Source organism: Neolamprologus multifasciatus, chromosome 22 (assembly GCF_963576455.1).
Source record: "Neolamprologus multifasciatus chromosome 22, fNeoMul1.2, whole genome shotgun sequence".
NCBI lineage: Eukaryota > Metazoa > Chordata > Actinopteri > Cichliformes > Cichlidae > Neolamprologus > Neolamprologus multifasciatus.
The window spans coordinates 26,564,809-26,634,536 of NC_140459.1; the positions used below are offsets into that span (position 1 = coordinate 26,564,809).

The 69,728-nt window shown below is 40.2% G+C and overlaps 1 protein-coding gene across 8 annotated transcripts; it reads left to right on the forward strand.

Moving 5' to 3' along the window:
- The first annotated feature begins 274 nt into the window (after window positions 1-274).
- Window positions 275-35,325, forward strand: phactr4a (phosphatase and actin regulator 4a). Of its 8 annotated transcripts, none has more exons than XM_085149845.1 (16): window positions 275-1,518; window positions 5,115-5,226; window positions 8,539-8,580; window positions 18,094-18,264; window positions 18,354-18,434; window positions 18,512-19,681; window positions 21,218-21,586; window positions 24,442-24,573; window positions 25,078-25,654; window positions 26,137-26,369; window positions 29,610-29,769; window positions 30,017-30,072; window positions 32,090-32,151; window positions 32,259-32,396; window positions 32,889-32,965; window positions 33,110-35,319. In XM_085149845.1, the coding sequence occupies exons 3-16, from the start codon at window positions 8,568-8,570 to the stop codon at window positions 33,123-33,125; spliced, it is 3,255 nt and encodes a 1,084-aa protein (XP_085005971.1). In that variant the 5' UTR covers window positions 275-1,518; window positions 5,115-5,226; window positions 8,539-8,567; the 3' UTR covers window positions 33,126-35,319. The 8 variants fall into 8 exon arrangements, with proteins under 8 accessions (XP_085005971.1, XP_085005970.1, XP_085005973.1 ...); XM_085149844.1 differs by having other exon boundaries at window positions 275-645; XM_085149847.1 differs by lacking the exon at window positions 275-1,518 and adding an exon at window positions 4,412-4,900.
- The last annotated feature ends 34,403 nt before the right edge of the window (window positions 35,326-69,728 follow it).

Consider the following 69,728-nt stretch of genomic DNA (forward strand, 5'->3'; position numbering starts at 1 on the left):
GGCAAGTATTTAAGGATTTTAAAATTACGCATATTCAAGGCAGTTATATAAATAAAAACTACAGTTATTCTTGTATTGTATTATTTAATCTTTAATTATTAGAAAAATATATTTATGTTTTCTTATCTATGGGGTTATTTTGTAGTGAAAGCGTTTCAGTTCCTAAACCTGAACCACACTTTTTCAACTTTCTCCACAAAACTGACCAAACCAGCCCCGAAAAATCACGTGGTTTCTGAGGTTTGCGTCTGGCTTTTTTTTCTCTCTGTGGGGGAGCGAGCACCCTTTGAAGAATTGCGCATGCGCGACAGTATTTAATCTCCCTTGCGAGTTAACGTTCAACACCTTTTGGCAGCAAAGTCTTAGCAAAGAACTTTCAAAAGTATTATTCGGCATATCTTAGCACTTGGAGTTAAATTCAGGCGATGCTTTCGTGCTGCATGTGTTCTGGAGCGAAAATTAGTTTTGGGGCTCGGGTTGGTTGCAAAGGTACTTACTGGAGCTAGTTCCGCCTTGCTCTCTCCCCTGTGATGGACAACAGCGACAAGTGTCAAAAGTAAGAAGGGTTCAATCAAACAGAACAAAAACGCAAAAATCACCAGCCTTTTGGATAAATACCACCTAAGCTGACAGAGTACGGGAAAGGTGAGTCACCGTTGTACAACACATTGTATCGGTCTTTAGGAGCTTGAGCAGCAACTGTAAGCTAATTTACATTAGCTAGCAAAGCTAATGCTACAATAGGAGGACAGTAACCACCTGTTGCTGGCTCTTACTTAACTTTAGTTAGCAGCAGCCAGGGATTAGCTTTTGTACAGGTGCTGCTGTGATACGTTTCTGTTTCATGGGAACATACCCAACTTTTGGTTGCTCAGGGTGGAAAGAGAAAATGCAATAGAAGACAGAAAACAACGTAAAGGAATGTGTATCGAAATAGTTTCACAGCACCTTTCCCCCAATTAGCTTCTGTTATGTTGTTTCCTGTACCTGCCTGGCCTTTACTGTACACGTAACGTTGGCTAGGGCGATGCCAAATAGCTGAAAATAACCTTCTAATAGTTTCTTTCAATGCTTCTTACATGTCGTTCTCAGTACAGGCAGCCACTACTACGCAATTAGCATAACCTGTGTTTTTGTATTTTTTTTGTCTTACTTTTGAATAACTTAAAAGAAGAAAGAAGATTAAGAGTTCTGAGTTATTATATCGCATTATACTAATGTCCAAGTGGGCCCTGTTGGTCTAGGCTATTTGATTTCCAGAGAAGTATTTCTCTGCATTCCATTCACACGTCGGTCTACATGTCTTGACAGGCACTCGGTGCCTTTAGACCTGTTTGAAAACAGTAATACGCCCTGTAGGAGCCACAGTTTGTTTTGCTGCTAGATAGGCAGCTGTGCATTGTCCTGTTGTTGGGATATGCATTCAGATGGATGTTGTGGTTTTTTTGCATTTGACAAGGACCACACTCACTGAACAAGCATACGAAAAAAATTCCATGAAAGTCAGACTACCTAAAGGTATGTAACACTATGAAGTGACGTTGAGAGACTTTATAGGATAGGACTTTTTGAAGGTACATATTTTTCAAATGGTGGGAAAAGGGATAACCACCTAATTGTTTGCCATGATTGATCTTTTGGCAGATAATCAGCTATCAGTTTTGTCACAGTTGAATTTGTCACTAAATTTTAAAAGTTGGCTTTATAGAACTGTAATCCCTTTTTAATTTTGCCCTCTCTCTACCTTCTTGTAATTAATGCAGAGCAAGAAAAAGCTAGAGAATAAATATATGAAAATATATATAAAAAATGCTTTAAATTATTTTTTCTCATGCTGTGAGAGATATTGTCGAGCCTTAAAAAATTGCATGCAAGTGTAAAACAGGCTAGTTTTGTAAACAGTTGCACATAAGTGTTAGTGGGATATAAATAGCTCAAAGAATGTGATTATTTTAATGTTGTGGAGCTGTGGGACTTAAATTCGAATGCATGTGGCACCATGAGCTGATGAAAGTGTTTCACTGAGAGCTACGCAGTTACTCATAGCTTCATTTAGTGATCGCCAGGCCTGCACAATAAAGGTAGCACAATGGCTGATTGTGCGCCTCTCAGCTCTGCACAACCCTGACCCTTTTTCCATGAGCTGAGAGTGAGCTAATTGGGAGCTTACAGTGAACAAACACGATTGTGTGAGGGGGAAAAATAAAAAATAAAATTTACGAACTGCCAGTGCAGTACAACCGCAGCATTTCAGCTAAAGATTGACTTTTCGAAGGAATCACGCATTACTAAAAGTGCTAACAAAAACATGAAATGACATTTAAAGGAAGTAATTCAAAAAACATCTTTCATTATGCAATGGTTTGTAAGTTTTTAACATAATCTGCCATCATTAAACATTGCTTTGGTTCCATTAAAACAGAGTCAGGTCGACATTTAACAAAGTATTTTGACAGCTTGAAGTGCTAACTTTATTTTTAAGGAAATTTCTTGGACCTGGTTTATATTCATGAGAGTAATCACTGTGGATTGGGTGTGTGGAGCTGTGAGAGTCTCATGATGTGCATTTTTGAAAAGTGACAACCAAATTAGATACAAGTCTAAGTGGCTCAAGGAGTAATCTTTTTTGTTGAAGAAGGATAATTGACTCATTGAAAAAAGGCCATGCTCTTGCCTAAACACATTTAAAAAAAAGAAAAAGCCAAAAGTGGAGATTTTTGCTGAATTTGAGATCATTTCAGGTGTTTGGAGATTAAAAACTACAGTAAACAAGAGGACAATAATATTTTGTTACGATACATTTGATATGGTATATTCCAATGGTTCCTCCAAAGTATAAACACAATCCTTCCAGAATCAAACTTTTCCACTCAGCAACCATCTTTGTGAGGCCTTCAGATCACTTTTTTCTGCAGTTATTTTGAAGCTTGTTTCCAAAGAAATTTTCAAATGGGTCTGGCCGGCATGTCTTTGGAGGATGCTTGAAACGTCTGTTATGAAGGAAAAGTCCTTCAAAATTTATGACTAATTGGCACAAAGAAGCTCCATAAAATTACTTGTGTAGTCACATCTGATGGAAAACTGTGAAAGTTTTACAAACTTGCTCCAAAATAAATATGTTTAAAAACAAACAAACAAACTCAGAACCCTAAAGTTACAGTTTTGCTTCACATGGATTTTTTTTGTATAATTATGTTTTCATTGGCAACTGGCATTAGCAAAATGTCTGTGTTGCTAAATAAATGCCATGCTAATGGATTGATACCGCAAATAAAAAGTACACTTAATTTTCTACTTAATTTACTTATAAATAAAAAAGTTTATCTACTCTTAGAATCTATTAACAGAATGTAATATTTGGGCTAAATATTGTAGATGAAGTATTTAACAATCTGCATATTTTTCTTTTCCTTAGTTGTACTGCTAGTTTTTGTTAGTTGTAATGTTTCCACAGAGTAGCAGTGAAGTATGGCTTTAAAATAAACTCCTTTCAGGTTTTGTTCCACAAAGGTTTCTGTTCTCAGGTAAAAATAATTGTTAGCCTTAATTAACATGTTATCATTACCTGGAGAGGCCCGAGCCATGTCGCCACATCACAGCTCTGGTTTTGGACACATGTTGTTTTGTTGTTTCTGCTCTCTTTCCTTTATCCTCGATTAAAATGTTTTTAAAAAATTCATATCGCACTTGAGATTAGGTAGCTCTAGCATACCACTTAACACTAACTATCTTGGTAAGAGCTGTACACAGTATTATCTAAATTAACTTCACTGGTCACTGGAATATAAAAACTGCATATACAGAATCACCAGTAAAAATGTTTTTCAATGAAACCTGATTTTAAAGTCTGCTGACTTTTCCACAAAAATGGTTTCAAAATGCTTTTTTCTCCCCCTGAAAGTCATGCACCTATAATACTTGCTTTTGTGGCATTATCCCCCAGATTTAAATAGAAGATTTTTTTAATACCATGCTTCAGAAAAATTCTGCTTTTCACGAGAATGTGAGGACATAACTTTGTTCCTATTACCAGACTACCAGACATGAAAATCTATCTGCTGTTGTGTGATGTGGGTTTAAGTCACAGAGCTAACATGGAAGCACTAACTGAAAACCAAGGTAAATCAGAGGCTGGGCTATCACCTATTCAGCCTTTGGTTGTTCTGTAAAGCAGTGACAGGATTGTGTGCGTGTGTTTGCACATGTTCACGTGGTGTCCCAGGGCCTCAGTCCACTGGCTCAGCTGTTCTGGTTTTCACACTCTTGTACATGCACATAAACCGGTGCACATTAACTCACCTCTGTGTTTGCTGTGCTCCCAGCCGCCACCAGTGCTCGGAGGATATTTGAGAGCAGAATTGGGTTGCAATGGTGCTGAACTTGATCTAGTGAATTATTTGTGAGTGTAACTGTGTATCAATTTCTTTCTTTACCCATCAGTTGGAAATAAGCCTTTATCTATTTATTATTGCTTATCAGGAAGAAAGTAATAAAACTATGCATTGGTATTGGGTCAGATTGAACAGATTTATTAGTAATTATAAAAATATTATCATTAGGCAAGCAGGACCTATTTTTACATGCCATTTGCACACATTCTTACTATTAACAGTGTGCATCTATTTATATAGTGGATGTCAGTGTTTTGAGTTAGTGCACTGTTGCGGATGTTGGGCATTTTGGGGAATACCTAGGAGTTACGTGTTTAAGTAAACATATGCTTAAGAGAAGTGGAATAGCTGAAGTGAAGTACAGCGCAGCTACAGCTGTTGAGCATGTAGGCCAAGACTTGTCAAACCAGTTGGACTGAACCAAAATGGTTGAGGCAGAGGGGTTGGACAGTTGCTGAACTCGAACTCAAAGTTCAAAAGCGGAGTTGGTGCTCTTGTTTCAGTGTGAGGTAATGAATGTTTTATCGTAAATGAGCAACTTGTGTTTTCCTTTTTTCATCAGTGGTGTTTGGGGGGGATCTCTGCTACAGTCCAAGGAAATGGCACAAACTAAAACTGTAACTCATAAACGGCTTACTCAGCAGTTTTCAAAGCAGCTCATCTACAAGGAAGTTCACTTTTTGTGTCTTGCCTTATGTTCCTGAATGTTTGTATACTTGACAGGATCATTTTGCTGCTGAGGTTTTCCCCATTGGAACCAGAAGTCAAAGGAAAAACTTCAAGGTCGCTGTTTCTGGGGGAGCATTTGATTGATAATCAATGACCTTCAGTCAAAGTAAGTTGACTCATAATGGCATTTTAAAATACAAATCTCATACACATAACAATTATTGGCTTATTGTACATTTTCTTCTTCATGACTGCAGCTGAATTCACATAGAACATCCTGTGCTTCATCAAAAAAAGAGCAAAGAAAAGGTCTAATTCTCGCCTACCTACACTCACTCTTTTATTTTGTAATGTACACATTGTTCAGTCACACGGGCGGGGTTATACCACTTTGTTCGCATGAGACTTTTGACATTCCAAAGTGCAGCATGATACTGCTGTTAGGACCCACCTCTGTTGATGTCACCATGTAGCCGCACCCACTGTTTCTGACCAACTGGCAAGCGGGGCAATGCTGTGATGCTCCCTGGGAGAGAAAACACACACTGTCAGTTTGTCAATGTCAGCTGCTTGTTTGACCTTGTCATCTGGAACTTAACTATGATCAGTCACCAATCCACCCAGCTGCTTGGTCTTAAAGCAACATGACATTAAGAACAGTGATTTGCTAGCCTGGTGACGACGATGTTGCCATTAGTCCCTTGAAAGCAGTTTAATTACTTTTTGATTTTGAACTATGATGTGTCAGCCATGTTTGAACGTTAACGAGAAATGTCAAAAAAACAGAAAAGATTTTTTTTTTTTTTTTTTAAGACTTAATGTGAGTGTGAGTCTGAACAATAATCCTATAATATTTAGTCGGCTGTTTGATAGTTTGGTGTTAATGAGATTTAAGTAGAGCTTGTTCACATTTTTTGCACAGATACGTTTTTGTGGTAACTCATACGGGTTTATTTAAACCTCCGGAAGATTTTTGTGAAAATGCATATTGGCATAACATGCTTCACCCGACAGGCCAGCTTAACAAGTGAACTGTATATAGGTCTATATATAGGCATAGTTTTTGTCAACATCCCTTTCTTTTCTGAAGAAAACAAGACGATGACTAAATAAATTCAAGAAGAAAATGTTCTAGTGAAACAAGCTCCAATTGGATTTAAGTTGTGTAGAGAGGCGGGCCAGGTTTGGAAGTGAGCCAATCAGAATTAATCTCTTTGTGCAGCAAGGTTAGGCTTGCAATTTGACGTGTCTGTGACAAAAACAGGATGGGCGGGGGGAGAAGCTCCCATGCTCTCTGTTTTCATAAGAAAAGAGGAAGAGAAGAGTGGACATATGGACACATTCACATTTGATATCAAGGAAAATAAGACACTTTATAAGCCATGTGGCACAACTTTTACCGGTAAAAACATGACAAACACTTCATATTTTACTCAACTGTGATAATGTTATGCTTTTTAGCCAAATTAAAACAGGGCTCAATCTAAAAGGGTTACAATGCCTATAATAGGACTAACACAAAATGACGTTTTAGTCAAAAGACTGCCACTAAAACAAAATCAAAATTTGCTGTCAGAACAAACACTGATACAGATTAACTACACATTTAGCTTTCGGCTACATTTAGCAAGCTATTTTTATTCTGATTTATTTTGTAGCTATTATACTTTAGAGAGCATTAAAAATATATTCAGCTTTTTAAACTTTATTTGAATTTAAAATATTTCTTTTTTAGAACTTATTCAGCTGCTTTCTTTTACAGAATTTTAGTTGTTGTATTTCATAAGGGTCTTTCAGGTTGGAGTAGTTCAGATTGCCACTTTTATTAAGCTATTTAGTTTTTTGTGAGTTGATTACTGTGTTTAGCTGCTGTTGTATTTCTGTAGGAATTTCATATCTGCCTTTTGGGATAAATAAGGAGCATAAGTGCATTTTATTGTTTGGAATTGTAGTTGGATGGTGTGGAAAAATAAATAGCTTGCTGGGACCACAAATGAACAGACATTGGTAGAATGTAAAGAAATGACAACAAATGTTGGGACACCTGTTTGTATTTTGTATGACTGTTTTTAAAAAAAAAAAAATGACCAAAAAACATTGCACGAGATGTCAGAATATTCCATTTTTAAATCACCAAGTATCAGTATTATGATCTGTCTTACAAATCTCACATTGGTCAGGCTGTATAAATTTGCTCCTATTATGGCAGTATGCTGTAGTGCCATGACAGCTGCGATGATGTCATTAGTTTTTTTTTTTTTTTTTCAGACTATATTCACAGCTCAAGTGTTATTGCAGTAATCTTATACCTTATGTAACTTTCAGTTGGCACTTCATCAGCTTCCTCTTAAACAGAGAACGATTTATAAATGCTTGTATGCTTTCAGCTTCATGGTTGGATTGTCTCAGGTGGTCCTCATGATTGAAAATGTTAGTGATTGTTTTTATTACACCCTTTGTTTTACATGTAAAACTTTGAAGTTATATGGTATCAGTTGCATTGCATTTTGAAAACTGCCCCCAGTATGCCTTCTTAAATTATACTTGAGATTATGAACTCATTCAGTGTCTCACTCTGTCACACAGTAACAGTTTTTGCTTTGTTATCTCAAAGTGCTTATGTGAAGTAAAGAATTCCAGATAACTTCTCAGCAACGGAGAAAGAAAAGTATTTTATGTCAAAGACTATTTAGTGAGCATTTTAATTTTTAATATTTGTGCCTTAGTTCCTGGGAGAGTGTGCACTCCCTTTCTCTGCAACACTACAACTGCCTGATATTCTCTTAATGGTGACTTTTTTGTGCCTTTTAGGCTTTTAGAATTGATCTTAAGTCAGGGCATTAATTAACTCAAACACTATGTTGTCTTGGCTAAAAGGAGAGCTTTTGTTTAGCTTCAGTGTTCTCCCCATTAGCTGCAGAGAACATCTAATCCAGGGGTAGGCAACTCTAGCCCTCGAGTGCCGGTGTCCTGCAGGTTTTAGATGTGTCCTTGATCCAACACAGCCGACTCAAATGGCTAAATTGCCTCCTCAACATGTCTTGAAGTTCTCCAGAGGCCTGGGAATGAACTAATGATTTGATTCAGGTGTGTTGACACAGGGTGATGTCTAAAACCTGCAGGACACTGGCACTTGAGGCCTGGAGTTGCCTACCCCTGATCTAATCTATACGAGCAAACAGAGTAATGTGAAGGTTTCACTGACTGCTCTCACCTTGGTGTTTTTTTTTTTCTTCCCCCCACTAAACAATGGTTTTATTTGTTTTGGGGATTGATATTTCAACAAATAGGATATTGTTTAATTTTAGTTGGTTTTTTTTCTGAATCTCTTAAAACTTTTTAAACAAGAAATAAAAGTTATAAAGTCTTAACATATTTTTAATGTTTGTGAAAGAAGTAAATGGAACATCTTATAACAAATAAATCTGTTATACTTGATTAAAATGAATATTAATTGCTTAATACTTATTTGTTTCAGGAGGGGCTGACTGCTGAGTTTGCGCAGTGATGGAAAATCATGGTAAGAAAACCAAATTTTATGTTACGATTAAATATTTTATTTGTTTGACTAGATGAATTTGTGTGGAAAAGGTTTACAACAAACACAAAGAGAAGCTTCTGTAGTGTAACAGAAATGCCATCTGATAATATAAGGATGCCCATATAGGGACTGTCCTTGTGACGCATAGCTCCATTTATCAGTACAGCTATCTGATTGGCTCATACCCAGAAGACACACCTGTAGGTGAGTCGAGCTGCTGGTTTCACTCACTGCAGTGTGGCCTTGTGTCTATTTTCACCACTGATCGTTTCACCCTGTAGACGTCTTAGTATCACCATCCAATTCATTTAGCCCCGAGGATCTTTTGTTCTAGACTGAATTGTTATTCATCTGCGAAAACATAGCTGGGATGGCTGTGCAGTCTGAATATAGTTGTGAGTAAACTTTTTTTTTGTCTATCACGTTATTGGTAAATGCTGTTTACCTTCCTTCAAACAAGAATGTGTTTTCTGTACTTTCAGTATATCTTGTTTTAAGTTTTAGAACATTTGTGGCCATATTCTAAGAAGTAATCTCATATTACTTTAATTCATTGAAGTGCCACAATAGGGCAGAGCATAGCTGTATGTATGGCTCAGATAACTGGGCCATGGTGGAGAAGATTAAGGAAGCTCGATCTACTCATCCCTGCCTGGCACTGTGGCCAAGCAGTAAAAATAAACTGCACTTCCTCCTCAGGTCTGCTCTAAAAGTGACGCTATTGAGAAACTGACAGGCTCACGTGTTTTTATGTTTCGATCCGGAGAGCTCTTTCATCATGATGAATCATTCTACATGTTTGTGTTTTGGGGTTGTCATTGTGACAGCAGTTTTTTTTGAGTCATTGAGTTCATATTTTCTCAATTTTCAAGCTGCTTGAAAACCCAAAGTGCTTGTCTCCATCTGCCACTGTGCTTCTGAAAGAGTGGGAATTATTTAAGTACCATGATAGTACTCTACGGTAATTGCCAAAGGTGTGATCATCCTGTTTGTTTTGTTAGGATTTCAAGGATTGTTGTCCTAACTACTGTCCTTGTACCAATAAGCCCACTTGTGTTTGTGCATTCCACGCATTCCTGTGTCAGAGTTGTGTTGCTGCATTTTGACTGTAGAGGGAGCTACCGTGTGGGCCACATCTTGAAGTCGGCTTCTTTTGAAGTTTTTATGTCCTTAAAACATACGGATTGTTCTCTTGCTCCTCTTCACTTTAAATATTTCTTGAAAAACCTCAAGTTTTAAGCTTGCTATATACAGTACAATGGAAGTAGCATGCTATTATTCCAGTGCTGTTTTAACTTTTCCTATCTCCCTATTCTCAATCCTTTAACATTATGTTTGGGTTTTTAAAATCATGAACATGTTGTTACAGTAGACTCCTCTGTTCTTTGAGTAGACTTCGAATGACTTCTGCCAACTAAACTGTTTCTGAGTCACAGTAGAAAAAGTGAACATGCTTTTTTTGTAATGTTTATCTGTCGGCTTGAAAGAGGGAACTCTACTAACTCTCACACAATGTGTAGTTCAGTCATGCTTCCCCATCTGGCACTTATGAGGATGGATGTGAGAGTAATGTCCTTAGACAGCATTTACTTGATTTTAATAAGAGGTGTAGCATATTAAGTAAGAAGCAAGTGCAAACTCTACATTGTTTTGTTTTTTTTCTCCTGTAACCAGCTTTGATTAATTTGAAACACAAATATTTGCACTAGGGAGCTATTGGTGTGAAGCGGCGTTTCACATCATTGCTTTAACGGACAATCCACAGGGAGTTACTGGACACCTGCACTGTGCCATTTCCTCTGCTCTGCCACTGAGCTCCACCTTGGCTCAGCTCACCTTCCACTTCTCAAGTTACCTCAGCCTGCAGATCCCGCCCCCTTGCCCTTAAGGCAGTAATGTTTTGTCACTCTGTAAATTGGTAGAAGTGGGTGGTCCCATTGCGTTTGAAATCCCTCTATCCTTGATGTCTGATCCGGCCAAGCTTCAGAGATCTCCTGCTTTGAACTTTTCCCTCAAAAAATCAGTTCTATGGAATGAAAGGCACTCCAGACTGCTGGATTACCTTATTGGTGTACCTTATTTATGAAGTCAGTGCTCCAAGAAGGGAGGGACCAAAGAACTGAGTGAGTGTGTTTGTGTTTTAAAGTGAGAGAGAAGGAGGGAGGGTGTGAGAGAGAAATAACACAAGCTGAGGGGAGGGCAAAGACTGTAGCGACTGAACGACGCAAGTGAGCAGTCAAGACAGTGTTGAGTTACAGGAGCTCTGTCTGTTTGGAGGAGAGCGAGGTGGCTTTAGACTTACTTCTGCTGCCGCTGGCCTCAGGAGAGGCAGCGCCTGGCAGCCCAGGAGGGACAGAAGCCATAGCATGGGACACAGTGCTAGCAGCGAAACTGTGGCCCAGCAACAAGCCCAACACAACACGGGTGAGTCCAAGGCCAGACGCTCAGCACTTAACAGCTGTCATGAACATACCTTTGACTAGTTTTAACTGAGGACCAAATCTGGCAGCCAGAGGATATCATGTTGGATAGAGTATACAGAAACAGGTGTCTTCAAAGCAGAGAGAAACTAAAAGGCAGCAGGCACAGACAGGTGTAGAAGTATGCATGCAGATGGAATGTGGCGATTGTGAAATGTGCAAGCCACACAAACCTCTCTCTGTCTGCACTCATCTCCGAGTGGAACCTTATCTGAAAACCAAGATTTGGGGGTACAAGGCACCAGCTGACTCCAGCTCGCCGCATGTTTTAACTCAAACGACTTGACTCCTCGAGCCTTCCTATAATTCACAAGTCTACAGGAAACCATAAGTCTCAGTGTCTTTGGTTAAGCAAATAGCAGATCAAACATTGAAAACTGGTTTTTGCTGTTAGTAGGAAAGTCTGCATCTGGACTCACACAATTCTTACTAACAATGCAGCTCATCATTTTTTTTTTTTTTTTTTTTTTAATCGAGCATCAAGCAGTGTGTCAGTCCTGGTCTGATGTGATGTGGTATTCTGCTGGATAGTTTTCCTTTAAACATTTTGTAACACTTGTTCCTCTGCAAGACAAGTAACACGAGAACATCTTCTTTGCTACATATTTGCTCTCCATTTTTGTCTCTGGTGTGCTGTTCTGTGGTTTGCTGTTTATGACTGGCATGACTCATATGGATAGCTTGACTAGAGGACTACAGGGTATTACCAGCTAGTTAGTATAGGTTTAAGGCTTTTATAACTCTTTCAGGTGACTGGGAAAAGCTTTACTGTTCATAGCTGGTTTATTAAAGCAAATCGGTAGCTTGGACAGATTCTGACTGCTCGCTCAGGGAGCATTAGTAGCATGCCATTTTTCCTCTTGACTGTGGCTCTCAGAGGTCACTGCCTTTAGGTCTTTGCTCACTCAGTGAGAAGCTGCCTTGTCCAATTGGTTTGCTGTAACACAAGGTCACCATGCCATATTTCTGACCACTTCAGTGATCTCCTAGTCTACTGCCACCCTGCCCCTCCTATTGAACTCCAAGTGTCAGAAATAGCTGTGAGAGCAAGCGATGAGTGCAGAGAGCACATAGGATAGGATTCCACACATGCATCCAACAGCCTGGTCACAACATACTTATCGAAATATATCAAAAGAAACAAAAAATGTATTCACTTATATTTTCAATAATTTCAGCTGTGATGACTGTAATGACTGCTGTCTGACATTTTAACTTCAAATGCCTTGTTTTGTCTGACCAACAGTCTGAATTCTGTTATTTAAGAAAGTCAAAAAGAAAATAGTCTAAAAGGAAAAAATATCAATATTATCCAGATTATCAGCTGGATGTTCCATATTGGTCCTGTTGAATAACTTGTGCAAATAAGATGACATAGTGATGTCATCAGCTAGTTTTTAGCTGCTGTGTCACAAATTTAAAAAAAAAAAGGATAATGGACACAATGAAGAATAAATAAAACTGCACTGGTATCGGCCAAATGAAATGGTTGCTGTCTTACTATGATGGTAAATGGTAAATTACCCGGACACTGGCGCCACCGGGCCCTCTGACCACCACCAGTAGGCAACGGGTGAAGTGTCTTGCCCAAGGACACAACGACCGAGACTGTCCAAGCCGGGGCTCGAACCGGCAACCTTCCGATTACAAGGCGAACTCCCAACTCTTGATGTCCTTACATGCAACAAATGCAGAGCCACACGGTGTCACCGATGTGACTTAAAGAATGTTTGTTAATATTACTGTACAACTTCATCTGAGTTGGCTCTGTGACGCGAAGTGTGAGAGGAAAATGCTTCTTAAAAAGGGGTCACAGGTGGAATGCTTTCCTGCCTTGTGATGGATGACACAGTGTAGTGTGGGAATATGTAGCATTGAATTAATGTTGCGATTGGTGACAAATTGCATGCATAGTTGTGTATATATCAATGTAGAAGTTACTCAGTATTACAATGATTAATCTAAAACTGGTAAGTAATTGCTGTATATATGCACCATTTGCTGTCAACAAACATTGATCCATGATTTTGTCTTATGTAGTCTAATCACATAATGGAGAATTAATAGGCTGCTCTGTGAATATGCAGATTTTAACTTGTATCAGAAATGTCAAACCTGTGATGGCCCTACTTTCAGACTGTTGGTTGGGACTGTTATTTGAGAAAATAAATGTCTATTTTGAATTTAAATTCGAATTGTGTCCCATGAATTGCCAGAAACCCTTTGAGCGTGTGCTCAGCCTGATGAGCTTTTTGATAGTCAGAAGCAGGATAGATGGGACTGAGCATGGGAAGTACTTGGAACATTGAGTTGGGTTTCGTTTTATGAGTAAAAAGAACTGTAGTAGACCAAAATATGCTCCCTCTTGACTCAAAGCCAGGAGATGAGATATGGAAATCTACTCAGTGTGTCCAACTATTGGCCCAAATTGTAGCTGCCCACGGCGCACACACCATCGTTATTCTGATGGTCAAACAAGCAGCCAAAAAGGATGGTAGGACTCTTCCGCAAAGAGTGCGCTCAAGTATTCACCTAGTGAGAATGAGGCCCTCTACAAGATACACAATGACACAATAATTACTAATGCAAATTAATTAATGCGTTATTTATAAAAGTTATACAAAATGCTCTCAAATAATGTGTTATTTTTTTCTTCTAAAATATCACTGTGGCAGAGTAGATTTTTCCTTTAGAGTGGAGTCATTGACTTTGTAAATGGTAAATGTCAGTGTTATGATAACATAATATATTCTATGTGAATATACAGCGTACGAAGTTTTAGCATTGAAGTGCAATTTGATTTGCATGGAAAAATAACCTAAGAGCTTTTATTGGAAACTATGAGAGTTTCAGGATGACAGACACGGAGCATCCCCATGTTGTTGTGGTTACTCATTGTTACACATACCACAGTCATGCATATATGCCACAGTCTCTGAGGAGAGTGAGACACTGTTGTCTAAGCCTGACATTACTCTAAGCAGTATGCATGATTTCATGTCTACAATGTTATTTTTCACTGTGGTCATCAGAATAACTTTGTTTTAAGTAATGATTTTTATTTACACTTTTTTCTGGTCTACGTGGGAAAATTATGTGGTAAATATGTGAATCTGTGGCTCAGTGCGTCAGAGATGAACATTTTAAAAGCAGCGGCAGATTCAAATTTGCCAACCTGATGGGGTCATTAAGATGTGATGGGGCTTGATTATTCAAGGCCTTGTTTGTGAGGAGAAGGATTTTCAATTTAATTCTGGATTTAACAGGTAGCCAATGAAAAGAAGCCAATTTAGGAAAAATGTGCTCTCTCTTTCTAGTCCCGGTCAGTACTGTTGCTTCAGATTCTGGATTGACTGAAGGTTTTTTAGGACATTCTGATAATAATAAAAAAAAATTACAGTAGTCCAGCCTAGAAGTAATAAACTAGTTTTTCAACATCACTCTGAGATGGGATGTTTTTGTAATTTTAGAGATATTGTGCAAATGGAAGAAAGCAGTCATACATAGTTCTGTAATATGTGCATTGAAGGACATATCATGGTCAAGAATGACTCGGTTTTATCAGAATTTAGAAGCGGTCTCTGCTGCAACTTCTCTGCCTGTTCTGGACTCCTCTGTGCCTTTCTCATTTTTTTTTTCTTTTGTGAAAAGGCTTTAGCTGAACTGATAACTAAGGGTGTTATGGGCTGGCCTCCCTACTTCCCATTATGAATCCTATTGAGCGTATTTGGGGCAGTGTTGCATTTTAATGCCTCTTAGCATCATTAGTCACTAGGTCAACCTGCTCTGCAACAAAGCTGGTGGAATCCCAGATATTTTTCATTGAATGCTGTTTGTCAATCCCCCATCAATCAACACAGGCAGTTGGGTTGGAGCTGCCGGAGAGAGTGTCTCCTGTGAGATTGTTGGGTGGTCAGAGATGGGAGTTTCAGATGTGACTTGGCCTTTGATCAACAGTGACACACTGATGCCTGAACACGCCTGCCCCTAATAAACAATTCTTTCATGAGATCATTCAAAAAACATCCGGGCTCGAGCCATGGATGACCAGGGTTAAATGCCATTTTGAAATATTCTGTCAGTTAACAGTTTGATGGATGACCCTGCAAATATTTCATCAGGTCGTTATAAATTAAATGCATACAGATCTGTGTCAGAGGCGGCCCTGTTAGTGTGGCTGTGGTGGATCAGTATTTTTTGATAGCTTGTGGTTAACACCAACACTAGGGCTGGGCCATATCATACTGTTCACGGTAATACAGGTATAATGTTGGGCAACAATAAGAAAATGAAATATCGCAATAGAATATGGGTAAAACGCGCTTGTTTTCATACGCACATGGTGGAAAAAGCATGGAGGCGACGGAGAAGGGCGAAAGCGGATCGTTGAATGAAACAGATGAACCAGAATTGGTTTGTAAAAATGCTGCAACTTCAGTGGTGTGGAACTGGTTTAGCTTTCGTCCATCAGATACACAACAAAGCACTATTTTTGGTAGAGCATGCTTAAAATCAATCCTTTGATTTTTCTGAAAATCAACAATCTGCCTTATAATCCCGTGTGGCTTATGTATGAATTCTGGTTGTGTTTACCGACCTCGAAACGATTTTATGTCGTACACGGCGCTCGAAAAGTTGTTATCTTTTAGTACGACTTTGCTAAGCTATGAACCCACACCGCTTGATGGATTGTCGGAGCATTACGGCTATCGTAGGCAGGAGCCTCGCGGAGTGATACGTACTGTGCTTCAACATAATATTACCGTATTGTGTGTGTATAACCTCTTTTTATGTTTTGTGGATATTATACATGGTTATGCTGAGGATATGTCAGTCAATTTCCACTGGAAATGCCTTTTGGTTAAACTGTCAGCAAGGAATTTGCATTTTCACTGTTAACTTTTTATATAACTTTAATGCACATAAAAAAAACAGCTGCTTGTTTAAGTGAAAATACATTGATGGGGTTTTTGTACTAATAAAGTTGTGGAGTTGTAAAGTATTTTGTCTAGTGTCAATTATATCGTCAGTTATATTGTTTTTGCAATTTTTCAAATGTATATTGTGATAAATATTTTTGGTCATATCGCCCTGCTCTAACCAATACAACACTTTAATTATATATATATATTAAAAAAAAAGTAATTTAAAAAAGTTAATAGTTTGTCCAGGTAGCTGTCTCTGCTAATCATAGTATAAACCCATCGAGTACTGTGCCTGGACTTCCCTCCTATGAAACAATGTTATTGTTATACTTACAGTATGTGCTGCTGTCTTCCCTAAGAAAAGACATTGTCTCCATGCGATCATACGGTGCTCAAAAACCTGTGTGTGTGCTTTTTACCATTGAAGGTGCCTTTCCAGATGTGCCAGTTTTATAGATACAAATAGGCTGAGTGTTAATTACAAGAAGCATCAATTTGTTCCCAAACCATTTAAAAAAATTCATTGGTCTTATGACAGAGCAGTTTTTTCCACTTTGCCTCGGTCCATTTTAAATGAGTTTCGGCCTCAAGAATACTTTGGCGATTCTGGATCATATGGCTTCTTCTTTCCATGACAGTGCGACAGAGTGATTTCCTGAGCTGTTGCGGTGATTATCGTCACAAAATCATTTCTGTTATTAACGCAGTGGGCCTCGGTGCCCAAAGATCATGGACATCCAGTACTGATTTTTCTGCATTATCCCTCCAGGATTTTATCCAGATTTTCGGACTTTTTGTCTTTTATTCCCCTCGGGGGTGGAGCACAATGTTCTGAGGACTCTGACCGGTGGCCACATTTATCTAAACCCTGTGCCACACCGGTCACAGCTCAGTTTCTCACTGTGAGGCATATTGAGATAAGACAATTATAAGAATTTTGAATTGGTGCCTAATGACTAGTTTGCCGATCTGTTAGTTTGACCTTTGCCCGGTCTGGCTGAGTGTGAAATGTAACCGAAATGCTGAGTATAGCATTTTTGAGAAATTCTTTCTGGATTTGTTCCTGAAGGAACTTGTTGGGTATGTCATTGACTGCCAAAATATAAAATGAACTCATTTATAGTAGAGAGGGATGCATAAAATGTGTAGTGTAACCGCTACAGCTAAATAAGCACATTTTAATATTCCTTTCAGGGACATTAAACATTGAAATGCCACAGGACGTCCTGTCACTGTCTGCCATGCTCCAGTGCAGTATTGTGTAACAGTTATAACTGCTGCCGACTCACCACCTAAGAATTATAATGGTAGATTCACACCCACTTATGGCTTTCTCGGGATTATCAAAACACCTCCTCTGGAATGCTCCTGTTCTAGAATGGGGGTGGCTGTAGCTCAGGTGGTAGAGCGGTCACCTACTCACAGGAAGGTTGGTGGTTCGATTCCAGGCTCCTCCAGTCTACATGCCAAATATCCTTGGGCGAAATACTAACCCCATGTTGCCCTCCGATGCATCCATTGGAGTGTGAATGCGAGTGAATGCTAGATAGAAGCACTAAAAACCTTAGATAAAGTGCTTGTGTGAATGGGTATGATTGGGTGAATGCACAAGTTGTATAAAGCGCTTCGAGTGCTCAGTGAGAGTAGAAAAGCGCTATTTTAGAACCAGTCCATTTACCAATTCTGACTCAGATATGTACTCCCCCCACCCCCTTAAAGCCAAGAATATTTCAAGTTTTCAGTTTGATAGTGGTGGTGTGACAAATGGAGGAGATCTTGAGTCCCCACTGTCACCTTTACTGGCAAAAAAAAAATCACATTAATTCACACCACCCTGTAAATAGTAGGAGGTGGAGTGGAATTTGGACTAGACTTGTTTAGAGGTTAGTGTTTTCGTTATGGCAGTTAATAAGGCAGCCCTGCCTTACATTTGAAATCTAACTGCACTGGTGCAGCTTGTAAAGACTGTTTAGTTTTTACATTAGACGGTTGTATGTTCTCAAAATAAGGGATAAGTGTGACACTGGATTAATGTGTGAGGGTGTTGTCATGAGTTGAAATTGTTTTTCTGTGTCCTGTTCATGCAGATGATGAGGTTGACCTACAACAGAGCACAAAAGGAGGTGAGGAAGGCAGCTCTGGTGGAGGAACGCCTCCAGCTAAACGCAAAGGCAAGTTCCCCAAAATGGGAAATATCTTCAAGCCCTGGAAATGGAGGAAGAAGAAGCCAAGTGACAAGTTCACAGAAACATCCATAGGTATGCTTACTACAGGATTTTGTCGCGTTTGCATGTTGTGTAAATCATTACATCGTGCTTAGTGTATGTGTTTTTACTTTTTGTTTTAGTTTTGGAGAGGAAGATTTCAGTTAGGAAAAGCCGCCAAGAGTTAATTGCAAAAGGCGTTCTAAAGGACGAGCCAGAGAACGGTAGGTAGACCTGTAATACGCATTCTGTGGCTGAACTGGATCCAACTTTAATGACACTTGTTTCACTGTTTTGACAGAGAGTAATGAAGTGAACCACTCCAAAGCTCCACCAGTTAAAAATGGTCACCCTGTGCCAATGGCTGTGGACAGGTTCTCAGAGGCGGGGGTGCGAGTGTCTCGAGGGGAGTCGGACATTAAGGTGAATTCCAGGCTACCCCAACTAGATGAACGTCGTAACCGAGTGCCGTCTGACGCTTCTCGAAGTAACCGGGCACCGCTGGATGTGGACACTCATGCACGGCTCGCTGTTGATGTAGACAAACGAAGCCGTCTGCCATCAGATATTGATAAGAAAGGAGGAACTCTACCTCGAGGGTCTCAACAAGATGATAGATACCGTAGAGATGAGAGAAGAGACGTCAGAGATGAAAAGAAGGACAGGGAAGAAAGAGATAGGCGAGAGGAAAGAGAAAGGGATGGTGGAGTTGACCGGAGAGAAGATAGAGACTACAGAGAAAGGCGAGAATGGAGGGATGAAAGGACAGACAGAGACAGAGAACGGCGGGACCGGGACGAGGACAAGAGGCGGGACCGGGACGAGGACAAGAGGCGGGACCGGGACGAGGACAAGAGGCGGGACCGGGACGAGGACAAGAGGCGGGACCGGGACGAGGACAAGAGGCGGGACCGGGAGGACCTTGAAAGGAGGGATCGGGATGAGAGGGAGCGTCGAGTCCGCGAAGAGAAGGACAGGAAAGACAGAGATGAAAGAGAACGACGAGAGCGGGATGAGAGGGACAAGAAGGATAGGGACGACAGGGAAAGGAGAGACAGGGATGAACGAGAACGCCGCGAGCGGGAGGACAGAGAAAACAGGAAGCGTGATGAAAGAGAAAAAAGGGATGACAGAGACAGGAGAGAAGAGAGGGATCGGCGTCCCGAGAGAGACTGGCGAGAGAACAAAGATGACAGGGACAGAGAAAACCACGAGAGGAAAGATGCTCGAGTAGAGAGGGAGGACAAACGGGATAACTGGGCCAAAAGAAATGAGAGAGAGAGGCCAGGACCCCAGCGGTCTGTGGACAACCTTCAGCCTACCATCAGGCCTGCCTCTGAGATTGACTTGAGGCCTCCTCTCCAGAAGAGCTCCTCAGAGGAAAGCAAGAAAGTTCGCCCTGCGTCAGAGTCTGACCGAAGGAGCACCCTGCCCAGATACGCAGCCCCTGCAGAGTTCAGAGAACGATCAGGTGAGGTCTCTCTCTCAGAAGCCTTTAGTGATACCCAAGTTGTTTGATCTGCTTTTTGATAACTCACTGAAGGAAACTTGAAAAAGTGCATTTTGGACAAACTGAAAGTTCGTCTATAACAACATTTGGTTTAGGTGGCTAGCCAGAACATGTTACAGTAAACGGATGGTTTCCTTTTAACCTACTTCTTGCTCAAGGAATGAAAACCACAATTCAACACAAAATATACTAAGGTGTGGTTTGCAGGTTTAATTTCAACCTTTTGTCACGTTATGAGCAACATGGCCATTTTTGACAATTGCGATTTCATGAAAATGTGACGGCACTGATGTGCTTGAGCTTTCTGTGCCAAGTAAAGAGCAGTCACTCTGGACATGAGCCAGCACACAGTGATCTGATCATGAAAGGTTTACCCACAATGCCCCTTTTGAAGTCGTCTGCAGTGAATTATCAAAAATACATCCTGAAATTGTGCAGTTTTGCAGTACAGATGCTGAGCTTTCTGATGAAGTTTTGCCTGCCTTTTTTTAAATATACTAAAGTTATTGTACAAAAGACAGCTGATTCACGTTGTAGGCACTGATTTTTTTTTTTTAATTAATTGTTTTAAATTGAATAACCCCTGTAGGCCTGTGAGTGAGTAGTTGTTGGGAGTGCAGTAGTGTGTGTAGCACATGTCTGGATTTCACAAGCCGTAAGTTTTCCATATTGTGTAAGAACAATGATTTTTGCTTCACCCAGCCTTATTTCATCTTAAACAACTTTTTGCTTCTGCATCAGTGTAGTGGCACTTCCAGAGCCACTGTATCTGCATTTCATGTAGGGAAAAGGAGTTACTTACTAAGCTTGTAGTGACTTAAATGTTTCAAGTGGACTAATACCAAGGCAGTTTATTGTAATCGAAGCATTTTTGTCTGCAAGTTAAATTATCTGTTGGTTGATATTTTGTTATCGACCAACAGATATGATGGCAATTCAAATTTGCTGTCGTATCTGTTTAGTTGATGAAACCAATTTGAATCTGCGATGTAATTTCTTGTGTCTGTGCCTGTTTTCTTAATCAGTGGATGCTTAGTTATGATGTAACCGCTGCTAATCAGTGTCCTGATGGTGTTGCAAAGGCATTTTTAGTAAATGACTAAACCTTCATTTTGATGGGCTAATGAAGATGAACCGCTGAGCTTAGAGACATGAATCTAGGTGAACACGAAAAGCGGGAAAACAAATCATTAAGACCCCTCTGTGCATCTTTGATCCTCCTTGTCTGCTGTGTGTGATTTTTACATTATGTGATTCATGTTGTCTCTCATCCTCTAATAATCGCAGAACCTTGATCCGAGCTGCCCTCCCTCTGGTTAAGCTCTATTATTTTATAAGCCTGACTCGGGCATCAGCTTCTCCTTCAGCGTTCCCTTTCATGTTTCCTGTTTATGCAGCAGCATTTTGTGTTTATGCAGCAGCTTATTGTGACCTTGTCTTTAATGTGTGTGTGTGTGCGTGTGTTTGTGTGTGTGTGTGTGTCTACCCCCTCTGTAGAGTCCGCTGGTGTCCGCTTCACCCCTGACACTCCTCCAACACAGGACTCACAGCAGTTGCCTCTCCCACCCAAACAAGCTTTGCTCCCCCCCAAGTTCCTTGCTAGTCCTATCTATGAGTCCACCAGGAGTCCGACCCCCTCCTCGTCTTCATCCTCTTCGTCTTCCTCTTCGTCCTGCTCTGCTGCTGTATCTATAGCCAAACCCCCAAGGACGGTGTCCCTAATTATAGATGACGCTTCCCGACCTTCCCTCATTGCTGCTTCCTCAACTGACACTGACATACCGCCCCCCATTCCTCCCCATGCCAAACAACCTCCTGTCCCCCCACCCAAACCCACCAACCGCAACAGTAACCCTGCACTGCTTGGTGAGTTTGTTGCCTGCTTCTGCAGTTTTACATTGTTTGTTTTTACAGGATTCATCAAACAAAATCCCAAAATGGCCTTTTTAGGAGCAAGTACAAAGACAACAGAGGGAAGATGTTTTGGTTTTATAGAAAAAGAGGCTGTTAAATGACATTTCAATGCTGGGTTTAAATTGTCGCTGACTGTAGTAGTGGTAATTCTGGTGGAAAAATAGAATAATGGAAACATTTTCTAATAGAAAAGCAGGTGCAGGTGGACATTGTTCCTTAGGTCACAGGTCAAACTCAGGAGATCAGTGAGTGTTTCAGAGTTTTTCCCTCGTTGTTTATGGGAAAGGTATGTTATACATGACCAGATAAGTCTTTCTACAGACTTCAGCAAATACATGGTGCTGGACAGTTTTAGTTACTTGGAATAGGACGGGGCCCAAGTCTGTTTTGTTTTTTTGCTGTTAGAAAGGAAATGTTTGCAAAGTCTTTGTTTAATTCGTCATATTTACATGGAACATTAGGTAAATACTATTTACCATAGTAAAGGCTCTGCCTTCATAGAACCGATCTGTCATTAAAGTCATTATTACAACTGTAGTTCACGTCAAAATAGATGCTGTGAAAAAAGGCCTTGTACAGTGACTTGTATATGAATAACAGCGTGATTATGACTTTGTTTCATATTTAGATTTTGCAGGTTTGACTATTAGAATCACAATGTCTTTGAATTCTCTATCTGAAAGAATTGAATAGAATAATCCTTTAATTGTCCCACAAGGAGAAATTTGGTTGTAACAGCAGCAGAATAAAAGCACGTATACAAATAGAACAGAAACATACACAACGTTTACAGAAGAAAATATTTACATCATGGAAAATGGTTACAAAACAGAGTTCTGTACAGTTATTAAGATTAAAGTATAGGTATTTTTTAATATATGTATAAACTGAGAAAAGTAATGTGCAAGTAAAAATAGTCCATAGAAAATAGTCCATATAAGTAGATAGAAGTGCTTTTTTCCCCCTTTCTTTCTTTCTGTTTTGGTCCTTACAGAAAAGGTTAGCTAAGCACTTCGCCAGGCCAGCCTAGAACCAAACATCTTGCTGCAACAGAGAGCTACAAATAAGGAAAACTGTCTCATAGTAATCACATGCTCATCCAAACACTGACTGTTGTTTGTCAAGGTCATTCTTGTTGCCAGCTTGACTTTGACATTCAGGATCACACAAACACAAAACAATGCCTGATCAGGGCTCTGCATGCAGTCACGAACAGACATGTTAGTTAACTCAAATGATTCCTTTACATCTTTAGTTGTTGTTCTGAGGTCACAGATCAGCTTTGTGCTTCATCCCACTAATAAGAGAATGACCACAGAACTAAGTTGTCTCCATTTATAGACATATTTCAATGGGCTGAATGTAGACTGATGACTTCAACCTTTTCCAGCTAATTTCTCTCTTTGTTGAGGCATGCTTTACATCAGCAGATGATTGTTGTTAATGTATTTTCTAAGTCAGAGCAGCTCTAACCCAAACCTCCATGTTTGCTAACCCTTACTACAGTCAGCTTTTGTTATTGGCCAATGGGCTCACATAGTTCAGAATCAGAAAGACTTCATTTGTCCCCAAGGGGCAATTAAGATAGTTCACGTAGTGATATATGCAATTAAAAGATACAAGTGTTTCAGACCTCATTAAAAGTATTAAAAGCCCACAGTAGTAGAATTGCTCTTTAGTGGATTTGAAGTTGTAAATGTGCTGCTTTTACTTCACCATTTGAACATGATCTAATCCTGATATACAGAATATCCGTACTTGTTCACGGATGTCACTGATGTGTGCGCTTTCCAGTATGTCACCAGTTGTGAAGTTTCGGTGTTTCCGCCACTCTCAGTCGAGGAGACACGCACGAGCTTGCTCCTTTTATGCAGCATTAGCAGTATTGCACCGCAAGGCAGATTTATGGAAAAAAAAAAAGGATTGGCTTTTAGTATTTATCTCTTTGTCCCAGCATGCCACAGCTGCTCCTGTTTACAGCACCGTATCTGAAACTTGCTGATTCTCTGTGGCAGTGACGCATTCCACTGCCTTTTGTCAAGCGCTGCACGTTACTGCAATATATGATTGTGATAACGAAAAGGTCTCATCTTCTGTTTTCAGTTTTCATTTCTGTTCCTACTTCTAAACGTTTTAAGGCTGTGTTATATTAAAAACTATGCTGTGTGATGTGTAAATCATTTAATGACCAGTATTGTGCATTTAATGATGATGATAATAATAATAATAATGGATTGCATTTATATAGCGCTATATAGCACTGTACAGTTCCACTATTCATTCACTCTCACATTCACACACGGGTGGAGGCAGCTACAGTTGTAGCCACAGCTGCCCTGTAAATAATTGAGACTGATATTTACATTTGGGGTTTTAATTTAGACCTGCAATAAAAAGGCTAAAGAAGGCCAATGATAATGATGATGATGATGATAATAATAATAATATTATGTGAGTCCAGCTGATATGTATATGTGATTGTAGCTGCTGCAGATGGGCCAGCCAAAATGAGAAAAAACATCATTTCCCTGTGATTTAATTCCCTGAACTGTCAGGAACGTCTACCACACCACACTTTAGTGTTTTTTTTTTTGTTTTTTTTTTTAATGCAACGAGGAAAGTGCTTATCTTTTGCTCTGAGATATTTTCCACAGAAGTTGTTTACTGTGTAATGATGGATGTACACTCTGCTTCTGGCAAAGTAAAGCCAAGAAACCATTATCTGAACCCCCTCCCTCTCGTATTCATCTCCCAACTTGGAATGTAAACCCAGCCCTATCCCTGACATCTCCACTCATTTTTGCCAGCTTCCACGTTGAACAGGGGCTCTAAGGTCAGACAGCCTTGTTACTGGACCGGCTGGAGACGCCAGAGTGAGCTCGGCCTCTACTTTTCTCTACCCTTGTACCTGCGTCACAGTCCTGGCCAGTGCTGCTCAGGTACCCAGAGGGGCGCCACAATCCCGGTCTGTTGTAGTAAAGCCTGGAGAGAGGTGGAATAGAGCCACAAACTTCATACAACAGGGAATACCTCACCTTCATTTAACCCCAGACCTCCATCGCATGTGTTTTTGTAGTGGTTGGAGCTGTTTTTTAGCTCAGCTAATGTATGGCAAAAAAAAGCTCTGCATGGAAATGTGGTGGGCATTTAATTCTCAAAATGCTCTAAGCGTGTTCATCGCACTGGAATGTTCATTAAAAGCCTGCTGATACAGCTAATACCTGCGTTACCCTCCACTGACTCAGCAGCCAGCTCTGAATTAACAGGAGCATCTCTCCCTCACTAAAAATGACAGATTTGCTTTTTGTTCATTTTTGTTAATAAAACTAACCATACTCATTTACAGATTGAATGTGCGTCTTCACCTGCTCATGATAGGTTGTATATGTTGTCATCATGCTTTATAACAGGTACTGACTTGTTGTTGATTCTCTTTTTAACAGCAGAGCTTTCACAGGCTGGCTCTGGTGTAGGTGTTGTCCCGGTACCAACCAAACGCTCTCCGCCAACCCCACCAAAGAGGACAACCCCTGTCATCAAGCACCTTTCTGTGGATCCTTCTCCTCCCAGTCAGACCCCAGAGTCTGCCACCCGTGCGCCCTCCCCTACCCCAGTTCTGGTGCCCCCTGCTGTCCTGAAAGGAAATAACACAGAGGAGAAGAGAAATGGAGCAGTTCCTGAGACCTCCACTGAGCCTCAGCTTTTACCGCCCTCCCACATACCTCCATCTCCCCCCAGGGTTCAGTCGCTCCAGCCACCCAGCATCCCCTCCACAGGTCCCATCCCCACGACGCAAATTAACCCGCCGAGCCCAACCACCGAGCCACCCAGCCAGCCTCCACTCCTCCCTCTACATGTTCGCATCTCTAGGGCTCTGGCCAGTCCCGGTGCACCTCAGCCACACCCAGACGGTTCCCATAGAGCCCACTCACAGCTGTTTGAGATGCCACCAGTGATCCCCATAGAAGTCGGGGGTAACTCACGGCACTCTCTCCCCGTCACCATCGAACCACTTAGGCTGTAAGTGCACCATATGCTTCACATTATGCACTCATTATATAGTGACCAACACTGGGTAGGCACAGGAGCATTTGTTGTTGTTTTTGTTGCGTTTTATTTTTATTCATCTATTTGGAACATGCAGATGCATAACAAATCAAGAGGTACATTTGGCTTTATTTTGGAAATGACAAATGACAGAATAGTTTGATGTGGGTTAATGTGCTTAAACCACATCGTAATAATAAAACTATTCAAAGTTTGAATGAGCTGCTGCAAACATAGTGTGTGGCTAAACTGTTATATCAAAATTAAACACCTTTGAGTCTTCTATACAAATCGGTACAAACAGATGTTGTTTGATGGAGGCAAACAACATCTGTTTTATTGCCTCAGCTGCGCACCAGGGAATAGCACCCCACCTAATTGCTCCCAAATGCAGTGTGCAGATTTGTGACAGGGTGGGCTTATTGCTCTTTAACAGCTGCTGTGTTCCTTCACAGGCCAGAAGACGATGACTTTGACATTGAAGAGGAGATGCGCAAACTTACCCCTAAGCCGTCCAACCAGCCAGAGCTAGAGCCCCGCAGCAGGAGAGGCTTGATTGGAGACCCCAGAGTGTCCGTCATCCCTGAGGGTGGAGGCCCTGGAGACAGCGAGGAGGAGTCGGACTCAGATGGCCCCATCCTGTACAGAGAAGACGAAGAAAGTGATGAAGACGAGGAAGGCCCTCCAAGTAAGTTCCACTTGTAAAGTGACATTTAAAAATCCCACTTATCTTTAAGTACATTAAGATGAATAGAAAATAGTTTTCACCTCGGCTCACAGCCAAATTAGTGTCTTTCATTTCAGGAAATTGTTGTTTTCAATAAAAGCAAAGAATGTGATATGATATCAGTGTAATGGGCAATACTTCCTAAAGCACTACGCGATCTTAAAGCTGACAGGTTTATGGTTTCAATGTTCCTCAAGCATAATAACTGAAAACATTCAAAGTGATGGAAGACTGCATCTCCTAATTTACACAAGACTGTCAATAATCGTTCTGCCAGTTTCTTTCCTCGTGACGCTCTGTTCTTTTGGAAAAAATTGTCTCACTTTGTAGATTTGTCTGCACACCACCTGCCAGAGGTCTAAAGGGCTGTTCATTATTTTTACTTTCTACGGGCAACAACAATTCTAAAGACATCAAGGCTTTGAAAAATCATAAGAAAAAAGTGTATATGAAACAAAGTCTGTCTTTTTTTTCCTTTAATATTCTCTTCTGAATGCTTTGCTTTGCACACCGTTTATTCTAGTGGTCTTCAAGGACTTTTTACATACACGGAGCTGTGATTGGCTGCTTTGCTTTCACTCTGCGTTCTAACTCACCACACCGGCACAGTTTCCTGCTTTAAAACTAATGATGATCTCATTAAGGTCAAACCAGCTATTAAATGTGGTTAGATGTTTCCTTGAATTCTGAATAAATTTTCCACAGCTTCTCCATCTATCCACTGTGTTAACCCCACACGGTTACCATCCAGTTATTTTTTTCCTCTTTAAAAAAAAATAAGCTACAACTATAACCAGAATTCCCGCATTCTTACTCATTAGTCCATATTTCTAGTGTTCCTGAGGTGTCTGCTGCTTTTGCTTTTCCTCTAAAGACAGCTTCAACCTTGACTGTATTTGAGGAAACATGAAGAAGTTACTGGATTTTTCTTCATGTCTTACAGTACAGATGAACCAATAACAGTTTTCTTCACTGATTCAGATTCCTCAGATTTTCTTTCTAAGAACTTTGACTGACAGAATGTAAAAAAATAAAAATATATATATACACACACACACACACACACACACACACACACACACACACACACACACACACACCAGGGTTCGCAAAATTTCAAAATCCCTGGTAGCCCTTCGGGCAGGGACTCTTCAGTTTTTGGTAGCCCAAAATAAATTTAAGTAGCCTGAATAAAAAAGAGAGCAATTTTTTTTGATTGATGTTTTGTTTCCGTTACAATATTATACATTAAAGTATAATATTGTAAAGGAAACAAAACATTAATCAAAAAATTGTTGAAACACAAATTACAACATTGTATAAAAATTACAATCATCAACTCAAATACTTGGTTCTGATTGAACAGACATTTCTATGAACTTGTAAGAACTGTGTAGGACATGAATCAGTCTGTGTCAGATCCTGAATTTGAAATTTCCACTGAAGTCACCGGTAAGAGGCAAGTGGAACCAAGATTGAGGACATTTGCTTTTTGAAGTTTGCAAAGACTGCTAAATTGTGCCAGTGGTAGTTCACTCTTTGCAACATAGTACGCTGGTCTAAACAGATTTTTCAGGTTTCTTTTTAGTATGTTATTTGCTATTGGTGTTTGTTCTGGGAAAGATATTGCAGACTGAGCAATAATGCATTTCTTGCATTTCTCATGGGTTCTAATGGGGGCCTTTCTTAAAATTACTGGTCCCAGTAACAAAGGCGCTTGTCGACTCAGAAATCGAGGGAAAACCAACAACACACCCGGCAGAACATTATGTTATTTACACGGGTGCACAAAAGTGGTCCGCATGTGCGCATTCGCTGTCAAAATAAAAGACGCGCACCAGATAAGAAGTTGCAACGCGCGTTTGCGTCCATATAAAAGGCAGTGTTTTTGTCCGCTAGAGTGGGATTTTGACAGCACATTCTGCACCACATCTCAGTGCGTTCATCATTTGTTTGAAGCCAGCTCACCTCCTGCAACCACTTTTCCGAGAATACGCGCTTCTTTTGTGGTTCGGACTCCTTCTGACATTTCTTTGGAGGTGGAGGAACACCAAAGTAACTGCTTAAAGGAGCTTCTTCGACATCTTTAAGAGTTCTAAACAAATGTCTGTCCTCCTCCAGAAAATCTTATGTACGCAAACACGCGTTGCAACTTCTTATCTTGTGCGCGTCTTTTATTTTGACAGCGAATGCGCACCTGCGGACCACTTATGTGCAGCCCTGGTTATTTAGCTCGTCATATTGCAGCCACAGAAATTCGTTTGTCCATGAAACCATAAAGCTGCACTTTCTTTTTGCCTTATAGTCTGATTTGTCATAACTTTTCCGTTTTGTGGTAAGCTTTTCTTTGGCTGTCACTTCTTCACCCTGACCTGTCTTATTTGGCTCAGCAGAACTAAAATATATATCCTGCTGCTTTTACACACGCACTCACATAACGCTCAGCGATTCTCTGCGCGATCAACCTCTCACATGTTTAAGCTTGCTGCGGGAGATTTCACTTGTCATGTTTGCATAGTAAGCTAACGATTGATAAGACGATGTCAGAGGAATTGGTGAGCAAATTATCATCACTCACCAATCAGTGCTGTCGCTCTCTATACACAGTTCGCGCGATTGCAAAGTGAAAGCAAAAAGCAAATTCAAACGCAATTTCAATATGTCAGATATTGACAGTGGCTCACCGATGCTAATGACATAATTACCCAGCTACATTTCCGAAAGAATGCAAAAGCATTGACATATATTTTTCCTTCCTACAATAGCCCGACGGGCAGGGCAGAGAGAGAATTTGGTAGCCCGACTGGAAAAATCGCTAGCCCCAGGACGTCGGGCTAGCGATTTTGCAAGCCCTGCACACACACAAAATTAAAAAAAATATGATTAATTGTAAAAACTTAAAAAAATCATCTGTTGCTTGCAGAGATTTCCAGCATGTTCATAAATTCACCAGGTAATTGGAAATTATCTTTTTGGGGAAACTGGTCTCCATAATTTTCCTTGAAACTGCTTTGATCCTTTTGCTTCTCACACCGAGGATACTGGCTCTGAGCTCTTACTAGCTTTAGCTTTAAGCACTTGGTCTTTATTAGCTTCTTTGAAATGTCCATGTTCAGCTGTGTAAAGATGATTCAGGTGTAGGCATGTTGTTGTTGTTGTTGTTGTTGTTGGATGTATAAACATGCCTCTTGTGTGTAACAGGTGGGCTGGCGAGTCGAGTGAAGAGGAAGGACACGCTGGCGCTGAAACTGGAGCGACAAGAGCGAGAGAAGGAGAATCAGGATAACAATGATGGCATGAGCTGGAACAATAAGGAGCAGTGGGAGGAACTGAGGAACAAGATCGGGACCACACTGACACGGTAAAGGTTTTTAGGCACCGAGAGTAAAGTTAAGACAGTTTGGGGGAAAAAATGGGGCCTGAGTAGTTTTATTTTTTAGTTGGCTTCACATTAACATGCAGCAAACTCCAAAAAGTAGAGTGAGATCTGCAGCACTTCACTTTCTTCTTCAAAACACACCCTCTCTCACTGTCCTGTCTACTCTTCACTATTTATCTAATGTAGCCAAAGAAAAATCTGCTCAGTCTGAAATATTGTCTTCCCTCAGGCGGCTGAGTCAGAGACCCACAGCAAAAGAGCTGGAGCAGAGGAACATCCTTCCAGGTGAGCCTATTCATTTATTGCTCTCTCCATCCTTCACGTCTCCATTCAGCTGTGTGTTTACTCGCATCTCATTCGTCGGCGTTGTAATGTTAAGAAGCCCACTTTCTATTTCCTCATCTTTGAAATCAATAGAGAGCATTAGTCATTCACTCATCTGTAAAATGTTTTTCCTTTTTGCCTCAGGCACCACGGGTGTCACTAAACACACAGCAGTCTGGACATTATTGGGTCTGAGAGCACTTCATTACAAGTTTGTGTGTGACTTGAATAAATACACCAGTGCACGTTAGAGAGCCTGAATCAGTTATTTATCCAATGTTCCTTTAGGCTCTTCAACTCGGCATGTCTGCTTGGTGTCCATATTGATGTTGAGTCTAAATTACTCATTGCCTTCCAGACATGGCAGCAAACACGTGCGATTAATGAGTCACAGCCACTACATTTACTATATCAAGTCCATCTGTTTTACGGTCAGTCACCAGGCAGCTCTGTCAGTGCTGCTGCTTTGCTTTAGTTAAGAGACTGTCGGAGGTATTCAAATTCAGGCCTCACAGCAAATACTGAACTTATTAAGGATCTCGGGTTGCTGCCACATGTGATGGAAATGAATTAAATTCTGATTTGAATTTATGTTTTTCCCCCTCTGTTTACTTCACAAAAATAACACTTTGCATTCAGTTCAGATGAAAATATGTAGATGGAGCATTGCTGTCCTGTCTGTTATTAGCCCATCATTCTGTGGTTGACGCCTTGTCCTGTGTAGTTCCCGAATCTCTGGGTTGCAGTACAAATTTGAACAAGCTTACCAAGGACTGTGTACAAATCGCCACTCTTTGTTAAGAATTTAATACAACCTGTCCTCGTTATCCAGAATCTGTGCAGTGGGAGAGAAATCGCATGCAGTAATGAAGTAGCTGAAACGTGTGCAGTGCAGCTGCACAGCACAATTCCAGAAGCTGTACACAGTGTGTTATTCCTTTTAACCATTAACCTGAAATCAAAGTGATGGATTTTCAACTGCTGGTGCTGGAAAACCAATGTTCTGTAACCGGCATACATACTGATATTTGTTGATTTAAAAAAAAAAAATTCAGACAAACGAAACAAACTGAGATATTTATGAGTCCTTAACTACGATAAGATGATACTGCAGTTTAAAATAATCTGCTCTTATTGTCACAAGTTTACAATTAAATACTTGTTTCCACTCTGCTCGGATCAGAAGCCTGCACTATGAAGCAACGTCAGTATTCCTAGGGTATCTTTTTGTTATCTAGATTCACTCACTCTTATGTTGGCGAGCTCCTGACTCACAGGAGTCCTGTCCTGTGGAAGACGAGCTATAGGATCTGTGGAAGATTGGTCAGATGCTACCATCACCACGGCTTCATGTGAACGTGTAGGGGAAACCCTGGGTTAACTTCATACCTCTGTGTGACTGCTTGTCCTGATCACCACTGTTAGCTTAAATGAACCCAGAGAGTGGAACGATGCCCGGAGCCTAGTGAACTCAGCACAGGCCCAAACCTGTGGTGGTTGTTCCCAACAGGGATGTTGTAGAGTGAGTGCCGTCTGATGGACAAACTGAGGTCAGCCGCTACCCTCAAGTATTTCAACACTTCTATATTTTTTGCCTGAATTACCAAATATATAACCCAGGTTTCTGAAATAAGAAACCATTGCTTACATGTTAAAACACAAGAACTATGAGGAGCAGATTATCTGTGGTAGATCACTGATGCAGCATCACTGTGATGCTGAGTGGGATTCCAGGTTTAATAGTTCTCAGAATCTGTCAGCAAGTTTTCAAGGATTCATTCTGCCCCGCTGCAGCTCGCTTGTCCTCAGATGACTCTACAGAACTGATGCTCCTCAGCGTGCTAAAAACAATGCAGTGCCTTGTGCAGAGCCAGGCAGTGATTAAAGATTCCAGTGAGGGCAGCGTGCCGACAGCAGCTCAGGTGAAATCTATCTGTAGCGTTTCCCTCTCTCATGGAATGTGCTCTCCTCCCCACAGCCAAGAACGAAGTGGACCGACGGCTGGAGAGAAGCGAGATCAAGCGGAGGCTCACCAGAAAGGTTAGGATACAATAAAGTGACTTTATCTTTAATGTGACAGCTTGTTTTTGTTGCTGCTGTGGTTGTGACCAAGAAACTGACAGCAGCCTTGTCCATCCTACCATCAGCTGTCTCAGAGACCTACAGTGGCCGAGCTTCAAGCCAGGAAGATCCTGCGTTTCCATGAGGACGTCGAAAGCACCCACGCTGAGGACTACGATCGCAGAGCAGACAAGCCGTGGACGAAGCTAACACCTGCTGATAAGGTGAGAGACTTCACCTTCTAACACATCTGATGCCTCTCTTTATCGTAACAGGCCTCTTGTGGTTTGGAGCTTCTTAGCAGTGTGTAGCTTAAACATTGCAAGTATTTTACCACTCTGAGGATTTGCATTCCAAGCAGATTTGGTATCAAAGAAGGATCCCTGGAATGCAGCACAGGTACTGCATAATGGCTGGGTTTAGACTTACCAGGTGAATTACCGAGCCAAGTGAAGCTCATTAAATGTGTTGGAACAGAAAAAAATGCATGTTAGGGAGAGAGGGGAAACTGGAATATGGCATGATATCAAATACAGATTGAGTTTGTTCGAAAAGTGTGTGTGTGTGTTGTGTGTGGAGCATTAATAGTTGAGGAATCATCAAAATACATGACGCTTTGATCCGTTGCTGCCTTTCTTCTCCTGTGCTCTACTATAAACGGATAAAAGCCGTTCCCACTGAAGCACTCTCTCTTTCATGTCTCCTCCTCTTCTCAGGCTGCTATCCGCAAGGAGCTCAACGAATTCAAGAGTTCAGAGATGGAGGTCCACGAAGAGAGCAGGATCTATACCCGGTCAGGCTCATATATAGCTCTCATTAAACATTCATCCCAGCTGTTTTTCAGCTTTATTCAGCACATCAATTCTTTATGTGCTATTTGTTATTTTTGAGTGTAGCGTCTAGACTGACCTCTTGACTTTTCCTCTCTTTCCTCCAGGTTTCATCGGCCTTAGTTCTCCGTGCCGACCAGTATAGCACTTAAACTGGGGGGAACGAGGCGGTACAAACCCCCACCTCCCCCTTCTCACTGCGAACTGAATATGTGGTCCCCTTTGGTCCATTTTATGTATGTATATCTTTTTTAAAATCCATGCCTGCTTACCTGCTGAAGACGGCGTCACTAAATGGAACAAGGACTTAAGGAGCCACATCTGTTCACCCACAGTGAGGTCTAAGGCAGATCTGACACTGTGGAATTCAGGAAAGGAGGAGTTTGTCGGTGCATCCATGTTGGAGGCGCACGGTGCCAACACTAAAAAGGGCGAGCGCCACGTGCGAACATCCCCGTTGTATTGGGGACTCAGAGACTGACCTTGAAGGGGGTAAATCTCTTCCCGATGCCTTGCCTTCATGAATATATTCTCCCTTTCTTCCAGAACAGAAAGACTGTGCACACAAAGCAGTTCATATTAGCACTGTTGATGGTACCACTAAACTGACCAGTTTAAAAACGGTTTATTTGAGTGTACCCAAAGGTGCCACACAGCACCTGCCTTACTACTGAAATCATCAAACACCTAAAATAATGAAAGGCTCAGACAAAATGTGAAAGACTTCTTTACAACTGAGTCGTCACTTTGTTTGAATCAACAACATACTGATACTTACTGACAGTGACACATAATATCCTAACGTGTGCATTTTACTGTACTTTGCTGATCATGTAGTTGATTCTCATGGGACATATCCCTAGATCATTTTTTAATAAGGCACCTTATGTTCCTTAATCAGGTATATAGAAAACTATAAAGTTTTTGAACCTCCTAATTAAACTATGTTTATAACTGAATTATTCACAGCATGAAAATGTACATATTTTTATTTTCCTGGCTGTTTTATGGTACTTTGTATATGCCATAGGTGGCTGCTATTGTATAGATCAATTGTGTAGATTTGATTTACTTTGTATTATAAACTACTGACATGCAACACTGACATGTTTTAATTCTAAAGTATTTCTCAGATATTATCTCCTAGTAGTAATGGTACTTTTTTTTTTTTTTTTTTGATACAAAGACCATTAAACTGTTTTCCAACAACACTGAATAACTGTACAATCCGCTCAGAAAATAAAATGTGATTTGTCATGCAGTCCATTGAGATTATTTAAGTCTCTTCATGCCTCTGTCTGCTGATGACATGGATGCAAATAAAGCAGAAATGTGTGAATGGGAGGGATATGGCCTTTTAGAATGACCAGATGAGGGCAGTGTTATAAAGATGTGGTATATAAATAAGTCACCACCATCTGAGCCTAAAGACAACAGACAGTTAAGCCATGATTAGAATATTTTCTTCCCTCCAAGTGGTGGATCTGTCTTTAGAAAAGTGCAGCTGATGTCTCTTTGACAAAACACAATTATTTGTCTCTCTAACCTGTGATAACACCTGTGATAGCAGTTTGTAGTAAATAGACAGTCACAGTAGCGGCTCTATTCTACAGTAGAAATACTGAGTGATTGTCAGAATGAACTGACACAGTAAAAATCTCGTTTCCAACAAAAACAGCAGTATATCCTACTTAACAGTAAATGTTTTCATGTACACAGGATACACTGATCAGACATAACATTGTGACAGGTGAAGTGAATTACACTGATTTTCGCTTCATCATGGCACCTGTTAGTGGGTGGGATATATTAGGGAGGAAGTGACGTGCTAGAAACAGGAAAAATGAGCGGGCGTAAGGATTTTGGCGAGTTTGACATGGGCCAAGCTGTGTGACATCACAGTTTTTTTGTGTATGGAGCTGCAGACCTTTCAACACCGAAAGCACCAACATTGGGCATGTTTACATCAGAACTGGACCATGGAGCAATGGAAGAAGGTGCCCTGGTCTGATTAATCATGTTTCCTTGTAAGTGGATGGCCAGGTCCATGTGTATCCCTTACCGATGGAAAACCTGGCACCAGGATACACTATGGGAAGAAGGCAAGCCAACAGTGGCAGTGTGATGCTTTGAGCAATGTTCTGCTTGGGTCCTGCCATCCATGTTGATGTTGCTTTGATATAGGTGATACAGTACTATGAGGTCTTTAAGGTAAGATGGGGCCTGATTATTCAAGACTTTGTATGCACCACCACACAGTCACATTATTTTGCCTAGTGTGACTATAGTGCACAAATGTCCCTGCTCTGACTTGGGAGGTATAAACACAATAATCAAGCAGACCCAAAGGACCTATGCATCACTGGCCATGCGCTCAGCACACGCTGTTGGTATTCCTAACAAAGCGATTGCAGAGCGTCTCAGATGTAATGCAGTTTCTTGTAACTGAGTTATCCCATAATCAGTCTGTAGGTGTTATTTCCTTTGCAAGTTTAATTAGCATGATCATGGTCACAAGTCGTTTCAAATGTTGAGAATATATCTCTCATTAAGAAAGAATATTTACTGTAACCCTGATATTATATTAGTAAGATCATGTTTAAGTATTAGTTTAATTGCAGCACACATACTGTTCTGCAATAATTCTACCCAGATGTATTAAAAATTAGTCAGAGCACTAATCTTTGACTATTTTTTTGCTCTGTAACTGTTGCTAGTTTTGCAATCTTTATGCCATACTATTAGCAACCCTGTAAGATGCGAGCTGTGGATGCCAATTCAAGGTCTACAGAGACCTCTTGTGAACATTCAGTTCAGTTCTTTATTTATTTATAACGTGTAAAATCACAGCAACAATCACATCAAGGTACATTATACTGTAAAATAAATCCCAATGATCAGACAGTCCGCAATGAGAAAGCACTTTGGCGACAGTGGGAAAGAAAAACTCTCTTTTAACAGGAAGAAACCTCCAGCAGAACCTGGCTCAGGGAGGGGCGGCCATATGCTATGACTGGTTGGAGGTAATTCGAGGAAGACGGGACAAAGATGCTGTGGAAAAGATTAATAATAACTAATGATTAAATGCAGAGAAGTTTATAAACATATGGAGTAAAAAGGGTGAGTGAAGAAGAAAAACTCAACATGCTGCATCATGGGAAGCCTAGGCCTTTTTGCAAAGTAACTAAGGGATGATTCAGGGTCACCTGATCGAGCCCAAACTATATGCTTAGACATCTTAAAAGTAGAGAGTGTGTCTGTCTCCCATATTGGGGTGATACAGTACTATGAGGTCTTTAAGGTAAGAGCTGATTATTCAAGACTTTGTATGTGAGGAGAAGGATTTTAATTGTAATTTAACAGGGAGCAAATGAAGAGAAGCCAATATGGGAGGAACGTGCCCTCTATTTTCAGTCCCTTTCAAAAAAAGAAACATACTTATTCCATATTGAGTTATCTTCTCAGCAGAAGATGATGTTATTGTTGTTATAAGTTAAAAGAAAAACTCATCTTTTTCAGTCTTCCAGAAAACCACATTGTTGTCACACATTCTTTGATCATGACTGCACAGTATTGAGATTGAAAGTGCAAAGTCATTTAATGTATACAATATTCAGTACGCCTGAATAGTTGCAGTTAACTGAGTTCTTGATTTGCTCATCTGTCTCTGACAGAAGACTCAGGCCAGACATAACCAATCATTTCAATATATCTTTCACATACGGCCCTATGTAACCACAGCCCCCTGGTGGCCATAGTAAACCGTATCGTGTTGGTGTTAAGGCATTCAACTTTTATACTGTCTACAGTGGCAGCCCCAATAATCACATGAACCCACTCTGTTGGCCTTTTAGCCCGAATTCTCTGTATTAGCTGTTGGATACCAGTGCTGCTGCTCTATGATTTGATCACTCAGCACAAAAATATAATAGTCATTTGCTGATTTGGTATTACCTTGAGTTTGTATTTGCTGTCACTGCCACAGAGTGTTGCTGTCAATGAGCCTCACACCCTGGCTAGTAGCAATGTCTTGCTTTTGTGAGGGAAGGCTAACCTTAAATCAGCAGTAGCTAAAAATCTTCAGGTTCAGTTTACTATTCCACTCTCAACACTGCCACAGCATTTATTTATTTTTATTCCCAGAGCAACAATTTACAGACAGAAAATTTCCAGAATGTCATTCTACACCAAGCCGGCAAACAGCACACTGAAAGAGTTAAAGACTGGCTGTTGTGAACATCGTGGAGCATTTATAGGTAAAATTTCTGTGCATATAAGAATTTGATAAAACAAACAGTTTGATCACCTGCTAACTCAAAGCATTCTTTTTCATTTTAGAGGCAGCTGGTTCGATGAACACCGCACAAGATAGGGCTGAAAGTTCTTTATCAGTTAGTAAGTGCCTCTGTGTGCTTTAACACAGATCAGATTATGTCATAGCACAGGGACAACGAGTCACCCTGTGGGTTTGATAAGGAGTCTGCAGTCCTTTGCGGGAGGACTTCAATAAATCCTCTAAAGACATTAGCCTTGAGCGTGTGCGTCCTTATCAATAGGCTGTCATCAGTAAATTGCTTAGCTAGTTACCACAGCGTCAACCTTTGTGCACACATGGCAACTAGAGTGTGCATGCATAGGACTAATTAATCTGCTGACATCTTGGCCAGAGGTCAGAGAAGAACAACAGCAGTATACTGTTGTTGTTGTTTTGTTTATACAGCCATTATCTGTTTTCTAGCTTCATGGGATGGCAATGACTCGTCTATGAAGCACTGATGTCCCCCAAAGCACAGCCAATCTCAAATCTTCACTGTACTCAAAATGAAGGAAAAAGTTATGTCTTTGATTGAAAGTTTTATTCAAAAAACATAAACAACACAGGCTGTTGGTTACAAACAGCTAATGCTACCCAGTCATAATGCCAATGCTGTGGTTGGCTTTGACATGTCATTATCATAATTCAAGCCAATCTTGTCCAGTTGTATGTGGCAATAATATTAATAATAAAGTAATAATAATAGAACAATCCAATGACACACTATTGGCTGACACAGCATTTTGGAAACCCCGAGATACAGACGAGTTATATTTACCATTTAGTAAGTATGAATATTTAATGACATCTATTGCTTATCACAGTCTATTATAACTGACTCCACTTTCCCTATAGAAAATAATAAAGTGAGAAAATGGGTTTTATTTATATATTATTTCTTTATTTACACATTTATTTATAAATATACATAATCACTGTAAATGGAGAAAACTGTAGGAAGCAAAAATAATGCATCTTGCAGCTGCTGTATTTCTGAATAAATAACATTACATTTTAAATGAGAAGTTTTGTTTTCAGTCTTTATATTATGATGATTATGACAATTTTACGTGAAACTGGTGAAAAGCAATTTCCATATATTAGACTGGATAATCTTTATTGTCTACCCATCTATGAAGGGAGACAAACTCTGCTTTGTTTTTCAGAAAACAGTGAATGCATAATTAGCTGGAGCGCTGGCAACTGTTTATTGCTGAGTTGTGATGCGTTCATCTAGACTTGGGGGGGAGAATGAGCTGAACCTGTCCTCCTCCTGGATGATGCTAACCATGGCTGCTGCAGGGACTATGAAAATTAGATGTCCAGTTTGTCTTCCTGGGGACCAGTCGAGGCACTGAGTTATTTTGGCAAGCAGCAACATTTAGGGACAAGTCATAATCTAACCACAGTCCTAGTGCATCAATGTCATCTGGTTGGAATTAGTTTTCAGTACGGGATTTGGGATCTTAAAGATGAAAGAGATTATTTTTCTTTTATGCTCCAGATGGAGGCTTCTAGCTACCAAATCCCAGGTTCTTTCAGCAAAGGGCTCCATCCTGATCACCTTGTGTTGCTGCAGCTGACAAATCATAAAATGAGGACATTGCTCAAATGACACTAAGGCTGCTGAGAAGCTGATGGGAGGTAATAATTACATTTTATGAAAAATAACAAAGCCTCGTGCCACTGTCAGTCACCTCAACAGAGCTCACAGTGCTCATGGACATGGATCATTGGGAAAATGTGTTCTGTGGTATCATGAGGTGGAACATTGAGGCTGAACAGCAACACATTTCTGTAAAACATGCTCTCGGTGTCTCGCAGGTAGACTATGCAGTTCTAACCAGGATGCACTTTTACAACCTCCAAGGTTGTCTGACCACACTGATTTCTGATGATGTTCTCAAGTCCTGTGCTCATCTGTGCAAAGTGGGAGCAAGAAACTCAACAGATGATTGTTACCACCTTAAAAACAACGCAAAGGGGCAAGATTTGATCAAACCTTTTTCTTGTTTCAAACCCTTGCGTGCCAATGCTGGTGTTATCTGTTTTTTCAAAGGTCAAATTTGTACCTTAGCCAGAAATCTGGACACATGATACCACTGAAGTGCAAACTCACCCATCTGTTGTTAAGAGCAGTGAACGGGGTCGGTTGTAGATAAAAGCAAAGCGCTTACAACTTCTACATTTTTGATTTGTGTTTCTTGACTCACACCTTCCCATTATTTTTGTATCCATAAACTTGATATTTCACCTCTTACATGCTTATAGACAATAAATATTTCCTTCTGTTAAAAGGCCAAAGATTTGGAGGTTGACAGGGGATTTATGGTGGAGGGTATAATTTCCCAACTCTCACCAGAGACCCAAGTTTACAGATACACATACATCAATAATGTATGTTTTTGAATTTATTATCAATTCAGAATGTTTTACCTGGTCAGGTTTAGGCACTAAAAACTATTTGGTCAGAATGAGGAAAAAGTCAGGATTTGCCTTTAAGTTGCTGCTACCTCAGTGGCACGTCCCCACTGTGGAAAGCATGTGTGCTGCAGACACGAAATAAACGTCCTAATGACATATATGAGTTCCAGTTTGTGCAGACTCATTTTCGCACACATCCTCATACACCTCCCACTCACTCTATAAACAAAGTTGACCTTGAGGACCATGCTGGATATGAAGCAAAATTTAATTGATTGTTAACACGACCCCACTCTACACCCTACAAAGTTATATCTCGTTGTATTATCAGATGTCAATCCATTCTGTCTGATAATATTTAGAAAGTACATGATGAATACAAAAGTACAAAGGGGTATTAGGGCCACATTAAAGAAAAAATGCATTACACTTAAAAACAAACAAACAAACAAAAAAAAACCCATTGTGACAATAAAGCACCAGTTCACAACAAAAGTTACCTTGAGAGGCTTTGTATTGTAAAATAAGGAACCTCCAATCATAGAGAGAAAAGCCCAAAAGTCCGATGGTTCCTTGTGAGTGAGAAATGGCAGAAAAGAAGAACTCCCGATCAACAGCAAGACCTTAGTCAGGAAGAGGCTCAGGGAAAGACAGCAGCAGTTGCATTGTTATTCATCAACTCATGCAATTGACTCTTGTTCATTCACGCCACATTGCACAGTGGGAATTAGGCCGATCCTTAGAAATATCCTTTTCATAAAAGAGAGGCACATAATAAAATCTGACAGCACTGAAAGCTTTTTCTTATCTATCCAGCCAGACTGAAACCAAAGTGAATATCACACAAGGTGTTCCAAATCTCTATTGTGAGCCTTCCATTTGCCTGACTTTCATCTGGCTGCTGCAAACTTCAGTACATAAGACTGAATGGGAGCCTTTTGGACTGAGAACCCTTGTGGGAAAAAAAAGAAAAAATGAGTGTAACAGAAAGAATGGGAACTGCTCAGAAAGACAGCGAGAGCATAGCACTAGAGTCAGAAAGAGTGAAAATAGTATGAGAAAGTAAGGAAGAAGAAAAATATGGGTTCAAGCTCGTGTGTTTATATAGACCCTTTCCCCATAAGGCCTGACTACTTCTAAGCAAAATGGATTTCCAATGGCAATGTATCAGATATTGCATTAAGCGGGGAACACTCTGCTACCCTGCTGCAAAAATTGTATATATTTCGCAAAGTGCAGAAAGCCTCATTCACTCTAGCCGTGCTTTTCACAACGCAGCCTGCTATTTTGTGAGAAGTTTTTCATGGCTTTCTTTTCTTGTGTGTGTTAACGGCTTACATTTTAGCGTCCTCCTGTCCTTTTTAAAATCCCTGGGGAGCTTCAGGAAGGAAGTGCTCAAACAGGCGTGACAGTTACTGTGGTGTAATTAGAGGACTGCTGGTCCATGCTGAGCAATCTAGACAAATTAGCAAAGCTTTGTTGAATTCTCTGTCCTCAGGGCACCCACAGGAAGTAAACACATAATATGCTGAACTCACTTATTGCTGAATCACAGACTATCTTGTGACTGACACGTGGGGTTTGAAATACGACAGCTTTGCGATAAAAAGAAATAGAGCTTTGGCTTGAAGTGAAAACACAAATATTCAAGGTAGCAGTGATGCACGTGTTTGTGTATTTGTTCCAGACTGCTGGAATTCTCCTGGTTTGCTCTGTGAGTCAAACAATTGCTGGCTGGAATCTATGTCAACATACTTAATGTCCTAAAATCGAGGGTCTTGAGCTTGAGTGCCATCTAAATTCTTTTAACAGACCACCGTATAACACGATAGCAGAGTTAGCCTGCTACCTTGCTAGCCTGGTTTACGCAGATTCAGACTCCCTGAGGTTCTGATGTCCTTCAGTGGGACCTGTCCTCACAGACCAGTGCCATGCAGCTCAATTTGTAAGAGAGCACTAGAAGTGGCAGAGCAGCCACTAATGCCCATTCTCTTCATAAATGAGAGCAGGTTCACACTGAGCACATCTGACAGATGTGAACCACTCCAGAGATGATGAGGTTATGCTGTCTGCAACATTATCTGTGAAGGGAATGGGGCACCCTGTTGCAAACCTGCCAGTCTGATGGCTTCCCTGTCTCTAGTGTGTGTTTATTTTAAGTACAAGATAAATCAAGCACCATGAAAAATAATGATAGCCACAACACTCATGAAGCCTGGCTCTGACAGCCTGGTCATATACATGCACATGAGCAGCATGTGTGAAGTCCTTTTGTGGGGTTCTGGCAGTGCTCCTCCTGATCAGCTTTGCACAAAGAAGCAGACACTGGCCCTGCTGCTGGTTAGTTGCCTTTCTGTGGCCCCGTCCAGCTACTAATAACCATTCTCAGTGCTGGCGGTCTGTAATCTTTAAATTGTATTGTTATGACACTACAATATCTTAATGGGCTGGGACTTAATAATTCAAGGAAAACCTTTTACTCAGAGTATAGCATCAAGTCAATATCTGGAATATTCATCTAGTCAGTTAAGTAGCAGAGGGGGTTCCTAATCTGTATCAGCTTATTCAAAGTAACACCATGTAATTGTTGTTTCATTAGGGTCAGTGTCACTGCTGATAGCATGAGGCGATACCTGGAGCCTATGAGAGGGATTGAACATCAATACGTGCTATTGCCGGAAGGTTTACGGTCTGCTGTGTGTTCCAGGATCGTCTCAGGAGCATGGAGGAGTTCGCTTGGTACCATACAACATTTGTGATTGTGCACTTTATTCTTCATTATTAGTATTTCAGGGAAAATGTTTGTGTTCTTAGTCTGTGCTACTGTAACTGTCTAGCTTTACAGAGAGCAATTTCTCCCTGGACACAGGTGGGTAGCATGCTTAACAAATATGAATATTTCACTGATTTCACAACACGAGTTTGGTTTAGACATTGAAAGCTGTCAGGTGATGTAACCCACTTGTTGTCATTATTTCTGTCTCTGTTCTGTAAATTGCAGCTAAAAACATATATCTTCTTCATCTACATCTATTTGCCCTTTATATCACTCACATCTTAAAAGCAGCAAAGCAAATTACCCATGAAGTAATCTTGAATTCACCTGCCAGCTCTCAGCATCCTCACATAATTTACCTGCAATGACCAGACGCTAAAAGGATTTGGTAATACTAGGAGATGGTTAGGCTTTCAGTTAGTAAGAACTAGAGATGGACCGATCCGATATTACGTATCGGTATCGGTCCGATACTGACCCAAATTACTGGATCGGATATCGGCGAGAAATAAAAAATGTAACCTGATCCATTAAATATCAAAAAAGCACCTCACAAAACTTGCTACACGGCGTAACTCTGTTCATAACCGTAGCACGTCGCAGCAGTATGCCTCACGTGATAGAGCCGCTGTGTGTATTTGTACCATCGCTACCAACAGCATTTCATCTCCGAGGAAGTTTTCCCAGAGAGAAGTAAAGCAAGTGTGTAAGTTCATCTCTGAATGTTTGTAAAGCGTTCCCACCTTAAGCTTAACAACAGATATATGGAGCGACTGCCTCTCTCTCTCTCTCTCTCTCTCCTGCTGCTACTTCAGTCGTGAAACTGCTTAATGATCAGCTGATCGGCTTTTCTGTCGAGAGTCCGTCTCTCTTCTTAGTTTTTGGCCCACTTCTCACCAGAAAGAGGAAACCAGCGGCTGAACAACAGCAGCACTATTCAGCTTGATAAGCTGTTGTTAGAATTTATTTAATATTACTTTCTACACCAGGATCTTTTTCTACGTAGCTGACGGCTGGTAACTGTGCAGGGGCGGATGTAGCAAAGTTTAGCCAGGGGGGCCGATAGGGCATGAACAGGGAAAAGGGGGCACAAAGACATACTTTTCTTTCTTGTTCTCATTTAAAATATCTAGCTTTTAATAAATAATTATCTGACTCTTACACCCAAAGTTATAATCTGATGTAAAATATATAGAAGTCCATTACTGTATATAGTAACTGTTAAGTCTAATATACCCTAGTAAGCTATACTACTTTTTCCTTTGGGAAGATACCATCTGTGCAGTCTGCAATTCTGTTGAAGAAAAATGTTGAATCTATTTAATTATTCTTGAAAAATAATTTCTTTCTGTGCATTTTTCCCCCTGCATCAAATTAAATTTGATTACATCGATTAAGCATCATGAGGTGGAGGGTGGGGGGTGGTTCCCTATTTTTTTTTTTTTGCTGGGAGTTTGCAACCCTATTAGTTAGGTTGCTTGATATTTCTGCTAAGTACTCTTTAAAATACCAGAATAGGGAGGATGGAGCAGGTTTACGTTTATTAGATTGATCAGTATTGCTGAACTATGAAATATTTTGTTGTATTTTTTACATACAGGTATAACAGAATAGCTTTAGTGTTGTTATTTATTTAAACTTGAGTATAAACTTATACAAAATGCAGCAAGATATTAAAAAAACGTTTTATTGATTAAAAAACACACTATATCGGATTCATATCGGTATCTGCAGATATCCAAATTTATGATATTGGTATCGGTATCGGACATAAAAAAGTGGTATCGTGCCATCTCTAGTAAGAACACTATTTATGTGAATGCTTGTTAGTAATACAACATTTTCTTTAGTCAGAGGGAATAAAGCCATCACCTTACACACTGCACTGTTATGTGATATTTCTGGCAACTAATCCAAAATATCAGCGTTCCAAAACTAGACATTTTCTATGGACTGGATAGTTCATTGTACCATTCAATAAAATATATATAATGTTCTCCTGAAAGAGTATTTTGTCACCTGAACTCTCTGAAAAATCGAGTCTGAGAAACTGCTGAACCCATATAGTGCTGTGAAAAAGTATTTTCACAGGATAATGTCACGCTCCTGGGACTGTAGGTTTGTTATAATTTTTTTGCAGTCTGGAGTTTTAAACCTTTTAGAAACATGTTGACATTCTCTCAGTTGTAGTTACGTGGGTTTTGTTGATAGTGTATTCTATTCTGCTCTTGGTCTCTGACCCAGTGTTTTGAGTTTGTTTTGGACTCATGATTCTTTCTAATGCATTAAATAGATGTTTAAGTGCTAGCTCTGTATAGTTTAGCTTTCTCTCATGCAATTGAGTATATTTCTAGTTTCTGGCTTTCATTAGTCCTAGTGTTTTGTTTATCTCCAGTCCCAGCCCTGTGAATGTGTAGAATCTTTCCAGCCAATTGCTTCAAAAGGAAGATCACACGAAGCCCTGTTCGACAGTATTTGAAAGTACTGACACCAGCTGGACAATGTACAGCATACCCTGCTGTGATAATACAGGTGGGCTACATAACAGTCGATATATAAACATATAAACATAATGATGTATCATTTGCAGAATACCCATATGAGGTATTCGGTATTCCGACTGTAAGTCGGAACCCCGACTTACGAAATAAATTCGTTCCCGAGGGTCTTTCGTAAGTCGAAGCACCCATCGCGCCTTTTGAGTGAACGATAGGCTGTAGGCTAACTGCAACAACAATACGTCGTTCAAGTGGAACAGCGAAGCGCAAGTACGAAAGCCATCCTTCTCTTCAAGGATCTGAATAAAATTTCTCACTATGCTGAGGAGTTAAGGTGTTCTGTAGAATAAAGTTATAAGAATGATCTTTTATACACATTTAAAACATCACAGAAATATTGAAACACTGTAGCTGGACTACTAATAAATGTATGCCATGTGTGACCGACTGAAATTTAGGATGTATGGCCCCTGGAAATGCCTACACCTGAAACAGAAAACACATTTACAAAGCATTTTTGTTTCAATGTTATGTGAACCTGATGTTATAAAACACTTGTGAGTTTTCTAGTCTTACCAGTTTTAGAAGAGGTTTGGGGTTTTTTCTTAAAAATCCTCCCATTCAAACTCCCAAAGCCTTCAAAAGAAAAGAAAAGAAAACAGAGGTTTTTCTCTCAGCATTTACACTTCATCACTAACATACTCTCAGGTGTGATAGTCTGTAGGTGTCACAGTAAATCGCTGCTCTCTGAGTGTCTCTGTGCTTTTCTCCACCAAAAAATCTCTCAGATCTTAAGCAGTGATGTGTGATGGGATTTTCTTTTGTCTAAGGAGCGCAATCATCATTGCAATCTAAAATAAAAGGAGACATTTAATCACCAGCACACTCAGGTCCTCATATATTACCTGATATTTTATGTCAGTTTTTGTTCGGATGGCTCTGGGTCTTCCCTGAGCCCTGTAGCCTACAAAATGCCAGCAGATCTTCACAGCTGTGTTGTAAATGGGTGTGTTGACACCTTTTGAAGAAATAAGAAGTTACTCATTGTTACTCAATTTTCAGTTTGTCAGCTTTTAAAATGCATCAAATTCTTTATACTGTTGAAATGCAGTAAAACAAAAACTGTCACATACCCTGATGGGTTTGTAGATTCCTCGACTTGCTTCCATTGAATTGTTGTTGTTGTATCACAGTTGGAAACAAAAAACTGTCAACAACAAAAACAAAAACAACTCTCAAATGACCTGAAAACAAAGATTTTTCAACATCATGGTTTAGGGGAAGAATACAAAAAGCTATCTCAGAGATTTCAGCTGTCAGTTTCCGCTGTGAGGAATATAGTGAGGAAATGGAAGACCACAGGCGCAGTTCTAGTTAAGGCCCGAAGTGTGAGGTCAAGAAAAATCTTAGATAAGCAGAGGAGAAGGATGGTGAGAACAGTCTTAGGCTACGTTCACACTGCAGGCGAAACTGCATCAAATCAAAAAAAAAAAAAAAAAAAAAGAAACTGCATCAAATCCAACTTTTTGACCCTATGCGACCCATATCCAGTGTTGGGAAGGTTACTTTTAAAATGTATACCATTACAGAATACATGCCCCGAAATGTATTCTGTAACGTATTCCGTTACCTTACTCAATGGTCGCATCCAAATGCATGGGCTGCATCCTCCTGAGGCCGCATTTGTAGACCGATTATGTCACAGCGACGCGCCGAAGGCTGTCCAAATTCGTAGACTCCTCCGAATGCAGCTGACAAATGCGTCCTCCTTTTCCCTGAATTTGAAGGATGGGTCGGGTGTGTCCTTCGTGACCTACCATATCCCAGAATTCATAGCGCGGCCCAGCCAAACTCCAGTTTCCCGGCACATCATTTTCAGATCACCGCGGAGTTTCGCTACTCGGGTTAAACGTAATATATATATATACTTAGACAACCTAATTTATGTTATTGTTTGGCTTTTTTCAGTGTTTCATTTGTTCGTGAGTAAATCGGTTTGGCTGAGATTAAAGTTATTAGATTAAATTAGATAAAATAAAACTTTATTAATCCCCCCAGGTGGGTTCCTCCAGGATTTTCACACAGCTGAATAAACGTCAAACAGAAAACTGATTAAACAGAAGTGTGAGACGGTCGAGAATTTACGCCAGTGTCCTGTTATTTTATTTTACATAGCAAGGAGCAGACGGCAGAGTTTATTAAACTGCACCGAGACAGCGGTGACGCTAATCAGAAGGCTAGACTGTCCAATTTCTCCAGCCATTTACTTCCGGCCTACACGACCCTCTGAGGATCCGGCCCACGTAGACCGCGAAGGCCGGGTCCTCAGGAGGATGCAGCCCATGAATTTGGACACGACAAATGACAGTAACGTATTCTGAATACTTTGGATTACTTAATATATTATCATGCTGTTTACAACTACGTGAATGTACTATTGCTGTGATTTATTACTGTTACTGAAGGTCCGCGGCTCTGAACCGTAGTAAAGGGACCTCTGGCTAATACGGTGGGTTCTGTGTTGGGGTCGTAGCCGAAAAATAGCTTTACTTTGTTCTCTGGGTCAAATTTGCTTGTGAGAGACAGAGAGAGGCATTGAAAGGCTGCTCCAACGGAACTTATTGTTTTTGGAGGAAAACACGAACACGGTGTACATTTACATGCTTCCAGCTCCCGTTTTTGCTCGATGACAACTCGTACTTTTCCCTTTTCTCCCTCCCTCGCTCACAGACACATAACGTGTATGGCAGTCCATTCTCCCTGCAGCACAGACTACACGGCCTATGATGCTACATTCTTTAGAGCTATACCTGTAGCATTCTGCCTATTAGCTTAGCACAACAACAACAAAAAGGCCTCTCTCACCCAGGAAACACGCAGAGAGAGAGCGTCACCCTGTAACCATGGCAACCGTAACGCTGCCACCTGGAACAACAGAACGTAGCTGTCAAACAAAACCCAAACAGTCCTGACCCGCCACAATATGAAACAGGGAAGCACCGCTGTGTAATCCATTTATTTCAACAAAGTAACTGTATTCTAAATACCACCTTTTTAAACGGTAACTGTAACGGAATACAGTTACTCATATTTTGTATTTTAAATACGTAACGGCGGTACATGTATTCCGTTACTCCCCAACACTGCCCATATCCAATCATGGTATGACAGTTCGAACAGCACAGATCTGATATTTTCAAATCCGACCTAGCTCACTTTCGTATTTTACGTCTTTTACGTCACTGACACAAGGCAGACGATAATTATCAGCGCCGGAGAAGACAAACAAGAAAGCATGGCGGCGGAAACTGGAGACAGAGCGAGTCAATGGACAGAAACTGAGGTTTTGGACTTGATTAGCATATGGGGAGACAATTTTATTCAAGCTAAACTTGAACGGTCGTATCGTAACCGGGCTGTGTTTGAGTGCATTGACAGAGCGCGTCGTGTGTGACGTCGTTTGCTGTCACATTTTATTTGTAGTGTGAACAAGCAGACAAAAAAAATCGGCTTTGATCAAAAAAGCAGAATTGAGCATTAAGACCTACAGTGTGAATGTAGTCATAGTCAAGCCACAGACCAGCTCCAAAGACCTGCAACATCATCTTGCTGGAGATGATGTCACTGTGCATCGTTCAACTATTCAGCGCATTTTGCACAAGGAAGATGCCGTATGGGACAGCAATGCAGAAGAAGTCTTTTCTGCGTACATGCCACAAACAGAGTCGCTTAAGGTATGCTACAGCACATTTGGACAAGCCAGCTTCATTTTGGAATAAGGTGCTGTGGACTGATTAAAACTAAAATTGAGTTATTTGGTCATAACAAGAGGTGGTATGCATGGCGGAAACAGAACAGCATTCCAAGAGAAACACTTGCTGCCCTGCCTAATTTAGTTTAAGTAACTATTGCACACTTTCTGTAAATCCTATAAACTTAATTTCACTTCTCAGATATCATGGTGTTCATCTGCTATATGATTAAATGAAATTGCTGATCCAAACAACCAATGATTAATGAAGGAAAATTATGAAAATTATCAGAGGTGCCCACACTTTTGCATACCACTGTAGAGTATTTGGTACTTGCATCAGGGGTATTAAAGAGAATAATTGTAATGCACAACATGAGACTTTCTAACAAATCAACTTTGACATTTTCACATTAGGTATTGAACTACCCATCATTAGAGACACTGAATTAAGCCCTGCTGAGCCTAAATAGCGGCCACCCTCAGGAGGTTCCGTGATTGGTTGTGCATCTTCAGTATGTGTACACATGCATGTGGTTGTAGCGCACCTCTTCAAGAGAGATGGGGTCATCAGCCACGTTTTAGATCTTCTCTTCAGTATCAGCACAAATGAAACCTGTCAGGTTAGGGCTGTGTGCAGGCAGGAGTGGTGGTAAGGAGGACCCAAAGTGCAGACGCTCAGAGGCAAAAGTGTATTTCAAAACTCAGCTTTTATTGCTGGCAAACGTAACAAAAATCCAAATAAACTTACATGAGCAGGCAGACAGAACACACAGCATAAATGAGGGTAGACCACAACACAGACACAGAGAAACACAGGCCTTAAATACACAGGGGGAGCAATCAGGGAATGGGTAACAGGAGGGAAACACAGCTGGGGCAAATCAGGCCTAACGAGACAAAGGAAGCAAATCCAGACGCATATACATGAGACACGGACTTTCAAAGTAAAACAGGAAACATAACACAGACTGAACTAAAGACACAGGCTGTGTCGAGCTGTCTTCTCGAGTACGAGAAGTGCGGAAGTGAGAGGCTTGTGAAATGGGACGGTATATGCTTCGTCGCGCTGTTCAGGTTGCCTAGCAACCATGATACTAACCGCGAGACACGTTATATACAGCTTTGTGTGACATAAATGAAGGAGAAATTTGTTTTGTTGGTCATTCATTTTTGTCATGACATCACTTTGATTAGTAGAGTATCTGAGGCTGAGACCACAGGACTGTAAAACATGATTGTTGGGCTTAATTTCTGTACTGAACAGTCATTTAAGATTAGCTAGTAAATAATAATTAGTTAATGTTGTTCATGAGACTAAAGTCATCTCACTATGGTAATGTAAATATAATATGGCCAATATTATAGTACTTTCAGATTATTATGAGATAATCTGAAAGTACTATAATATTGGCCAAAAACATATATATATATATATATATATATATATATATATATATATATATATATATATATATATAATCTATATCACTGACTTTCAGCTTGTTGTGTTTGTGGATATATGACTGACTTTAATTATCCATAAAATCATCAGATTCTCTGTAAGATTAAGGTCGACTATATGTATATTTAGAAGTAGAGGCTTTAAAACCAAGTTAATGCTGAAAGTAGAAACATCACTAGTGTCACATAACTTTGCCGACATGTGGCCAACAGCAATGTTTTAATGTTCTTCATTATTAAACATTCGCACATAAATAAGTGACATCATATTCAGTACTTACTTTTGACAGTTCACTTTTGGGCCGCTCCCTTCTGCCGTATTTTGCGGCAAAATTATCCACACCCACCGCTGTGCTATGAATTGTGGGATATATGGGACCACGAAGCGTGCACCGGACCACGCTTGATATTTGGGGAAATCGACGGCGCATTTGGAGTATGCATTTCAAGTACACTTCGAATTGGGACAGCCGTCGTCGCGTGGCGGTGACGTAACCGCACTTAAAATGCGTACTTCAAGCGTGCAGACCCTGAAATGGGACACAGCTACAGACTCACATGCAGGCACTGCAACAGAGGGAACAGAGACATGGGACCAGGGCAGACAGACACTGACTGGACACGGGGATATAGCAACTAAGGATACACAGAGACGCGAACTTGACAAGGGGATACAGCTGACAGGGGAGACAGAGCAACTAGAGAAGACAGAGACATAAACCATAAGACAGAACTCAAAGAAACCAAAGACTAGAAATGATAAATAACATAATAAACTCAAAAACCCTGGGTCAACGACCCAGGCATCCTAACAAAACCAAGTGTTTCAATTTAATAACTTGCATATACAGAAGGACTGCCAACAAACTATCCTATTCTCACTGCTCCTGCGTCTAAATATATTCTTACTGTGCTATTTAAAATGGATTGGTGGCTAACTCCTGGCAACTGAGCCACAATGTTGAGTATCTGACTATTGCTTCATTAGTGTTTGGCCTTCCATTCCTCTCCTGGCACTCAGAAACAACTGATAAGCCATTCATCACTCTCTTTAAAACATATTAACTCTGTCTCTGAAGATGGCAACACCTTCAAGCAATGCTAAATCTGCCATTTTATTACCAGCTCAACACTAAGTATTTGGAATGTCTGTTCAATTTCTACTAATGAACCAGCTGTCCACTGTTTAATTAATGTGTAATTCTGTAGTATGGCAAACTGGATTTGGAAAGAAAACATTTTCTATTTGGATGAGATACTCACTTTTGAGAGCTTAAATACTTTAATGCAAATTCATTTATAAAGTACATCTAACGTTTTAGCAGTTATTCTTTTATTTTTTATTTTTAATGAGGGCAGTTATAACTTGTATTTATTAAAACCTGTGTTTAAATTTCACAAGAAAGCAAGGCCACCTTTTGTTCATTAGTATGGTCAGAGACTTCTACATTTCTTCAAGTACGAACACATTCGGCCACAAGAATGTTAATAAACCATGGATTTGTATATGAAGTGTCTGTATGTACGAATTAGGCATAGATTTGTGGGCATGCACTTTTATGAACAGAGTCCAATGTCCTTTTGACAGGCAAGACCAAAGTGGAGAGTTTTGGCCAAAATGCACAGTACCATCTTTGAAACCAAACATGGTATCAAACAAGTTCTAATCTACAGTATTTGTTAGGTTAGGACTTCATTGGGAATTTAAATATCTGAGTGCGGTATGCTTATTTCTCTAAATCTAGATATTTTATAAAACTTTGTAGCACATGGGGACCACTTAGGCATTAATGGAAAATGATTGATACATTTATCACTTACCTTGTCGGTAAATTAACTTCCAAGAAAAATGGCCACAATGAATAGTATAATCTTAGCTCTTAAATCTGAAGAATTCTCCAGACCGCCACATTTCTGCTGCTGGAAAGCATAGAAGCTCATTTGATTGTAATTTGAGTCTGTTTTCTTTGATTTTACTCAACAGGGAATGAGAGAACCAACCCAGTCAGTAAATGTATACTGAGTCACCAGAATGTGTGCTCAAGTAAATAACATTGAAGAATATTTAATATTAGGAAGTTGTCATGGGCTGGGTCGTGTGACCCAGTGTTTGAGTTTTATGTATTTTTGTATCCATTTTTGATCTAGTTAATTTCTAGGTGTCCTTCATTTCGTAGTTGTTTCTGTCATCTCCCCCTGTACTCAGTCTCCCTGATTCGTGCGTCTACCTGTCATGTTTCATGTCTGTGTGGTTATGTTAAGTTCATGTCATGATTTATCTTCATGTCTCTGGGTTTCCTGTTTTATTTTGTAAGAGTCTGGTGTTCTTTGTTCACTGCATTTAGGTTTACGCTCCCCTGTGCTGTAATTATGTTTCATTCTAGTCAGCTGTGTCCTCATGTGTCTCCACTTCCCCTGATCACCTCATGTGTGTATTTAGTCCTCAGTCTTGCTGTGTTCAGTGTCGCGTCGTCTGTGTTCTCACCTCCATGTTTTCACGGTCAGTCTTTGCAGTGATCATCATAGTCTCTGAGTCTTCTTAGTTTGTAATGGTAAATGGACTGGTTCTTATATAGCGCTTTTCTACTCATCTGAGCACTCAAAGCGCTTTTACACAACTTGTGCATTCACCCATTCAGACCCATTCGCACAAGCACATCTTTCTAAGTGCTTTTTTATAGCTAACATTCACACACATTCATACTCCGATGGATGCATCGGAGAGCAATTTGGGGTTAGTATCTTGCCCAAGGATATTTGGCATGCAGACTAGGGGAAGCCAGGAATCGAACCACCAACCTTCCGATCAGTAGATGACCTGCTCTACCACCTGAGCTACGGCCACCCACAGTTTGTCACAGTATTAGTTTTCCCAGTTTAGTCACGCTATCCCTGCTTTGTTTGTACACTTTGTCTTCAGCCATAATAAAGGCTCGCTTTCTGTTAAGTTCACTCCCGTCTACTCACTTGTGTACGTAACTGGGTCCATCACACACACCACCGCACGGCCTGTCTCCGCAGACCATGACAGAAGTGGCTGATGATGGGTGCTGTTGATATGTTTGCAGCTCTGTAAATGAAATGGTTGAGCTGTAACCCCAGGATCAGCCCTTTAAGATTTTACAAGTGGATTTTCTTTTCTCTTGCACACAAAAACAAAACTAAAAAAATGCACCTTTTTAAGATCCGTCTGCTGTGGGCTTCACCGTGGTTTTAATCAGGTGGAGGTTGGATAATTGGCTTCTAAGCATCTTTTTTTCTTTCTTTTTTTGTTTGTTAAGTGCCTGTCAGGCTCTGAACATAACTTTATAACCAACATCAAAGCAAGTCCTTCACTGGGACTGCTGGGTGTCTTGAGCACAAACACATCTACATAAACGCATTCTCTTTGATGCGACAAAGGCTGGAGGAGAGAAGAAGTGTGAAGAAGTCAAGTGAGTTTACATGCTGTTTATGGTGAGGAGCAAAGATGGAAGAGAGCTGCCTCTCCAAGGAGGAAGTATGCCCATCAAAAAGGTCCAACATCAATCACACTGACAAAATACTCAATACAGAGAGGAACAGAGAAGACCAGAGGATCCAGTTAAAAAGGATATGCTTCTGAATGTGAATATTGTCACACAGCCAGTGTGACTGGATCTGTGGAGAAGCAATGCACAAGCTGTAATGACAAGCAAATGCTGAGAATAGTACCGCCACTCGAGTGGCAACTGCGAGATAACAAGTCACTGCGCTTATCAGGGAAGGTCAATTTATGCGCAAACTAGTGTTTAAAGTAGCAGCCGTGCCAGGCAAAAAAGAAAATACAGAGAGGGGAAGATCACTCACTCACCTTCGTTCAAACATCAGAGGGAGGAAAAAATGGCAGATCACTTTTGGCTGATGCAAGCATAAGAAAAGTTTCAAGCAGAGATCGCTATGCTATGGGAGAAACTATGGGCAGCAGGACAGCATTTGTTGTAGGCAAAGGAAACATAATTTCAGGGTCATTGATGGCTGCTCTTTCTTCACTAAGCCTAAAAACAAAGGATCACTGGGATGGAACATAATCCTCTCCTCTAGGCTGGAGCCTATCCCAGCTGTTTTAGGGCAACCACACTGGACAAGTCACCAGTCTGTCACAGGGCTAATATAGAGAGATGGACAATAATTTACAATCACATTCACACCTATGGGCAATTTAGAATCACAAACTAACCTAACCCCTCTGTATCCCACTGAACTGTGTTAAATACATTTTAAAATCTGTTTTTAATGAAAAAATATCATTACGTCAATTCTTGTGCCTATAGCACATTTAAACAACTGAAGCTGACTCAAAGTCCTTTAGAGACAGACGCATTTACATTCCAGGTCTCTAAAAGAATAAAGTATGAATATATAAGAATACTGTGTCAACTAAAGTGTTTTAACTGATTATTGTGAGTAGTTAAACTCACAACACCTTTGAGTTGGCACTCATTAATATATATTCAGAATTTGGCAAGTGTATTATGATTCAGCTCATAAATCATGATACACTGCTCTGCCCTACATAAGCTCCCTTTATAGGTTAAAAGTATCGGTATAAGTTTTGGTATTAGCAATACTTGCAAGCAGAAGGTTTCTGCAAGTATAAGCCACCCTTATTTCTATAGGTAGAAGAATCCAAAGAATCCACTATGTCAGCCAATCAAAATCATACAGTAATGTAAGGCAATTGGTCGAAGAAGGTAAAGTTTTTTTTCCTACTTGGATTTGTAGGAGGCACACCATTGTTTTTCTTGTGATATTACCAATAAGTTTGATGTGTCACATGGCCCTCTTCCTATTGAAAAATACAAAAGTTGTATCCAAGATGGCCGACTTCTAAATGGCCACCATGGTCACCACCCATCTTGAGAAGTTTGCCCCCTCACATATACTAATGTGCCACAAACAGGACTTTAATATCACCAACTATTCCCATTTTATTACGGTGTATCCATATAAATGGCCCACCCTGTAGAGATAATCTTGAAGGAAGCATATATGAATAGTGTTGTAGAAGTGATGAGAGTATCAGGCAGAGTCGTGAGTTTGAAGTAGGAAATCAAAGTGTTACGTTCTTGGCCTAGAAGTAAATTGAATGTAACAAATGTGACCCCCCCGGCTCCAACACCATCCAAGAAAGAGTCAAAACTGAGCAATTTCTTAATGCTATGCAAGTATTTTTTCTTGACTCAGAGCGTAAGCAATGCCAAAATAACCAAGAAAAAATCTCTAAAGGTCCCCTATCAAAAAAAGTAAACCAAAAAACAATTTTCTTACCTAAACTTCCATTTTGAAAAACAGGAGAAAACTGATTTCAACAGGACTTCTCACTATTACAAGGCTGCTGCAGTGGACAATATATACAGTGAAAAGGCTACAAGTTACCCAATTCACAAATAATAATAATAATATTTTTGTGCCAGACACACAAATCAACTTATACTTACTAACACATTATTCTGCAAAGATTTTCAGAGAATCACACTCAAAGCAATGATCAGAGGTACAGTCTGTTTGTTGGGTGGTGGAGGCCAGGAGACAGGGGCAATGTGACTGTCATCTAGTGGTTACAAACTTGCTGGTTAACCAATTATCCAATCCTGGACCAGGAATGAAGTCAATCCAACCACTCAGCAGGCACTGGTCTCCATCAAGACACACCCATGCCCACACCTAAGCTAGCGGAAAGAGAGAAAAAACCTACAACCGTCATCTGGTGAGAGGAGTCACACACATAAACACACACACATATAACCCACATGACCCTGGGTTATAACAAAAAGGCATGGTGCTAAATGTTGTCATTGCCTATGCCCTGACATGGCCTAGATTTTGATATCAGAAGTGAAAGAGGAATTGTGGAATAAGCTGGATAAAATAGTAGTGTCCCCAAGGGAGATTTTTCCACAAAAAGGATGGAAATGGCTGTGCTGAACACATAATTTAAGAGGGAGAAATGTATAGTTACATAAGAGTTTAGGAAGGTGCACTACATCTTATGCAGAAGGTGAAATCTCAAAGACAGGAGGCTTAAGTACAGTGGGGCAAAAAAGTATTTAGTCAGCCACCGATTGTGCAAGTTCCCCCACTTAAAATGATGACAGAGGTCAGTAATTTGCACCAGAGGTACACTTCAACTGTGAGAGACAGAATGTGAAAAAAAAAATCCATGAATTCACATGGTAGGATTTGTAAAGAATTTATTCGTAAATCAGGGTGGAAAATAAGTATTTGGTCACCTCAAACAAGGAAAATCCCTGGCTCTCACAGACCTGTAACGTCTTCTGTAAGAAGCTTTTCTGTCCCCCACTCGTTACCTGTATGAATGGCACCTGTTTGACCTCATCATCTGTATAAAAGACACCTGTCCACAGCCTCAACCAGTCAGACTCCAAACTCCGCCATGGCCAAGACCAAAGAGCTTTCGAAGGACACCAGGAAAAGAATTGTAGACCTGCACCAGACTGGGAAGAGTGAATCTACAATAGGCAAGCAGCTTGGTGTGAAAAAAATCAACTGTGGGAGCAATCATCAGAAAATGGAAGACATACAAGACCACTGATAATCTCCCTCGATCTGGGGCTCCACGCAAGATCTCATCCCGTGGGGTCAAAATGATCATGAGAACGGTGAGCAAAGATCCCAGAACCACACGGGGGGACCTGGTGAATGACCTGCAGAGAGCTGGGACCAAAGTAACAAAGGTCACCATCAGTAACACACTACAACGGCAGGGAATCAAATCCCGCAGTGCCAGACGTGTTCCGCTGCTGAAGCCAGTGCATGTCCAGGCCCGTCTGAAGTTTGCCAGAGAGCACATGGATGATACAGCAGAGGATTGGGAGAATGTCATGTGGTCAGATGAAACCAAAGTAGAACTTTTTGGTATAAACTCAACTCGTCGTGTTTGGAGGAAGAAGAATACTGAGTTGCATCCCAAGAACACCATGCCTACTGTGAAGCATGGGGGTGGAAACATCATGCTATGGGGCTGTTTTTCTGCCAAGGGGACAGGACGACTGATCCGTGTTAAGGACAGAATGAATGGGGCCAAGTATCGTGAGATTTTGAGCCAAAACCTCCTTCCATCAGTGAGAACTTTGAAGATGAAACGAGGCTGGGTCTTCCAACATGACAATGATCCAAAACACACCGCCCGGGCAACAAAGGAGTGGCTCCGTAAGAAGCATTTGAAAGTCCTGGAGTGGCCTAGCCAGTCTCCAGACCTCAACCCCATAGAAAATCTGTGGCGGGAGTTGAAAGTCCGTGTTGCTCGGCGACAGCCCCAAAACATCACTGCTCTTGAGAAGATCTGCATGGAGGAATGGGCCAAAATACCAGCTACTGTGTGTGCAAACCTGGTAAAGACCTATAGTAAACGTTTGACCTCTGTTATTGCCAACAAAGGTTATGTTACAAAGTATTGAGTTGTATTTTTGTTATTGACCAAATACTTATTTTCCACCCTGATTTACGAATAAATTCTTTGCAAATCCTACCATGTGAATTCATGGATTTTTTTTTCACATTCTGTCTCTCACAGTTGAAGTGTACCTCTGGTGCAAATTACTGACCTCTGTCATCATTTTAAGTGGGGGAACTTGCACAATCGGTGGCTGACTAAATACTTTTTTGCCCCACTGTAGGTGGCAGGGGGAAATGTAGCTAGGCAGCTTCAGACAGTATGATGATTTTGGACATTAAGAAGACGAAGTGAGTTAAAGCAGAGACATGATCAAATGGTGGAAGTTGAAGAGGAAAAAATGATGCATTGAGGAGGCAGGTTTTGGGTGGCAAGGAAGAGTTTACAGATGGCCATAAAGCAGAGAGAAGTGGCAAATGAAAAGGCTTATACTAACTTTTATATTGATTGATTGATTGACTTGCTAGGCAGACAGATTAAGCTGAAAAGGATGTGCAAAGTGCTGTGGATCTTTTGACTAGACTTTAACACTCATAGTTTTCTATTCAGTTTACAACCAAATAATTTTATTTATAAAGTCTAACGAGATTCCAGCTTTAGCTTTTAAGGAAAATTCAGTCTGGCTGAATGATGACTGAGTAGTCATGGGTGTTTTTTTTGGTGCATGTTGAATTGCATTTATATTTCTTTCACCGCTGAATAGACATAGAGGCTTTGCTCGTTACCTGTTACCATGGTGAATCCTGGTGTCAAAGCTCCATTTTGATGACTTTCTTTCCTCCACTATCCACATTCACACATACAAATTTTTAGTGAACTAACTATAGTTACAATTTTCTGGAACAGGAAACTTGGAGTTTAGGTCTAAAATTTCTGTCAAACTTATTGTAGGAGGGGGGAGGGACATTTGGAACATTTTAAGGAATTCAATAGGAAGAAATGAGAAACAGAAATTAAATTGTGTTTTACTGCAACAATTTGGGAACAAAATAATGTTTAATTGGTTATGTATGATGGTACAGATTAGATCACTAAAACTTATCGTTTTACAGTCAGTGTGTGTGACAGAAGAATGATAGTGATAAAAATAAGTGAATTTAAAATATTCATAAAATCCCATGCAGAGAAATGCGAAAGGGAAAAGTAGTCTCCCAGTGCACCTGGGTGTGTAACCAATAACTAAGGACCATGCATCATCATAATTATGAGCTTTGGTAATATTATAAGCTTTGTTTCCAATGTAATATTTTTGTATGATTCAGTTAGCAGCTCGAGGCTGCCACATATATGAGACAGAAAATTAGGGGAAAATCAGTCTATGAGTCCATCGTGAAGAGACTGATCATTTTAATCTCAAACAAACAGTTTTAAGAGGAATCGGTCATCATGAACGATCTACTGTTACTTGTTTTTTGTCATTTGGGCCTTGTAATATCTTGTATTATATTTTTGTTGTTGATTTAAATCTTTTTCATGTGTATATTTATTATATATGTTTTAATATTTTTTAAGTGGTGTATCTGATAAGTTTGATACATTTAATAAAATAAAATAAATGGTTATAGATGCATGTACCGTATTTTTGCACTATAAGGCGCACTTTGAATTCTTTAATTTTCTCAAAAATCGACAGCATGCCTTATAATCCGGTTCGCCTTATGTATGAATTCTGGTGGTGCTTACTGACTTCGAACCGATTTTATGTGGTACACGGCGCTCAAAAATCTGTCAAAAAATGTTTCAGTACGACTTTGCTAAGCTGCGAAGCCGATGGATTGTCGGAGCATTACGGCTGCCATAGTCAGGAGTCTCGCGGAGTGATCTGGGTCCAAAATGCCGTCTTCTTCAGGTCCCAAAGTCAAACAAACACTGTGGCATCATTGAGAGTAAAAAACTGTCTAAATTCTTTCATCTTTAATAAAATGATCAGCATTTCTGCTTTACCAGGTTTAACAATTAAGTTTAACGTCCAGGCATCCATGAAAATAGAATTTGTTAAATTTAATAAATTTTAGAATTCATTAATTTAGGTTGGAAGTTAGCAGGAAGCTAGCTTGCTACATTCCACCTAAACAGGATATACCATGTTCTGAGTGATTTCTGAAAAAATTTAAACGTACAGCTCTGCTATCACTTCCAACATAAATGAAGACAGAAAACTAACAGCAGTGACTTTTGTGGGGTTACTGAAGTTCGGTAGTTGGTATATAGTGATGTGCTACGTGATTGCTAGCGACATAGCTATGTTAGCATAACATAAACAATAAATGGATTACACGGCGGTACTTTCCTGTTTCATATTGTGGCGGGTCAGGACTGTTTGGGTTTTGTTTGACAGCTACGTTTTGTTGTTCCAGGTGGCAGCGTTACGGTTGCCATGGTTACAGGGTGACGCTCTATCTCTGTGTGTTTCCTGGGTGAGAGAGGCCTTTTTGTTGTTGTTGTGCTAAGCTAATAGGCAGAATGCTACCAGTATAGAGATTGAAAATGTGACGTCATTCGAGGGTAAAACCGCAAAGAATTCTGGGAACTCGTGGCAAGAGGTACTAGCGCACGCAGGCTTTCAATTGAAATCAGTTACACAGCGATAAAAAGAAACACAAAAAACTGTCAAGAAGCTGTTGTATTATTAACTGCAATAGCCGGTCGCATGACAGCCACGGGGAGCCGACGGGTAAAGAGATTGGTTTTTTTTATCGGATTACGTCGTTGAAGAGAAATTATTCGAGCCATGTTTCTGAAGTAAAAAGAGGCGACGGATGGCCTGGATTGCAGCCATTCAAAGACCAAATATAACATCCCAGAACACTCCAGCTCACAGGTTAGTCTGCTCCAAGCATTTCCACAAAGGTCAGTGTTTTGTAGTAGTTAATACGTCATTTTTCATAACATAATTGGTGATATAGGTTACAAGCAAGTCTGGCGCTGAACAGAAATTGTGGCGCTATGCTATCACTAATTGCCCAGTACGATTACAGCATACAATATTATTGTCACTGCTACATTTCTGTAATGCGAACCAGAAATTATTTCCACTACTAATTAATTACCGTTGAGCTCAAAGGTCCTATTAGTAAACGGTTAACGACTGTGTATTTGTGAAGACGATTTGTGAGACTGGTAAACTTATGATACGTACGATGGTCTTTCGTTCTACACGGTGCATTTCAAGGTCCTGTACCCATCCGTCGGTAAACTGTACCTGGACTTGTTGCAGTGACCTGAAGTTACTAAACTTCATGAGTGTATGCACTCACTCCAAGAACCGTATAATTATAAATATGAGCGTGGTGAAAGTTGGGCAGCACGTCTTTTGTCCCTCTGTGTGCTCGTAAGGGTCTAACCCTTTCACTCCTTTGATTTTTTCCTCGTATCTTTTCTTTACGGTGGCCCCTAGAGACAAAGCACGTACAAACTCCAAAACACTTGCAAACTCCAAAACACATGCAAACTCCAAAACACTTGCAAACTCCAAAACACTTGCAAACTCCAAAACACATGCAAACGCCAAAACACTTGCAAACTCCAAAACACATGCAAACTCCAAAACACATGCAAACTCCAAAACACATGCAAACTCCAAAACACTTGCAAACTCCAAAACACATGCAAACCCCAAAGCACATGCAAATTCCAAAACACAACGGAAGTGCTCCAGGACGCTAGGGGCAGTGTTGAGCTCGATTTGCAAAATAAACGGCAAGTTTGTCTGTATGGGACGGTCTAGTCTCTGTCGCGCTTCCCAGGTTGCCTAGCAACCATGATACTAACCGCTGGAAACGTGTCATACAACTTTGTTTGACAGAAATGAAGGAAAACATATTTTGTTCATTTGTTTGTTTGTTTCTACAAGAGCTTTGTGTGATTTGATAAGTATCTGAGGTTGAGACCACAGGACAGTAAAACATGATTTTTGGGCTTCATTTCTGTACTGAACAGTCATTTAAGATTAGTTAGTAAATAACAATTAGCTAATGTTGTTCATGAGACTAAAGTCATATCACTTTGGTAATGTAAATATAATATGGCCAATATTATAGTTATTATATTAATCATTATTAGCTATTACAGCAGTGAACATGAACTCTGTGTCAAATACTGAGCCTCAGTACAGATTCAAGTTGCAGTTATTTATAGGTCTTATCACCTTAAATCTTCACTCAAAGACAAGTATCTTTGACAGTGCATATATAGGTGTATCATATATAAGAGAGAAATGTTGTTCCTTCAGTATGTTGGCATTACTAAATTTGGCTCATTGCTTACATACATGTGTAAAAAGAAATTATATGAGCTGTGATAACTGTTTCTGATAAAATGAAGAGTAGACTGATATATTGAATATTCCTTTATTGGGTGAGAAAATCAGACCATGTCATAACTGCTTTAAGTCATACAGAATAGATATCAGAGCCTTAAACAGGCTGACTTCTGCTAAATGGGTCAAACTGGGCAGAAAGTATACAAACACATAGCATCATTATAGAATATGATGTAACACTATAGATCAACTTACCTCAGAATATATAAAGCATATAAACAATTACAGCAATATGATGCAACAAACACAGCACTGCTACTAATCCAAAATACTCAAAGCTTCATAGAACTGAAACAAACATTTATTTTTAGGTCCATTCAGCTGCTGATACATACTTTAGGTTTCTGAATATTAAACTTGTTTCTTCCTTTCATAGTGTGTAACTTGAAGGCCCTGAGTACTTTCTCCCACACTGCAAACACTGGAATGATAAAATTATTTGAACATTACCTAATAAGACTGATTCAGGACAGACAATTAGTTATGTTAAACTTTCCTAGCAGTCCTTCACAAACAGGGAACAGTCTGTCTATTCTCTCCATCTGTCAGCTGCTGCTGGCTCTTCCTCCTCCTCTTCCTCACACACTGCTGAGTCCTGGTGGATCATCAGGGGTGCAAAGCCTCACAGATGATGTGCAGCAGTGAGTCCCTCAGTCTGTCCTCACTCTGGACACTTGCAGTTGTCACACATGGAAATCAAATGCGTGATAAGCTGCAGGATTCAAACACAAATGTAACTTATAAATACATGTTCATACTTTTATTCCACAATCAGAGAGAAAGAAAAAGAGAGAGAGTGCAGGACAGACAGACAGGTGACAGCCTCAGGTGTATACACTGCTACAAAACAGCACAAAAGAAGGAGGACTGTGTTATTACGAAACAAGAAGAGTTCCCAGATGGTACAGTGGACACGTGTGTGACTCCTGTGATTAAAGCACCTTTCTTTCAGCTTAACGAGTGAACCGTCAGCTCGTTCAAACACACGTTAAAGTCCGTTTGGCTCTACACCACCGAACAGTGGCAGCAATATAACATAGCTAACATTAACAGTGCAGTGAATCCTGCTTGTGCCGTGATATTCAGGACTGCAAACCGAGCAGCATCACTGACTTTCAGCCTGTTGTGTTTGTGGATATATGACTGACTTTAATTATCCATAAAATCATCACATTCTCTGTAAGATTAAAGTCAACTATTGAACGGCGTATATTTTGGAGTAAAGGCTTTAAAACCAAGTTAGTACAAACATCGCTAATGTCACATAACTTTCCCGACATGTGGCCAACAGTAATGTTTTAATGTTCTTCATTATAAAAAACATTTGCGCATAAATAAGTGACATAATATTCAGTACTTACTTCTGAAAGTTTACTCTTGGCGGCTCCGCTTCAGCCGTTTTTTTCGGCAAAATTATCCACACCACAGGCGAGCTATGAAATCTGGGATATGTTGGGCCATGAAGGCTACAGCGACCCATTATTAAAATTCAGGGAAATTAAGGACGCATTTGAGGGCCGCATTTCGAGCAGCCTTTGAATTGGGACAGCCTTCGTCGTGTCGCTGTGACGTAATCGGCCTTAAAATGCGGACTTTAAGGCTGCAGACCCCAAATCCGGTCATTGGTACATCCTGGCTTGTGTAGTTACTAGGTAACAAAAGCTCAACACTGCCCCTAGCGTCCTGGAGCACTTCCGTTGTGTTTTGGAATTTGCATGTGCTTTGGGGTTTACAAGTGTTTTGGAGTTTGCATGTGTTTTGGAGTTTGCAAGTGTTTTGGAGTTTGCATGTGTTTTGGAGTTTGCAAGTGTTTTGGAGTTTGCATGTGTTTTGGAGTTTGCAAGTGTTTTGGAGTTTGCAAGTGTTTTGGAGTTTGCAAGTGTTTTGGAGTTTGCAAGTGTTTTGGAGTTTGTACGTGCTTTGTCTCTAGGGGCCACCGTATTTCTTTGCCTTTTCATCAAGTCTGTCTTTGTACGGACCGGCATTGTTCTCCTTCGTTTTGTACATAACTTTTTTGGGGGGCAAAGAAAAAGCAAGAAGGTACTGGAACCAGAGAATGAACGTTTTGCGGTGCTGCAAATGCTTGCATTTGATGTGGTACTTTGATTGTTTTGCCACGAGTTACCGGCATGCAATGCGCGAAAGTCACGTGGTCTGTCAATCTCTATAGCTCTAAAGAATGTAGCATCATAGGCAGTGTAGTCCGTGCTGCAGGGAGAATGGACTGCCATACCCGTTATGTGTCTGTGAGCGCGAGGAGGGAGAAAAGGGAAAAGTACGAGCTGTTATCGAGCAAAACAGCATGTATTATATTTACATGCTGGAAGCATGTAAATATAATAATAACCACTGCAGCCAAGAAGAGTGCCTGACGAGCCCAGTTGTAAGTAAGCTATTAAGACTCGACTGTACACCGTGTTCGTGTTTTCCTCCAAAAACAATAAGTTCCGTTGGAGAAGCCTTTCAACGCCTCTCTCTGTCTCTCGCAAGCAAAGTTGACCCAGACAACAAAGTAAAGCTAGTTTTCGGCTACGAGCCCGACACAGAACCCACCATATTAGCCAGAGGTCCCTTTACTACGGTTCGGAGCCGCGGACCTTCAGTAACAGTAATAAATCACAGCAATAGTACATTCATGTAGTTGTAAACAGCATGATAATATATTAAGTAATCCAAAGTATTCAGAATACGTTACTGTCATTGAATAACGTAACGGAATACATTTTGGGGCACGTATTCTGTATTCTGTAATGGAATACATTTTAAAAGTAACCTTCCCAACACTGCTGATATGTATAGATTTGATGCACCCTGTGTCAGACACGCACAAAAAAGCAACACAGCTGAACTCACTTAAATGTCACAGTGGGGATTCTGTTCAATGACTCATGGAGTTTTAGCACTGGGCTGCAGAAGTGCAGAAACTTTTCTAAACACAACCATGTTCGAAAAAAATTAATGATAGGGTTAATGGCAATTTAAAGATGTTAGAAATCTATCATTAAGTTGCAAGTCATCAAAAACAAACTTATTTTACTCTGCAGGATAAACTATGTGTATATATATATATATATATGTGTGTGTGTGTGTGTGTATAGATATATTCACCATTGCCATTCATCACCATGATTACTGAGCATTGTGAATTAATGAGGATGTCAGTGAAAGATTTTTTTAATGGACCAAGTGGGCATAAGAGTGGTACAAGATATAAATGTCAGTGATGCAAACATCTATTTCTCCCATTTACCATCTTTCTTCAGCCTTGTTTAGGGACCCACCACCCTCATCCCTGGCTGAACCAGCACCTATAGAAAATGGCACTTGAAATGAAATGTTTATTTGCTAGTTGCAGCTTTACTAATGGTCTCTTCATGGTGTCAATTTTCCTGTGAGATTCCAAGGTACTTGTATCTACTCTTAGTGTCTACAATCTTGGCTTCTGGGAACACAATCTCCTCAGTTCTGACTACCTTCCCTCTCTTTGTTACCACTCGATATACTTCTCCTGTCTAAATGGCATTTTGCTTTAAGATGTCGTTGCTGTAGATCCTTGTAAATTCTTGCAATCCATGTAAAGGAAGTGAGAAATGATTGCTCCATTCTGTAGTCGGTATCTGTAGCCAGTCTTGTTAATGATCTTGCTGACGGGTTTCAGGCCTTTGCAGAACAGCAGTTCGGTTCAAGTCAATTTTATTAAAATAGCACAAAATCACAACACTTGCCTTAAAGCACTTTACACTTTAAAGACCCTACAATAATTTAAAGAAAACAGAGAAAACCCAACATTTAGATGACCCCTTATGAGCAAGTGCTATGGTGACAGTGGGAAGGAAAAATTCCCTTCTGACAGGAAGAAACCTCCGGCAGAACCAGGCTCAGGTAACGGCGGCCATCTTCCATGAGCAGGTGGGGGTGAGGGGAGGACGACAGGACAAAGACATGCTGTGGTAGAGAGCCAAAGATTAATAATAACTAATGATTAAAGCAGAGTGGTGTACAAACAGATGCACCCTGATTATTCAAGACCTTGCATGTTAGGAGAAGGATTTTAATTTCAATTCTGTATTTAACAGGGAGCCAAAGAAAAGAAGCCTGTATGTGCAAAATATGCTCACTTTCTAGTCCCTGTTAGTCTTTTAACTGTAGCTTTTTGGATCAACTGAAGGCTTTTCGGGGAGTTTTTAAGACATGCTGATAATGAATTACTCTGGCCTAGAAGTAATAAATGCTGAACTATTTTTCCAGTATCGCTCTGAGACAGGATATTTCTAATTTTAGAGATATTTGAAGAAAAAGGCTCCTACATATTTCTTTACTGTACAAACCAAAGGACATATCCTGGTCAAAAACAAGGGTAATGCCATCCATTTATGTATAATGGAAACAGAAATGTTACCAGCACAGAATCTGGTAGAACGTCTGGTAGAAATTCAACATTTACACAAACAAATTGTAGGCTATTAGATAGATAGATCAAACCACACAACGCAGTAACTTTTAATACCTATAGCATAACTCTAATTACTGCAAAATATATTATGGTCAACAGTACTGAGTGCTGCATTGAGGTCTAGCAGAACAAGCACAGAGATGAGTTCACTGTCAGAGGCCAGAAGTAAATCGTTTGTAAAGTTCACTAATGCCGTTTCTGTATTGAGCTCTGAAACTCTTCAAATAAACCTTTTCTCTGCAGATGATCAGTTAGCTGTTTTACAACTAAAAAATGGCTTGGCCAACTGTTACCCGTCACTGACAATCCCGTAAACCTAACCAAGTACAAATCCTGATTTCAAGTGCCTTTCCTTACTTTAACCTCCTAGGACCTGGCGTCCACATATGTGGACATCACATTTTGGCTTATTTAGACCAAAATACTCAATTTTGCTCTACAAGGGCCTGATATCCACTTACAAGGACATTATACTGCTACTCTTCTATCAAAATTTTTAAACGAATATCCGAATATCAGATGTGGCTCTTATTTTTCTTAAAAACCAAAATAAGGTAAAAAAAAAATCTGGTAATTCTTTGTTTTTACATTCATTGGGCCCCAATCAGCCCAAATATCAAAGAGAAATTAAAAATGCATGCTGTGGAAGAGTTTGGGTCTTAGGAGGTTAATATTGGAGTTTAGTCATTGGCTCGGCTTATATTGTCATGACTACAGAAAGCTTTCCTCATCTACAACCAAGGCAGGTCAGCATAACCTGCTGGATCGAAGATTACTTTAATCCATGGAGCTTTCCTGTATGAGGGACTGAAATCTGAAGATAGACCTAATCATTTACAACAGAGTGCATGTGAGCATAATGAAAGGCCTCAGACTGCAGCTTACATTTTTCTGAGCACCTTATCAGACCAGTACAGTATTTTACTCTAGCCTGTCTGTGGCTGTTGCTTGATGCTGACAGAGCGACTTGCAAAAACCACAGGGGTGGCTCTAAAGGTGTTGGGCAAAAAGAAGCTCACACTGGCCTGTTAAAAAACACCTGTCAACCTCTTCATTCATTCAAATTTAAGTTCATATTTAACTTTAAGCTTTATGAAAATTAAACCATAGGATGTTATAAAGATTATCTTTATTATATTTGTGTCATTCTTATCATTTGTAAACAATGAAATTACACACATACAGGTGTGTAGCTGCAGTAAATGCCTTTGCTGCAGTCTGACACCTGTGCATCTCACAATTCACTGTGATTGATGGTTGTATCACTAGTCACATCATCAATAAACACCTGTTTCATAAAAGCATATGTCAAAGAAGAGTGCTTCAAGAAGCCTTGAGAACAATCACAGAAAACTAATTGAAGAACTTGCTGAGGAGAATTCAGACTGTGCTGCAGTCACACCAAATATTGATTTCTATAACTTGATTAACCCATTTATAATTTTCCAAGCAGAATATAATTAAATTAAGCTTACGGATAAGTTCAGTAGGGAAAATCTGTAATCATCCCTCTGCCTGCTTTCCCGGATGTTCAGCTGCTTTCCTGTTCTTTGCGTGACTGCCGTTGTCTCACACTCTCAGTGTCAATACTGACATCATTACTCTATTCCAATCATCTTCTCGCCTGCCTTTTTTGAGCCAATCAGCCTCTGCTTTATCTTCACCACCATCAAAATCTAGAATCCAGTGGTTCCTGTCCTAAATCCTATCACTGCTGAGATCACATTCTGTCTTGACAGGTCATCTTTGTCTAATTGCCATATACGTTAATTCTTCTTCGTTTAGAACTAACAACCATTACAGATTTAGATTTAGAAATAAATACGGTGAAATCATTAGATACTAAATCAAAAGGGAATGTCAAGAAATACCTGCAGAGAATAAGGCAAGTCTTGAGGAGTCAGCTGTAATGGAAGAACAAGACACAGGCAATCAGCACCTACTCCCTGCCAGTCATCGGATACCCTGCTGCGATAATAAGCTAGCAAAAGGAGGAAATAGAAGCCATTGACATCAAGACAAGAAAGCTCCTTAACATACATAAAGGGTTTTCTCCCCAAATACAGCCCGCTGAGACTACATGCTAAACACAAGGGAGGAGGCCAAGAAGCAGTGAGTGTGAGTGTCAGAACAAATATCTATGGGTACATCAGGAAGATGGCCACAACTGGCTGTGTACTTAGTGAATACCCTCGGCAGCAGAAACCCAATAAAGAAAAGGAGCAAGAACAGGAACCATCGTGGACTGCCGGCAGGTACAACTGGGAGATAAAAGAAGTGGCTGATATTGAAAAATCCTCCAATGGCTCGACAAAGTTGGACTGAAAAATAGCACAGAGGCAGTAATCATGGCAGCACAGGAACAAGCGCTAAGCACAAGATCGGGTTTACTAGACCAGATGAGACCCCAGATGCAGGTTGTACTGATTCAAGTAAAGATGTGAAATTAGGGCTGAGCAGCTTTGACAGCTTGGGAGAAATGCTGTTGCCTAGTTATTTTATATTGTCATTGTGAAAGTGATGGGATGTCACCAGGGCTGCCACATTCCAATTGTTGTTTTAGAGAATCAAAATCAAAAGTGGTTTATTATTGGGAACATTTGCAGTTGATGTGTTCATCATAGAAGTAGTTTACAATGTCGCTGATGTTTCTTTTTCTAACAGATTGAGTGCACCCTTTGTGGGAATAAGTTCTACTGCACATGTGTTTACTATACCTTACCATACCATACCATAATTTATTTATAAAGCAATTTCATATAACAAATGGCAGACCAAAGTGCTGTACAGCAGAAATATAAAAAGTACAATAAGAACAACAAATACAATAAATAAATAAGTAACAATAAAATAATAGTGTCAGTTACCCACTGAGTCAAAAGCCAACGAATAAAAATGAGTTTTTAACCAGGATTTAAACACCACCACTGAAGTAGGAAGAAGATGTGAAGAAGAAGGTCATTCCAAAGCTTAGAGTACACCTTGCATTCTTAATAGTGGCCTCGAAGTTTCTGCCAAGATTTAGGGACTGAGAGCAACAGCTGCAGCAGATCAGACAAATATACAGGCGCCAGACAATTTAAGGATCTAAAAGACAGTAAAAGGTGGACAGAACTGGAGTAATATGCTCAAGTTTGAGCCATCCATGACTTAGCATCGCTAAGACAATCAAACAGGAGTCTAATCGAGGAGCTATCAGAGTGATTGAAATGTAGATCAAGGTGGCAATCGTCACCATATAGATGACATGAAATTGCAGAGACAGCAGGAAATACAATGAAAACAGTTG

Excerpts from the sequence above, each read along its gene's own strand:
- phactr4a (XM_085149842.1), top strand. The coding sequence starts at position 10,968 with ATGGGACACAGTGCTAGCAGCGAAACTGTGGCCCAGCAACAAGCCCAA. Across the intron at positions 18,265-18,353 it reads GTTCACAGAAACATCCATAG|TTTTGGAGAGGAAGATTTCA; the intron begins GTATGCTTACTA and ends TTTTTGTTTTAG. Across the intron at positions 25,655-26,136 it reads ACCATCGAACCACTTAGGCT|GCCAGAAGACGATGACTTTG; the intron begins GTAAGTGCACCA and ends GTTCCTTCACAG.